General features: G+C 37.3%; 2 protein-coding genes across 2 annotated transcripts in view; one reads left to right on the forward strand and one right to left on the reverse strand.

The window, feature by feature from the left end:
* LOC104212170 (methanol O-anthraniloyltransferase-like) overlaps positions 1 to 2,859 on the forward strand; it is an 11,658-nt gene extending 8,799 nt beyond the window's left edge. The window contains exon 2 of the mRNA XM_009761376.2: positions 1,867 to 2,859. Within this exon, the coding sequence (XP_009759678.1) occupies positions 1,867 to 2,775 (909 nt within the window). The 3' untranslated portion in view covers positions 2,776 to 2,859. The remainder of the gene's footprint in view (positions 1 to 1,866) is intronic.
* A 25,065-nt stretch (positions 2,860 to 27,924) lies between these two features.
* On the reverse strand, positions 27,925 to 35,026 carry LOC104220018 (beta-amylase 8). The gene is made up of 10 exons (XM_009770810.2): positions 34,557 to 35,026; positions 33,574 to 33,798; positions 32,282 to 32,362; positions 31,851 to 32,054; positions 31,333 to 31,527; positions 30,751 to 30,915; positions 29,758 to 30,018; positions 28,963 to 29,169; positions 28,564 to 28,783; positions 27,925 to 28,175 (listed from the first exon to the last, which is right to left on the reverse strand). The coding sequence occupies exons 1-10, from the start codon at positions 34,962 to 34,964 to the stop codon at positions 28,147 to 28,149; spliced, it is 1,995 nt and encodes a 664-aa protein (XP_009769112.1). The 5' UTR covers positions 34,965 to 35,026; the 3' UTR covers positions 27,925 to 28,146.
* Between the last annotated feature and the right edge of the window lie 37,063 nt (positions 35,027 to 72,089).

Below are 72,089 nucleotides of genomic sequence, written 5' to 3' on the forward strand. Positions count from 1 at the left end.
ACTAAGCTTTGTATCTCAGCCATCTGGGCTCGCTCATAGGCGCTCGGCTACAGTAGGCTAAATGTATAACTTATCATCTTATCAGAGGGTGCCCATTGATTATAGCTCAATGGTGGTAAAAATACTCCAATACTGTATATACATAGACTCTCTGTTCTCTTGGCTGAAAGAAGGAAAACCTAAACTGAATATGAAGTCCCGATAATGGAGAATACTGTAACTTATGGGATAGAATAATGTATATAAATTTGGGAGTTTGAACTTTTCTTTATGCCTTGTTTTTAAACTCATGTACTTATGGGATCATGCCAAAATAAAGAAAGGTTTAGCCTTAACATACTTTATCACAGTCTTTCCAATCACCAAGTTGAACTTGCCTCTTCACACCTTAAATCATTAAGTTACGAAAGGTACAACTATCACACAACGAACGACAAGCTTATTTTGTATTAAAACGGGCAGCATCTCCCCTATAATCCTTACTTCCTCCAAATTCAAGATAACAACAATAACACAAGAACACAACAATAACAACATATATACATTATTTAACAACCTTATATACACTACAAAATACTACAAAACAACCCAACACACCCCAATCTCTTCAAACACAAAACGACCACCGTAGTAGTGTCAAACAGCCCGAAAATGTTACGACGAATGACCAGCCCACCACCCTGCATTTATGTGGTGTTTCTCCACACCCTTCCTCCTCCAAAACACCATAAAATAGTAGCAAAATACGCAGCCCAACAGCAACACAAAATAGTCCACAAAATAGTCTGCTACAAGTAAATAACTCGAACTCACGGTTTTCGATCACCGTTTCGTGAGTTCTTACAAATATAGAATGACTTACCATGCATTTACAGCAGAAAAAATAGATTAAAGAGGACAGTAAACGTACCTTATTTTTTGGATGACTCAGCTCCTATCTTGGTTCTTCAAACTCTAGGTTTTACCTCCAATTAGAACTTGAAAGGGAGAGAAAATCAATTAGAGTTTGCGAGAAATTTTTGGGAGGATGTTTGCAGGGGTTTAGGTCTGGTTATTATGTTATGTAATGGTTGTTATATTGCAGGAGATAATCCCTTAAATTGGGCTCTTTGGCCGACCTGAAATAGCTCCTTTTTTTGACTCTCATTTAAGCAAGTAGGTGACACACCTACTTGTCACCTAGCAGCCTGCGCAGTCTCGCAAAAATACATATCTCTCTCTACTCTGATATCATATTGACAAACGGTTTAATGCGTTAGATAATAGACTCATAGAGCTTCAATTTTATTGGTTGAACACCCCATAACCCTAAGTATATTGAGAGAAAATCGCAATTACATGTGACCCAAATTTTCAGTACATCTATGAATGTAACTTGTGATGACCTTTTCCAACTTTTGTTCCACAACTAACTTGACTTCAAAACATAACACACGACTATCATACGACTAAAATAACTCATAACATAATCTCCTTATGATATTAAGCATCCTACTCTCACCCCAAAAGTACATGTTATAACATTCCCAACTTGTCAACTTTAGACGAAACTTATTTTCTTCAATTCGTTTAGCTTCTAAGCCTTCAAACCCTCTTGATACATGGTATTCATGATCATAAATATTTGTAACCTCCACGTTAACATAATGAACTAACTTTGTAAAATTTTCAAAGGTAATTTCATTTATGTGCTTACATCAAATGATTTACGATGTACTCTTAAGTACGAAAACATGGGTACAACAATATGAACCTAGACACTTAAACATTTAAGTTCACTATTTCCAACATGCCTGATAATATAACAGTTCTTTTACACTGACTGAAATTAGATTCTTAAACTTATATATAACCTTCTACATGTAGGTTACCCGTTTCAGCTCTGGCGGATTTGCTGTTGGAATCAGACTTAATCACACTATGATGGATGCCTATGGCTTGAAAATGTTTTTAACTGCATTAAGTGAATTTATTCAAGGAGCTTCTACGCCTACAATATTTCCTGTTTGGGAAAGAGAACTCCTAAATGCAAGATCACCACCATGCATTACATGTACTCACCCTGAGTATGATGAGCCAATTGAATCAAGAAATGCATGGAAATTTTTAGAAGACAACTTGGTCCAAAAATCATTTTTCTTTGGAAACAAAGAGATTGAAGCCATTAAAAATCAAGTTTCTCCAAACCATAGTCAAAGTACAAAATTCGAGTTATTAGTGGCGTTTTTATGGAAATATCGTACAATTGCTCTTGGCCTGCACCCTGAAGAGATTGTTCGCTTGACATATATTGTTAATGTACGTGGAAAATCACTAAAATTTGAACTACCACGTGGATATTATGGGAATGCATTCGTTGCTCCAGCCATAGTATCAAAAGCAGGATTATTATGCTCAAGTCCATTATTATATGCAGTTGAATTGGTTAAGAAAGTTAAAGATCATATGAATGAAGAGTACATTAGATCAGTGGCAGATCTTATGGTAATTAAAGGGAGACCAGAGTTGTCAAAATCTTGGAATTTTGTTGTCTCAGATAATAGATCTGCTGGATTTGATGAAGTTGATTTTGGATGGGGAAAGCCTATTTTTGGAGGGGTACCAAAAGCTATATCTTTCATTAGTTTTTGTGTGCCTGTTAAAAATGACAAGGGAGAAAAAGGTATTCTTATAGCTATAAGTTTGCCTCCACTGGCAATGGAAAAATTTCAAGAGGTTGTCTATAAGATGACTTTCAAAAATGTGGAAGGTGTCAACATAATTTCAAAGATTTAAGAGGTTTTCTCCCTTTCCACTTTTTTTTATTTTCCTTAGACATGTTTTGGGAGTGATTAAATCAGAATATGGAGTTTGTAATATAAATTTCATAATTTTCCTATTTGAATGTACTTGTCCATCATGTATATGATATTTATACTAGTTCTTGTTTTAATTTATATGGTTGTATTTGACTAAATACATAGTTTAAGGGGAAAAAGGATGACATTTGAAATACATGGAATGACGTTTTTGTCGCTATAAAGACATGTCTTTTAGGATGAATTGATAAATCTAAATTGTTTTCAAATATAGAAGATATCTTTTTCTAAAGAAAAAAAAAACTATAAAGACACTAGTATCATATAAAATGAAAAAAAAAAAGAGTACATTGTAATCCAATATATATGTTGAGATGTTGGCAACCAGTACCCAATAGTAGGAAAGCCGTATTTTATCTGTATTTGATGAGTGTCTTTTGTAAGATAATTTTTCAAACCCTTGTATTTACTTTTTCCTTCTCATTCTCCGTCTTTCCAGCGTTGGAAGAATAATTCAAAGTTAGTAGAAATTTAATAAGTTATTTAGTGTTTGACAATCACTAGTTTCTTTAGTTTATGTCTAGTCTAGTTTTACAGTAAGAATTATATAGGAACATGTTTCCTAGTTTCTAGTCAAATTAGGTTTCGTATTGTTATAAATATAGGGGAATTGCTAACTATTTTTATTTGTGGAGAATTTATGGAGAAATTATAAAGATCATTCAATAGATCTATGATATTATAAGTAAATTATTTTTCCTTCAGCCTGCTTTAGCTTGAGCTATAGCAGTAAATTTCTCAGCTCAACATAACCCATTAAAATGGCCTTGACCTTGATGCTTGTAATTAGTGCTGCTCAGGATAAAATCATATAAACTTTGCTTGAGTCTTTGGTTCAGTGATAAGTAGGGCTAGGCATATATCGGGTATAACCGATAGTCTAAACTGATAAAATGTTGCTGGGTTATCGATATCGGGTTATTGGATAAATAGTTCGATAACGGTTTAATATTATTTGACTATTGCGTTATTGGTTCGGGTCTCGGTTTGTCCAATTTATTAACGGTTTAACCGATAGCCCAATAAGTTTTAACAAAACTATAATTTTACCTACTAAATATATAAATCCGGCAGGATGAGATCCCCTCCAGTGACTTTTTGTCCAGTTTTGCTCAATGGTAGTGCAGATTAATTACATGTGGCAATCCCACTATTTTATGGGCGAGATCTACTATTCTAAATATGATAAAATAATGTTGAACAAAATATAATAAAAAATTTAAACGCCGCTAACGGAACCGTATAATGCAACCGCTTTGCCATTTAGAAAGCTAACCCCTCTCACCCAAATGCAAAATGTGGGCCCTTGATAATGTGATAGTTGAAAGTAATTTTTTCCTTCCTATATCATATATGAAACTTTATTACCAAATATGTACATAATTTTTAATTTACCCGCTATGTTCATACTTTTTCTACAATTATTGTACCATTCATTAAATACTATTTGTTAGTAGTTGAATCTTCCTAATTAGGCGTGCTACAAATCAGGAACAGAATATTCTAATTGATTTAGCGACCTTCACATCAAATTTGAAACGGAAATCCTTTATCTTCAATTTAAAATCAAATTACATAGACTCTTTTCTGCAAAAACTCTGTTCTTCGATAGTTTTCCTTAAACCACAAATCAAAAAAAGACAAAATCGTCAACAAATTTGAATCAAATTGTAGAAATCAGTTCTGCAAAAGCTCAGTTCGTCGACTTTTTTCCTCAATCCACTGATCAAAAAAGCGACAAAATATTCAACAAATTCAAGTCAAATTGTAGAAATCAATTCTGCCGATACTCTGTTCTTCGTCTTTTTTTCTTAATCCAAAAAATCAAAAAAGCGGCAAAATATTGAACAATACCTCAGCAACGACACGCAATCATGTCCAAAATCTCAATCATGCTACAATTAAATGGGAATTGGGATAGCTATGGCGGATTTAGAGATTTTCAAGTTGATGGCATTGTGCTCGATGAGGATGCAAGTTACAGTATGTTGATTTCTACACTTGCAGAGCAATTAATGATTGATACTTCGGAAAAAATTGTAGAAATCAAATACATTGTGAATTAGAATTGTCCTCCAATGGAGATTAGGAATGATATGGGGGTTCGTGTGTATATGGAGACAAAAAGGAGAATAAAAACTTAGGATCGTATCCAATATGTATAAGTGTACAAGATTTCAATATGGAATTGACTATTACCAATGAGAACACAAGTGCAGGTTTGTTATGTTTCAAATTCTATGGAAGTCTGATTTTACGATAATATCTATAAAATTCCTACACTTATCTACAAATAAACTACACATCAGTTTTAGGATGTATAAAGCAATATTGTTTTTATGATTATCTATAAAATTACTACATTTATACTACAATTAAACTACAATCTATGTTTCTAAAATGTTGACTACAAATATTTTCTCTTCATCTACAAAATTCTACAAATATACTATAAATCAGTTTAAGTATGTATAAAACAGTATTATTTGTAAGGGTATCTACATAATTACTACATTTATAATACAATTAAACTACAATCCATGTGGGAAAAAATATTGACTACAAAATGTTCTCTCATCTATAATTTATCTACAAAGATTCTAAAAAATTGTAACGACATTGTTTATCTTTATTTTCATGCAGGTTCGTCTGGGACAATAAAGTTACTTGATATGCTAGCCTCTCCCGTCATAGAGGAATATCAAAGTGAAATAATAACCGAAGGTACACAAAGTGTTATCGAAGAAGGACAAGTGTATCAAGACAAGCAAACAATTGCAACTGCAATGAAGCACTATTTGGTCTTGCACAAGTACCAATTCAGGGTTAAAAGATCTAGCAACAGAAGGTTTGAATATATTAATGGTGAAAAGATCAGTATAAGCAGTATTTTCCTTATGATATGTGTTTTTCAAACATTGTAGATGAAAAGTAGTTATATTGTATAGTTTGTTACTTTATGTTAAAACAGTCATTTTGTTACATCTACATTGATAACCTGTATTATAAATGTAGTTTTTTGTAGCTACTGGCTTATATGCATTGGAGAAAACTGTAATTGGCTTCAAGGCAACATCAATTAATGATTCTGTAATGTTCAAGGTCAGGAGTTTCAACCGACAACACACATGCACCTTAATGGACGATACATTCATACAGCGCAAACGTACTGCAGTTGTAGTTGGTAGCATGATCATTCCAATGTATTGTGATCCTAAGACAGTTTACACACCAAAGGACATACAAACTAACATGTTGTCCCAACATGGAGTGAACCTAAGCTACATGCAAGCATGAAGAGCAAAGGAAAAGGCTTTACAGTTTTTGAGAGGTCATCTGGCTGACTCCTACAGCAAATTACCAAAATATTTTTATATTCTTGAGAAGACGTATCCTGGTTCAGTTGTTAAATTGAAGAAGACAACAGATGAATGCTTCTTATATGCATTTGTTGCTCTTTGTACATCAATAAGTGGTTGAAAATAATGTAGACCAGTTGTAGTGGTTGATGGAACATTCTTAAAGTCAGCCTACAGGAGGATTATGTTGACAGCAAGCACAATGGATGCAGTAGATAAAATTGTAGTTATTTTGTAGTTATTTTGTAGTTATTTTGTAGGCAGTTTATAAATTGTAGATACATTGTAGATACTTTGTAGATATATTGTAGTTTATATGTATTTGTATTTTTATATGCATTTTCAAAGCTGCCAGTTAATTATTTTTTGACTAATAATGTAGGTACAATATTGCCTTTGGCATATGCTGTGGTTGATTTGGAAAACGACGCATCGTGGAAGTGATTTTTTGAGCAATTCAAGCAAGCATATGGTGAAAGAACTTCAATGTGTGTTGTTTTAGATAGGAATGAGAGTATCCTGAAGGCAACATCAATTGTCTATCCGGGCGTGCCACACTACTCTTGCATGTAGTATATTTGGACAAATATAAGGGCAAAGTTCAAGAAGGGTCATCTGTAATTAAATAAATTGTACTTTGCTACAGCACGGTCATACACTCTGGATGAGTTTAATGAAAGGATGTCGAAGATTGAAGAGATAGACCCGCGTATTGAATCATGCTTCTATGATATTGGCTATCATAGATGGTCAAGAGTACATGCAACGGTGAATAGAACTTGGACTATGACATCAAAAATTGTAGAGTCGTTGAATGTTGTAACAAAAGATGCAAGAGAGCTGCCAATATGTGATCTATTAGAGTATATGAGGACACTTCTTGAACGTTGGACGAACGAGAAGTTATTGAAGGCAAAAGGTACTTTCACATTCCTTGGGTCCAAATTCAACAAAGAATTAGAGAACAACAGAACATTATCTCAGAAACTTAGGGTAATATCTGTTTATTTGGTAGAGAAAAATAATATTTTAATATACAGTGTTTCCATATTGTAGATAAATTATAGACAAATTGTAGTTAATTTGTAGATTGTAGATAATTTGTAGATAAATTGTAGATAAATTGTAGATAATCTTTTTTTATGATTGTAAATATTTTTCTTTATGTTTGTTATGTAATTGTAGGTGAGTGCTTCAACAGATCATATCCATACTGTGATAGATGGTGTGAAGCGGTACATTGTGTGTCTTGAAAGCAAGAAATGTAGTTGTTGTCAGTTCCAGCTTGATGAACTTCCATGTGTGCATGCTTTGGCAGCTTTAAGGCACAGGAATGAAACTTATGAAAACTATTGCTTTCCGTATTACACAAAGGAAAGCCTACTGCGTACGTATGAAATACCAGTAAATCTCCTTCCTGATGAAAGAAAATGGAATGTGCCACAACATATATCTGATGAAGTAGTAAATCCACACGGGAGAGAAAAGGCAGACAGGAAGACCTCAAAAGGAAAGATACAAAACATATGATGAACTAAAGTCAAAGAAGTACAAGGTGTCATGTGGAAACCGTGGAGGTGAAGGGCAAAACAAAATATCTTGCAAGAATGCGCCCAAAAAGAAATAAATATCATGTAGTTAGAATAGTATTTCAAAATAATTGTTAGTGTGTTCAAGTTAACAGAATTTTGTGTGTAATCGTTTAAGTTTTTAAATATCTTAATGTAGTTAATTTCAATTTGTTTTTGTGTTTGTTAACATGTTTTTCTGTATTGTGTCAAGCATCTACCTCCATTTTTGACATTCTGTTCATAACAGTTAATATTTATTATCTACAATATGACTACAAGTTAAATAAAATTAATTTAACTTGAACTGACAGTTATATACAGAAATTAAATACAGCTGGAGGTATTCCCGACAAAGTATATACATATTCAACTATAAAATTATATACAATCTCAACATTCAGTGTTTCCAGATTGTAGATAATTTGAAGTTTTTTTGTAGATAAATTGTATTCTAACAATATAATAACTACGTTTAAGATAATGAAAAACAAGTGATGTAAATATTAAACAACTGGAGATAAAACCACCAAGTTATTTTCAAGTGAACTACTACACTGGATAGAAATTAACAAAACAAAAGGTCTACTACAATAAAAACACAAATGAATTGTTCAGAAAGTTGTGTACTATACTTCTCCTACAAACTAGCATCAACTAAATTACATATACATGAAACTACTTCTTCTTTCTCTGGACACTTGTTTTCTCATTCAATGCAGGTGCACCCTTCCTCCTTGCTAGTATGCCTGTAACCTCACTTTCACTGATTGACCCATCTTTGTAACGACCCGACCGGTCGTTTTAAGCTCTAGCGCGTCGTTCAGCAGTTGGAAGTCATGAACAACTTCATTTTAGGTATATTAACTTGTACGTATGGTCAGAATTGAATTTCAAGAAATCCGGAGTCAAATTGGAAAGAAACTTTTCATTGCGGCAACTTTAAGTTGAAGAAAATGGCTAAGATTGGAATTTTGAGTAAACGACCTCGGAATTGGGATCTGAAAGTTCCAGCATATTCGAATGATGATTTCGGACTTGGGCGTATGCCCGGATTTGGTTTTGGATAATCCGTGAGCATTTCGGCGTATATTGTGGAAGTTAGTATTTTAGAAGAATTTCATAAACTTGGGTTGGAAGCCATTTCAGAGTTATAGATGTCCGTTTGGGATTCTGAGTCTGGGAATAGCTCTGTATGGTGATTCTGGAGTTGTGAGCGCGATCGGAAGTGAATTCGGATGTCCGGAGATCATTTTGAAGTCATTTGGCTAAATATAGGAATTTGAAGGTTTTTGAGAAAATTCGACCGGAAGTGAAAATTTTGATATCGGGGTCGGAATGCGATTTTGAAAGTTGGTGCAAGTCCGTAATATCGAATGTGACTTGTGTGCAAAATTTGAAGTCATTCGGACTAGTTTTGGTAAGGTTTGAGACACTTAGTCTCTCTTAAGGAAGCATAAGTCGGAAAAGTCAACCGGATATTGACTTATGTGTTAGAGGGCTCGAAATGCAAATTTTATGGTTCAGATAGCTTCGTTAGGTGATTTGGAAACTTAGGCTTGAATTCGATGAGTTTTGGATAATTTGATATTGTTTGAGGTGTTTTGATGATTGGAGCAGGTTTTAATAATGTTATGAATTATGTGGGCATGATTGGTTGAGGTTTTAATGATGTATTTTCTGCAGCAGTGAACAGTAACCGCACATGAACAGTAACCGCGAGGGTGAACAGTGTCGTGAACAGTACTTCCGAAATATTAACATTTCATCCGCGAACCCAACCCATTTTTCCACCATTTTTGAGCAACCTTGAGAGCTTTTGGACGGGAATTGAAGGGGTTTTGACGGGAAGTGATTGAAAGAAAGTCCTATGAACTAAATACATGATTATATTGTGCAATCATCCTTGAAATTCATGAAAATATAACCAAATTGTAAGAAAATAGGACTTGAAATTGAAATTCTAAATTTGGGATTTGAGGGGTCAAATGGACTCCGATTCTTGTGAATTTGGTATGTATAGACTCGTGGCGATATAAGGAACATTTTGATGTAAAAATTTCTGGATTTTGAGAAGTGGACCCGGGGCTCGGGTTTTGCAAATTCGTGAATTTTGATATTTTTCGATTGCTTTCGATTGGGTATTGTCCCTTTAGCATAATGCGACATATTCGTTGTGATTTTGGGCAGATTCGACGCACGTGGAGGCCAATTCGAGGGGCAAAGACGTCGCGAGCTAAAGAAGTAGCCGGTTCGAGGTGAGTAATTGATGCAACTGTTGTTCTGAGGGTTTGAAACCCCGGACTTTCACATAGTAACGCTATATTGAGGCGTGACACGCATCCCATGGCAGGTGCGGGGTCGTATATGATTGGGGATTGTGACTTGGTCCATCCCGAGTGATAATTATAGTATATTGGCGACTGATTCGCACATTGTATTGATACTTATAATATGTTGGCGACTGATACGCACATGTATTGATGATATTTGGGCTTAATGCCACGTTTGGGGGCCTTGTGCCGACTTGTAGAATCCTTCGGGGATTAATATCATTTAATTTCAGTCCAAGGTTTTAATTATTGTTTTGCAAACTTAGCCGTAATTCTAAGTGTTGAAAACTCAAATGACATTTTAAATGTATTTCGGGCTGGAAACTTCTATTTTGTAAATGCCCAAGGGGCTTATTATATTATTTTCTGGACTGATTATAAAGTGACTTGAAACAGTGGTAACAATGACACTGTATGATATACTCGAAACAGTGGTAACAATGACACTGTATGATATACTTGAAACAGTGGTAACAATGACACTGTATGATATACTTGAAACAGTGGTAACAATGGCACTGTATTATGTAAATTGGTCAGGTAACAATGGGCTGACCGGTCAGGTAACAATGACTGACCAAGATATTGCGCTTGGGCTGTAGGAGCCCCTCCGGAGTCCAATGACACTGTATGATATACTTGAAACAGTGGTAACAATGACACTGTATGATATACTTGAAACAGTGGTAACAATGACACTGTATGATATACTTGAAACAATGGTAACAATGGCACTGTATGATGTAAATTGGTCAGGTAACAATGACACTGTGTGATATACTTGAAACAGTGGTAACAATGACACTGTGTGATATACTTGAAATAGTGGTAACAATGACACTGGATGATATACTTGAACAGTGGTAACAATGGCACTGTATGATATAAATTGGTCAGGTAACAATGGCTGACCGGTCAGGTAACAATGACTGACCAAGATATTGCGCTTGGGCTGTAGGAGCCCCTCCGGAGTCTGTACACACCCCCAGTGAGCGCCGTCGACGATAAATAAATATGGATGGCTCGGGCTGCACGCCGCAGTGGGTACTGGAATGTACCATCATATGCATTGCATTGCATTCATGTATTTGTATTTATACTGTTGTTTAGCTGCTCAGTTCCATATGTTGCTGTATATTTGGATTTTAGCTTACTTTGTGTATTTACTGGATTTTCTTATCTTCGGACTGTAGTTACTTTTATTACTCACTGGGTCGGAGTACTCACTTTACTCCCTGCACCTTGTGTGCAGATCCAGGGCAGTCTCAGGCTCAGTAGATCCAGTTGATCAGCAGATCCAGCCTCTGGGAGTATCGAGGTAGCTGCACGGCGTTCGCAGCCCGGACATTGTCTTTAGAATTTCAGAATTTAATTTTGTATATTATTGGCCCTGCAGTTGTGTTCAGGATGTCTTTAGATGCTCGTGACTTGTGACACCCCGGTCGGGTTATGTTGGGCTTTAAACACTGGTTATTATTGTCGTTAAGCTGTATTTATTTATTCATTTAAGTTTAATAATTGTTAAAGATACGATTTGGGTTAGTTGACTGGCCTTGTCTTCACGAGAGGCGCCATCACGACCGGGTTAGAAAATTGGGTCATGACAAGATGGTATCAGAGCCTAGGTTACATAGGTCTCGCGAGTCATGAGCAGGTTTAGTAGAGTCTCGTGGATCGGTACGGAGACGTCTGTATTTATCCTCGAGAAGCTGCAGAACCTTTAGGAAAACTTCACATTCTAGAATTCTTATCGTGCGTTCTTGATTCAGCTTGAAAAGTAACTCTTGAAATTCCTTTCACGCGTTCGCATGTGCGCATGAGCGCTCAGTATCAGATGTGCCTTGATGGCTTGTGATTCCCTGATTGAGGGGCGAGACGTGATCTCTCTGAGTTGATGTTGGGCTAGTCTGAAGGACTTGAGGCCAGATCTTTGCCTATGGCTGGAGTGCCGAGGTGCTGATTGTGTGAACAAGTGTTTTTGAACTTATATGTTCGGTAGTGTCCCCGTTAGTGGAAATGATGGTTGTGGCTATGTGAGGAATATATTAGTACTGCAAGGCATATCCATATGAATTAGAATCGATGATAAGGGGTATGTTGAATGATGGAAGAATTAGTAGATGCTTGAAGTCTTTCTTGATTCAAGTTATAGCCCGAGTTAAGGGCGTGTAAAGAATCTTTTTAGGACTCCTTGTTGGGAGTGAAGTAAATTTCATGTTCCGGTATGAGTAAAGACTCAGGAAGATCAAATGACTGCGTAATGCTTATGGTGGTGGAAGGTATACGGAAATATTATATTGAGGCGAAGCAGGTGGGTTATCTCCCGCGAAGTTTGTTGAGGTGGTGTGATCCTCATGTGAATGACAGAAGATCTTATGTGAAAATGAAAGGTACGTGTTAAAATTTAAAATTTAGGATCGCTTAAGAGAGTGGGCTTAACTGTTGCGGGGATGAATGCGAGACTTGCAGAAGATTTACAGTACTAGATGATCCGAGTTTTCACAAGCTTACAAATGATTTGAGTTTAATCTCACTATGGTATTGTGGCATCAATAGAGTAAAAGTGTTATGAGCTATTGAGGGTATCTTGATCTATGGCTTCGAGCCAAGTAGAGGTAGTGGAAAGATAATGTATTTACTAGACCAGTTGTGGTTCCGACGGAAGATGCAGACGTATCATGAGATCACCTAATGAATCAGGTAAAGGTCAGGATGTTAGAGGTGGAGGTGAGACTTTAGAGGTGGAGACACAGTCCGGTGATATATTTTCTATGGTATGGCTGAGGTTGCTACACCAGACGACATCGTTATAAGTACGGTCTCGAATTATTATAAAGTCAAAATTTCCTTAACTTGATTCGGTTTTGAGTACCGAGGAAAGTTCTCCTATTGTGCTCCACTTATGAGTGAGCTTCGTAATTCTTAAATCTACATATGTGAATACTTCTGTTGGGGAGATTATATGGAGATAGCTATGTCTATCATTATGTGTTGGTCACTAAAAATAGTTGTAAGGCTAAAAGTGACCTTTGTTAATCAATTCAATGAGTTTGATGTAATTTCGAAATAATTGATTTCAGTTGAAAATTATATGCCCTACCGGTAAGAGGGATCATTGTATGTTGTGATTTTATTTAACCAAAATTATTTGAAAGAAGGAAGAAAGGAAATAAAAATTTTAGTTGGAACAATGTGCAAAATACTTGTGATTCAGAGTTGAGGATGAGATCCTCACATTTTTATATGATATGAAATATTTAAACCGGGCTACAAGCTGCGGAGAATGTTATATAAGGACGAGGTTCTTGTGGTGAAAAAAAAATGTTATGTGTTTAAAATTCTCCCTTATGAAAATTAAAAATTTGTACTATAGTACTTATAGGGAGTCATGCCTATGAGGCTTATTTGAAAATTCTTGTACGAATATCTCTGTGCATAATTTGCCAAATTGTATTGTAATTATTGAGTTTTAGCATATGAGATGAGTTCCCAGGTGACGTTAAATGTGACTCATTAATCTGAGTAAGTAATAATGAGGTCTTCATGCCTCACATTCTGTTGTCAGTAATCTGAAAATTTGAAATGAGGTGATGGTTAATATGAGATTTATTGATAATGATGGAATTATTTATGAACAACTATTAAGACCAGAAATGTGGTTATGATCATACAAATGATGCGTTTTATGTCAAAATATCATTAGTGTTATTGGTATACTTGTGGTACTTGTTGGGTTGTGGACATACTGTTAGGAATTGTTTTGGTGTTACTCTGACAGTTGCATAGGCCCAATTACATGGGAGACTCTGCCGAAATATTTGAAAAATCTGGGAGTTAGTCAAATTTGGGGACTTAAGAAAGTTGAAATGTTGGAAGAATATCTAAGATCTATATGAAGTCGTTCGGTTCATTTGGTTGTAGATTGTGGGGTGTTGTCCCGGCTATGGTGGTAGTTCTTTCATGTTATGAGAAGAAATGACTTATTACGGGTCCAGGAAAGGCTATCAGCCTAGTTTAGTGCGAGCAGAATCGACCTGAAGTGGGTGAATGGATTTAAATAGTATTATGGGCTTCATGTAAGTCAAATGTGTTCATTTTAGTATAGCGCTCCTCAAGGAGGGGTGTTGGAATATCATATATTGTTCTGTGTTCGTCAACTCATGTAATATTGTGATTGTGCCATGTGTGCTATGAAACAGGTTGATAAATTCCTATTCTCTAGGGAAAAGTCTATATTAGTTGTGTGAGTTGAGCAGTCCATTTCTGAATCATTTCCTTATGTATCTTGTTCGCATTATGGCCTATTGGCACATTTTTGCATCATATGAGACCGTTGGTCATTGTCTATGGTGATTGGTTGTCTGAGCAGCTCGTACTAGGTGATGCGAGACTATTGGTATCGGGGACCATTGCAGTGGGATTATGTGAGGTATATTACAAGGCAGTTACCAGTATTTGGGTAGTAATAAGGTGATGATTTTAGTCAAAAAGGAGAGAATTAATGTTTGGTTAACTCTGCAATTGGTTAGAAATTTTTGCACATCTCCTCCATTGTGGTTGTATAGTCAGCATTATAACAGAATGTATTAGTATATCATCATATGCATTGGGAGCATCAGAGTCGTGGAATTTTGGCTATTAAGGTTCATGGAGTGTCATTGTGGTTAGATGGTGAATTATGCGATGCATGGTGCTAATTCAACAAAGGTACGCAGTCGTGTTCTGGTACCTTGTGTGGTAGTTGATACAGTGTTTATATACAGGGAACAGGTCTGGCAGATAATTTCAGGTGTTGGAATTGGGTTCTAAGCTTGTTGTATGGATAAAAGAGGATATATGCAGATTTGATAAAACTAATGTGTCCATATGAGTTGTGGTAGCACGGGCAGGTGCACGAGGTGTTAAACAGTGATTTCAGATAACTTAAGAGCAGTTCTTGGAACGTTCGAGGACGAACGTCTATTTAAGTGGGGGAGAATGTAACGACCCGACCGGTCGTTTTAAGCTCTAGCGCATCGTTCAATAGTTGGAAGTCATGAACAACTTCATTTTAGGTATATTGACTTGTACGTATGGTCAGAATTGAATTTCAAGAAATTCGGAGTCAAATTAGAAAGAAACTTTTCATTGCGGCAACCTTAAGTTGAAGAAAATGGCTAAGATTGGAATTTTGAGTAAACGACCTCGGAATTGGGATCTGAAAGTTCTAGCATGTTCGAATAATGATTTCGGACTTGGGCGTATGTCCAGATTTGGTTTTGGATAATCAGTGAGCATTTCGGCGTATATTGTGGAAGTTAGTATATTAGAAGAATTTCATAAACTTGGGTTGGAAGCCATTTCAGAGTTATAGATGTCCATTTGGGATTCCGAGTCTGGGAATAGCTCTGTATGGTGATTCTGGAGTTGGGAGCGTGATCGGAAGTGAATTCGGATGTCCGGAGATCATTTTGAAGTCATTTGGCTAAATATAGGAATTTGAAGGTTTTTGAGAAAATTCGACCGGAAGTGAAAATTTTGATATCGGGGTCGGAATGCGATTCTGAAAGTTGGTGCAAGTCCGTAATATCGAATGTGACTTGTGTGCAAAATTTGAAGTCATTCGGACTAGTTTTGGTAAGGTTTGAGACACTTAGTCTCTCTTAAGGAAGCATAAGTTGGAAAAGTCAACCGGATATTGACTTATGTGTTAGAGGGCTCGAAATGCAAATTTTATGGTTCGGATAGCTTCGGAAGTTTTTGGAAACTTAGGCTTGAATTCGATGAGTTTTGGATAATTTGATATTGTTTGAGGTGTTTTGATGATTGGAGCAGGTTTTAATGATGTTATGAATTATGTGGGCATGATTGGTTGAGGTCCCACTGGCCTCGGGTGTGTTTCGGATGCCCAACGGGTCATTTTTGGTAGATTTTTGCCGTTTTGAGCATAAATGTAATGATCTAAAGGTACATTTATAGTTCTAGAGATTCAAATTTGATTTCAAGACTTCCAGAATTTAAATCATGAATTATAGGACTGATCTGGAAATTTTGGTTTAATTTCATCAAGTCCCGATTGGGTTTTTGACGTGAAATGTGAGTTAATTGTTTAACGAGCGAAATGGGTATTTAACTGGTCAAACGAGCTCCGAATTGAGTTTCGATTGAAGGGTTGTGTTCATATTATTATTTGTGACTCATAGGAACAAGAATCGTGTAATTACGAGTTTGTATGATGGAGTTAGAGCTATTTTAGTAAAAACAATGGTTGTGCTGCAAATTTCATAAAAAGCTGCTATATTTTCTGCAGCAGTGAACAGTAACCGCGCTGGTGAACAATGATCAGTGAACAGTGTCGTGAACAGTGACCCCGTGAAGTGATTGAACCGTAAGTCCTATAAACTAAATACATGATTATATTGTGCAATCATCCTTGAAATTCATGAAAATATAGCCAAATTGTAAGAAAATAGGACTTGAAATTGAAATTCTAAATTTGGGATTTGAGGGGTCAAATGGACTCCGATTCTTGTGAATTTGGTATGTATAGACTCGTGGCGATATAAGGAACATTTTGATGTAAAAATTTCTTGATTTTGAGAAGTGGGCCCGGGGCTCGGGTTTTGCAAATTTCGTGAATTTCGATATTTTTCGATTGCTTTCGATTGGGTATTGTCCCTTTAGCATAATGCGACATATTCGTTGTGATTTTGGGCAGATTCGACGCACGTGGAGGCCAATTCGAGGGGCAAAGGCGTCGCGAGCTAAAGAAGTAGCCGGTTCGAGGTGAGTAATTGATGCAACTGTTGTTCTAAGGGTTTGAAACCCCGGACTTTCACATAGTAACGCTATATTGAGGCGTGACACGCATCCCATGGCAGGTGCGGGGTCGTATATCATTGGAGATTGTGACTTGGTCCATCCCGAGTGATAATTATAGTATATTGGCGACTGATTCGCACATTGTATTGATACTTATAATATGTTGGCGACTGATACACACATATATTGATGATATTTGGGCTTAATGCCACGTTTGGGGGCCTTGTGCCGACTTTTAGAATCCTTCGGGGATTAATATCATTTAATTTCAGTCCAAGGTTTTAATTACTGTTTTGCAAACTTAGCCGTAATTCTAAGTGTTGAAAACTCAAATGACATTTTAAATGTATTTCGGGCTGGAAACTTCTATTTTGTAAATGCCCAAGGGGCTTATTATATTATTTTCTGGACTGATTATAAAGTGACTTGAAACAGTGGTAACAATGACACTGTATGATATACTCGAAACAGTGGTAACAATGACACTGTATGATATACTTGAAACAGTGGTAACAATGACACTGTATGATATACTTGAAACAGTGGTAACAATGGCACTGTATTATGTAAATTGGTCAGGTAACAATGGGCTGACCGGTCAGGTAACAATGACTGACCAAGATATTGCGCGTGGGCTGTAGGAGCCCCTCCGGAGTTCTGGACTGATTATAAAGTGACTTGAAACAGTGGTAACAATGACACTGTGTGATATACTTGAAACAGTGGTAACAATGACACTGTGTGATATACTTGAAACAGTGGTAACAATGACACTGGATGATATACTTGAACAGTGGTAACAATGGCACTGTATGATATAAATTGGTCAGGTAACAATGGCTGACCGGTCAGGTAACAATGACTGACCAAGATATTGCGCTTGGGCTGTAGGAGCCCCTCCGGAGTCTGTACACACCCCCAGTGAGCGCCGTCGACGATAAATAAATATGGATGGCTCGGGCTGCATGCCGGAGTGGGTACTGGAATGTACCGTCATATGCATTGCATTGCATTCATGTATTTGTATTTATACTGTTGTTTAGTTGCTCAGTTCCATATGTTGCTGTATATTTGGATTTTAGCTTACTTTGTGTATTTGCTGGATTTTTTTATCTTCGAATTGTAGTTACTTTTATTACTCACTGGGTCGGAGTACTCACTTTACTCCCTGCACCTCGCGTGCAGCTACAGGTATTGATCACCCGGTAGCAGGATATTAGCTCATTGAAGGTATTACTATTGTAGCTGAGCAAGGTTACCGCTAGCGTTCGCGGAACCGGACATTGTCTTTAGAATTTCAGAATTTAATTTTGTATATTATTGGCCCTGCAGTTGTGTTCAGGATGTCTTTAGATGCTCGTGACTTGTGACACCCCGGTCGGGTTATGTTGGGATTTAAACACTGGTTATTATTGTCGTTAAGCTGTATTTATTTATTCATTTAAGTTTAATAATTGTTAAAGATACGATTTGGGTTAGTTGGCTGGCCTTGTCTTCACGAGAGGCGCCATCACGACCGGGTTAGAAAATTGGGTCGTGACAATCTTCCTGCTTCTTTGTAGCATAGTCCCATAGGAGCTCTCCATAGCGTCTACGATGTTGGTCAATATCAGAAAGGTCTTCTGCGGGAATTGACAAATCTCCAAGGCTAACATACTCCGCAAAGGCAGTAACAAATACACCACAATTGTTGCAGAACACAATTTTTTTTAAATATTTACCAAATGATTAGAAATAAAAAAAGAATTAAATGCATAGAAAGCGAGAATAAATTTTTTATTGTGACCCTTCTTTTTGCTGTGGAATCTCTCCAACGATCCACTAAATGTTAAGAGGGTCGGTAACAGGTTTCTCGATGTATGCCTTTGTATTCTAATGTCTTTACGCTTCCCATAGAAACCAGTGCATGACAAATACAAAGGGATAATAACAGAGAACTTTTCGACACAGGATTCACCAACTTGATGGTTGCATGAAGAGACCATGGAATCATACGCATAAAGTTGCCTGTCTGCGATGTCGAAAATGACCACACCCAATGGAATTTTTGTACAATATTGACGGACATGATGACATAGTCAACTTCATCCCATGCAATATTGGCAATTAGTCTATACCCCAAAATATATTCTGCAACAACATCTTGGGGTTTAGCAACCGAATACTTCTTTTGTGAAGGTGAATTTATGAACTTTTCATAAATTTGTTCTATCCTGGTCTTGAACAAACATTCCGTTGTGGTAAACCTGTTTTTGTTATTGGGGCCATACTTGCCTCTTTTCCTCAAGTAATACATTAAAACATCAATGTGTTGCAACCAAAAATAGTTGGCATATAAACAACAAGTCAACTTCAAATAAAACTACATTATAACTACAATTTACTACAAAATAAAAAATCTACAATGATATCTAAAAACAGCTCTACAATTTAAACTACAAAGTCAACTTCAAATAATCTAAAAATAACTACAATTTATCTATAGTTACTGGGCAAACATGTAACAACAACATCTACAATCATGTCTACATTATACGCAATTATATATAGATATATATATCAGAATTTACAAATTTGTAGATATTTTGTAGTCAGTTTATAAAATGTAGATACGCAATTACATATATATATATATATATATATATATATATATATATATATATATATATATATATATATCAGAATTTACAAATTTGTAGATATTGTGTAGTCAGTTTATTAAATGTAGATATGTTGTAGATATTTTGTAGATATATTGGAGTTTATATGTATTACCTGCTCAATTCCTTTTTCTAATTTTCTGATCTTCTTAGCAATAGACTCTGTGTCCTCTTCTCCATCTGTTTGTTTGGGTTCCAACGTAGGAGGATCAGCATTGGGAACCTCAGATGTTTGTTTACCTTCTTGAACTTTGTACTCAATTTTGTCGGGCAAAATCAGCACTGCAATCTCTTCTCCAGATTCACCTATGTTGGTAAACTGAATGAGGAAAAATAAATTAGTTTGATCAAGGCAGAATATGTAGAATAATTGTAGATATTTTGAAGGTAAATGTATAATCATCAAAAAAAAAACTTTACCTTTATCCACTCAGGCTTTATCATCTTCTCTTCAAAGGCAGCTAACCAAATATGTCCCTTACTAGCTGACCATCTTAGTATGTGAGGTATTGAGTTAGAACACCTCGTAGCTATATCAGTGCTGACATTAGAGTAACACTCATAAAGCCATACTTGCAATGCTAGTGAGCATCCCCGTATGAGATAAGAATGTACATACGGATTTAGTCTGTACCTAACAGATTCCATCATCTGGGTGAAAGATTTAATACCCTATGGGTATGACTCATACTACACAGATTCTACCAAATAGAACCTAAAGTGATCTACAAAAGAAACATGATCTTTGTCCGAAGGACAAATGAAAAATTCTAAAAGATAAAGGATGCACAACTTCACCGCATCCTCATGGTTTACCCAGGATCTAGTGGTTACTATCTGTTTCAAATAAGACTTCTCCACTCTTAATTTGTTTGAAAAATAACTGCTCATTATTTTCCTAACATAAGTGGGAGTATAACCAAAATCAGTAACCTGGGTAACACATCTTAGACCAGTAATTAATGCAAACTCACTCAATCCAAAATTTAATGTTTCACCCTTTAACTGTACAGAAAAATATGATGCATTGGATTTGGTCAATTCATACTTCATCAGAAGATAAATGGCTTGGTTTTTCATGCATATGGTGGGAAGAGATATTAAGTATTCAAAACATTTCTTTTTGAAAAGCTTCAACCCATTTGAGGATAGAAGCTCTTTAATCTGGCTAGGAATGCTAGGATCACACAAAGTGTAGAATCTAAGCACCTCATAATCAACATTATGTGGGGCAAAAAAGTGTCCATTATGCACAAATAATAAATTATTTCACATTAATAAAATGCATAAAAAGGATACGTTCATCTAAATTTTATCTACAACATAGCTACAAATGATTACATAATATCTACAATTTAAAACATTTTCTACAAAAAGGCAGCAACAAAAGATAACTACAATTCTGCTTCAAATAGTATAAGTTACCTAACAATATAACTACAAAAAAAACTACAAAATATCTACAACTATAAAGGCAAAACATCACAACTACAAATAATCTTCAAAATTAAGAAAATTACTCTACACTTGTCTAAAACACGTATAACACAGATTTTACCATCATAAACCAAACTAAAAAATTAGAAACGAAACTAATAAATGTTTACCTTCACTAATGATTGGTTGCGAACAATTTTAGGGTGTTTTTTTGAATGTTTCTTCATTTTTGGATTTTTCGAACCAGGAGACACCTTTGCTTTCTTTCATGTTCGAAGATTAGGGACCTCTTCTTCAAAGTCGTCATCTACCAAAAGCTCTTTTACTTTTCGTTTGACTTTTTTGCCTGGTGTAGAAGTTTCTCCAGCATCTACATCATGTTTTTGTTTGGTTCTCATCTCGACTCTGATTTGTCAGGGAGAGGAACTATGAGTAGTCTCTGCAATTGCATGTGGAGATTTAACTTGCTTTTTCGGTGATTTTGGTGATAAAACACCCAAATCAAATGAGGGTATATCAGCTACTGCTGATTTTTTAGGACTTTGTTTTGAAGCTTTGTTGTTCTTCATTGATGAACCTCAACTGGAGTAAAATGGAGAACCAATTTTGTTGAAGGGTTTCTTCAATTTTCTGTGATTTTAGAGGGAGAATTTGGTTTCAGAAGATGGAAAATGATAAAAAGAACGTAGGTATGGGCAAAACGTGGGTGGGTTGAGGGGTTAGGAGAGAGAAACGTGGGATGAGTGGGGATACTGGGATATGCAGATTCCTTTAATTAAGGAGTAAAACGTACAATTAATTATACCTTTAATTAATTATGGTATAGAATTGATAATTTGGTATACTAAGTGTAATTAAGTCAAACCTTGAACATTGAGGGTAATAAGGTTTCTTATGTGGCATAGGAATGTAAAAAATCACAAATTTTTTTGAATCGGTACTGTTTAACCTTTTTAAAAGTAATCTCACAAGTATCACTACATTAATACTGAGATTCATAAATGTATTCAAAAGATACAGCACTATAGATCTTATTATGATACCATTATTTTTAAGTTCGAATATCTCAAATATAATAATAAAATTAACTAAAACTAAATTGACATGAATCATAATAAATTATTATTTTTGAAACTATGATCCTTGACTCTCGAAAATAGTTTCCTGCAAAATTTTAATACATATATCTGTTAATATATAAATATATAAATTAAAATTAAAAATTAAATTCATTTAATACAAACCTGATCATGAGGTAGAGAATATGAATTTCATGCATTTACAAAAGTATTAAAACTAAAAGATTCGTGTGCAAATAATAAAAATAGGTGAATTAAAATTTGCAAACTTGTTAAAAGAATTATAATAAAAGGTGTTTTAATATTATCGTCAACATCTTGTTGGGAAGAAGAAGTCATATCCTAATTCTAATACTCATGGAGATTTACTGAACTTGATAGAGAAGAAGAAGAAGGGTGAAGAAGAAGACCAACATGGATAGCATATTCTGTCTTTAGCATTAGGGAGACATAATTAATGGATTAGGGAACATAAATTAGTGGGAATGAGGGGACATAATTAATGAGGTTAGTAGGTATATTATAATATAAGGGGACATAACTTAGTGGGTTAGTGTGGGAGGAATAAATATATATGTTGAGTGTATAATGTATACATGTACAAAGCAAGAAATGAAAACACACGGAAGTTTTCAAATCTGATTTTTTCATTCAATTTCTTACATGGTATCAGAGCATATGTGTTTTGATTCTAATTCTTTCTTGTTTCTAACTCCACTTCCTGTACCTTTGAATATCAGTTTACCAAACTCTTTCAAGGTGATTGTTACTCATATAAGGAGTATTTCTATTCTGCCAGGTCATATCCTGAACAATGTGTTACATGTTCCGGATTTCAAATATAACTTATTATTAGTTAATAGGTTTTGTGTTCAGTTCAAGTATAATGTCCTATTCACATCTATTGGGTGTATGTTTCAAGACCTTTTAATGAAGAGTCCATAAGTTTTTGGTGAAGTTAGAGAGGGACTCAACTTGTTGGAACCAAATAACCTTAGGTCTAAGGGGTTGTTCAGTAGTAATGTATTTTCAATTCCAAAAGAAAAGAATCCCGTTTCAGAGTCTGTTTCCTTTTCTAGTCCAATTCAAGTTAATGGTGCTCCTGATGTTAAACTTTGGCATGTAATATTGGGACACCTCCCATTTTTAGCAATGAAACATTTAGATTTCCTTCGTTGTAGGTCAAATTTTGAGTTTATATGTGAAGTTTGTCATAAGGCTAAGCAAACCAGGAATCCTTTTCCTGTCAGTAGCATAAAATCCAAGCATATATTTGAACTTATACATGTAGACACATGGGGACCTTATAAATCAAATACTTACAATGGATTCAAATATTTTCTTACTGTAGTAGATGACTATAGTAGAGGAGCATGGATATTTTTATTAAGTGCAAAAAGTAATGTTTTTCCTATGCTTAAATCTTTTTTGTCTATGGTTGAAAGGCAATTCAATATGAAAGTCAAAATGATAAGATTTGACAATGCATTAGAATTGGGAAAAGGCACACAAGAGGCAGTTTTCCTAGCATCAGAAGGAATGCTACACCAAATGTCTTGTGTAGCAACTCCTCAACAGAATGAAATTGTTGAAAGAAAGCACAGAAACCTCTTAGAGATTGCAAGAGGATTAATGTTTCAATCCAAGCTACATTTGTCATATTGGGGTGAATCTATGCTAACTGCCACACATCTTATTAATAAAATACCTTCTAGTGTTCTTAAAGGAAAGACACCATATGAGGTTTTATTTCAAGAGAAGCCCAAGTATGATCATTTAAGGAATTTTGGATGCCTCTGTTATGCTTCTACAATAGCCCAGGAAAGAGTTATATTTGATGATAGGGCAACAACTTGTGTTTTGCTTGGTTATCTGCTCCATCAGAAGGGATATAAGCTATTAGATTTGTCCACAGGAAGAGTATTTGTGTCAAGGGATGTGAAATTTCATGAATCACACTTTCTTCTTGTTGAAACCAGCACATCAAAACATCATATATTTCCAAGCTCAATATTTACTACAGAACCTACCTATTCACCTTCATCACATGATCAATCCACACCCATCTCTTTAGAACCTGAAGTTTGTGATATTTTCTCCTCACCATCACCAATATATTCATACACTCCCTCTCATCACCAATTGTCTACTAGCCCAATTCCTTTTCAGTCAATCATAGATACACCACACACTACCTCACCTATTTCTATACCTCAGCAGCCTACACCATTGAGAAAGTCAGGAAGAGTTTCCAATCAACCAGCCTACTTGAAAGATTATGTATGCAATAATATCATGTTCACAGATGTAGCACCAGCTTGTTTCACTCAACCAAGTAAGCCTAGGGAGTTTTGTTTCTTTTCTCTGTCACCCAACAATCAACATGTGTTGCAATCCCTCTCTACTCTCACAGAACCCAATAATTTTGGACAGACTTGTCAACATCCATGTTGGATAAAAGCTATGAAATCGGAGATTAAAGCTGTAGAAGATAACCACACATGGGATGTGGTTGAATTACCTAAAGGAAAAAAGGCTTTACCTTGCAAATGGGTGTATAAGGTAAAGCATTTGTCGGATGGAAGAATTGAAAGGTTGAAGGCAAGGCTAGTAGTCAGAGGGGTATCCAAAGAGAAGGAATAGATTATAGTGGGACTTTTTCACCAGTGGTGAAAATGACAACAATAAGGTGTTTACTCACTATTGCAGCCAAAAGAGATTGGAATGTGTGTCAATTAGATGTCAACAATGCATTTTTACATGGTGATTTACAAGAGGAGGTGTACATGAGGTTTCTAACAGGCTTATCACCTCCTAGTCCTAAGCCTGTTTGTTTACTAAGGAAGTCTTGTATGGTTTAAAACAAGCTTCTAGGCAATGATATGCTAGACTTGCAGGAGCTTTGAGTTTTAAGGGGTATTCTTCATCATTAAACGATTACTCGCTATTCTTTAAACGAACAGGAAACCTGATTTCTATCCTAGTTGTCTATGTAGATGATATACTACTTACTGGAGATGACTTGGAAGAAATTCAACATATCAAGGGTTTTCTACATAGTGAATTTAAGGTCAAAAATCTAGGAGATATACATTATTTTTTAGGGATGGAAATTCTGCGAGAAAAGGAAGGTTTTATTGTAAGCCAAAGAAGATTTACCTTAGATATGCTGCAGGAATTTGATGTATCTCATCTGCCTCGAGTCAGTTCTCCACTTGATCCTTCCTCCAAGCTTGAAGCTGATGATGGACACCCTTTGCAATATCCAACAGTATTTCATCATCTAAGTTGGCAAGTTGAACTATCTCACTAACACTCGTCCGGACCATTCTTTTGCAGTCCTTACCCTCAGTCAATACATGCAGAGACCGTGTAAGTCTTATTTCTTTGCTGCCTTACGAGTGCTCAAATATTTGAGTTGTGATCCAGGACAAGGAATTCTTCTCTCCGCAGAACACTCATTCTCCTTGCTTGCATTTTGCGATGCTGATTGGGCCTCTTGCAAGGATTCTAGGAGGTCTGTAAGTGGATTCTTCATCACACTAGGAGGAGCCCCTATTTCCTGGAAATCAAAGAAACAGGTGTCAATCTCTCTATCTTCTGCAGAGGCAGAATACCGATTTATGAGAAAAGTTATTGCAGAACTTACATGGTTAGTTCGACTCCTTAAAGATCTCTCTGCACCAGTAACTCTTCCAATACCTCTTCACTCTGACAGCAAGGCAGCCATTCACATCGCCTGTAACCCCGTCTTCCACGAACGCACAAAATATGTAGAAATTGACTGTCATTTTGTGCGTCAACAGATCCTTTCCGGTTTAATTACCCTTTCTTTTGTTCCATCTAAAGACCAACTGGCGGATCTCTTCACAAAGCCACTTTCTGGGGTTTCTCACTCCGAAATTTTGAGCAAGTTAGGGGTCACAAAGTTACCCTCCAACTTGAGGGGGATGTTGGGAAGAAGAAGCCATATCCTAATTCTAATACTCATTGAGATTTAGTGAACTTGATAGAGAAGAAGGTGAAGAAGAAGAAGGGTGAAGAAGAAGACCAACGTGCATAGCATATTCTGTCTTTAGCATTAGGGGGACATAATTAATGGGTTAGGGAACATAAATTAGTGGGCATGAGAGGACATAATTAATGGGATTAGTAGGTATATTATAATATAAGGGGACATAACTTAGTGGGTTAGTGTGGGAGGAATAAATATATATGTGGAGTGTATAATATATACATGTACAAAGCAAGAAATGAAAACACACGGAAGTTTTCAAATCTGATTTTTTTCATTCAATTTCTTACACATTTGAGTAAAGCTAGGAGATGTTCTTGAGAGAAAAAACTATGTTGGGATAAGTTCATACAAGTCATATTTTAAGAAGCACTTAATTCAAAATTATTAAAATATTTTTGACATTATGCCTCTTTTTTGACATTATAACGATATGTGAAATATTTTAATTATGAATTGAAACAGAAGATATATTATACCTGATTGATATAATTCGTATTATTGAGTTGAGCTCTAGTAATAGGTGTTAATTCATCTAATAAAATTATTCCAGTAATTTTTTTATTGTTACGTTGCTCAAATTGGTGGGCACCATATGCTGCATTGTGCAGCTTTAAAGACTTGACTTTCAAGGGGCATGCCGTTACATTAAACGTTTCCGTTAGTGGCTTTTAAATTTTTTATTATATTTTATTCACATTATTTTACCATATTTAGAATAGTAGATCTCAGCCATAGAATAGTGGGATTGCCACATGTACTTAATCAGTACAACCATTGAGCAAAACTGGATAAAAAGTCACTGGAGGGGATCCCATCCCTATAAAGCCACAGGCTTCATTCTTTCAATTCTCTCCGCAGTTACTCTTCATCTTCAGGCCTTAATCCTCAGAGTAAGTTTTAAACTTTTCTAAATTTCTCATTTTAATTCTTCAGTTAAGATTATTAGTTTTAAACTTTAAAAATAAATAATTCAAATTTTTGGTTTTTCTATTTGTTTCTTTTGTTGCACTGATTCATTAGTATTTACAATATTAGGATTTATTATTTTCTCGTGAATTATGTAGGCATGTAGTGAGGTGGTTAGTAAGATTAGATTATTGAATGTCTTATTCCTTACTCCAACTAACTTATAACTTTGAAAACTGAGATCATTCATTAAGATTTCTAAAAAAGAAATTTAATTGCTCTTTTTTTAAGAGTAAAAAATCAGTTTCTTTCCCTTTACAGTATGATCACGATTTCTATTTAAAAAAATGAAATTTTTGGATATTTTTTATTCTTATCGGGTAAACAGATAACCGAACTGCTAAGGATTGACTAACCAATACCCGATACCCGATAACCGACACTTTATCGGTTCGGTTATCAGTTTAGCATATTTATAAACTGATAATCCATATGCCAAACCGATAACATTTACGGCCGAACCGATGCCCGCCCCCGGTTGTAAGAGAGCTATAAGTGAATGTATAAATATAATTAAACGTACATTACAAGTTCGATCCCTGACGCAGAACAAAAAGAATCAATATCTAATTGGAGAAGGATAACAAGGCGAGCTTATTATCCACTAAATCTCGAACTGTTTGCAAATTGGTCCTCGAGAAGACGCGAATTCTCGGCTATAAAAAAAAGTCAGATAAAATGTCTAGCCATTCCAACAAAATTCTTTGATGGCAAGAGCACGAACCCTCTCTGGTACTGTTTCCAAAAATCAATTCATACCAAACACACTTCACTTTTGATGTATATAGCCTACTGCATAACATGGTCATTGAAACCAAGCATGATTCTACTGTTTCAACCAAAGCGAAAAAAGAAAAACCAACGAACTGCTTGTTCCTCGTCATCTTGATGCGAATAGTTGTACTTACCATTGAAAGTGTAATTTTAAAAAATAAATTAGCGGAATTCCATTTACAGTTACATGAACAGACCAATAAATTTGGATAGTAACGGAGTACGAAAGTCTTGAAGTTGATAAAAGATCCTCTTCACTTCAATTAAGATTCTATAAATAGTTATATACCAACTTAAGATTCCACATTGTTGATGATTTCTCCTGAAAATAGAGACGAGAATGCATACAAGTTAGTCAAAGTTATAGGGATCTACTACAGCTCAAAAAACTCGAAAATTATGCAGATAAACGTATTTGATGAGATTGATCACTCTTTCCTAACCAAATAAAACCATTTAACCTACCCTACAAAGGCATCTAAACAAAAGTTTTAACTTCTTTTCTGATCACTGAATGAGACTTAAAAGAGTATGGTTAAGAAATGTAAGTGAATATATTATTCCGGTTTACACATCAAAACTTTGTGTTCGTTACTTCTGAAAATCAAAACGACGAAGTTCATATTCTTCAGAACTAACTTGAATTAGATGTAGTATATTTGGCAGACCAAAAAAATAAGGTAATAATATTGACAATCAGAAAACTATACCATGCATGGATTTGATAAAGTAGTCCAGTTCTGAGATGCATATTGCACTCTGAACCAAAGGCGATGGTTGTTGAAACGCAAAAAAAGAGAAACGGTGATGATCAGGATCATTTCTAGGCTTTGCAGTCTCAACCAGCCTCATCAATCCTTCTCTATCATAACATGGAAATGTGTTTTGACCAGCAACAGGAAGCGCCTTATCCCATGCTGAATTCAGGATCTGCAGAAATGGAACGGTGTTCAAGAGGTAAGAAAAGAAAAAACAAACTCGTGCTATCCGAAAGATATGTCCTAAGGTTTCCGTGAGTGCATGTGGAGGTCGAAATGAGTTTCATCTTCTAATGGAATTCATTTATGGCCCTTAAGAGAGTTCTCAAATGGATGTTAGAAGTCAATAACCTGCCAACTCAAACCATCTGGATCTGCCAACGCATCATCAGTTTCTGGAACCTGAAATCCTGAGCAGATAAATTTTACTGTCATGGAGTGCTTTTTGAGAACTTCAAACACTGGAGAATAGCCGTCCTGGTTCGTGGGGTTGTAATATCCAGCTGTGACCTCTGCCGCATGGCTGCTCGTTCTGTACCACCAATAAATTGCTGGAATCTGCAGAAAAGGAAACTCATTTACCAGGAAAAGATACACTTGTATGAATCCAAGTTCTTCATTCAACATACTGTAAATTTTTTAGACAATTTAATACTTTGTGTCATTTACCTAAGATACTAGTGTCAACGTGCACCAGCTAAGCTCAATTTCACTTATCAGAAGAAACCCAAAAGGGATTATTAATTCCGCTTCATGAGTGCAAAACAAAATTATATTTGACCAAAAACTTTCACATTTTTTGAACTAAATTTTTTTTTGCAACTTTTAGCACTCCTGGGCAGTTTTCAAATCTCTAACTTCTTTTATTAAAAAACATGATATTATCTGAAGTAGAGATAGCATTTCAAAAATTGGTCAAATAATTCTGGCCTTTGCCCAGACACCATGCATAGCGGGAGCGCATAGTGCACCGCGCTGACCTTTTAAAGACTATTGATTTGGGATGAAAAGAGCATAAACAAATACCATTTGAATAATTGGAAATGTATGTATGCCATTTGTGACAAAGAACAAAAGCCCAAATATAGGAAATAAGCAGAACGAGGTCAAAAAAGTATGATGAACTGAACTAGCCAATATACGTACCTTCACAACAATCTGCACTCCCTCAAAAGCAAGAGTTGCCAGGGAGAGAACATTATCAGCATGATCTATTAAGACCTGTCTATACCAATGGAGGAAAAATCGCCCATAGTAGCTATCATAATCACCTCGTTCACAGAAGAATCCAGTTTCATGTGGCTTGGAATTGTAATAACCAGCGTTATCAGGTCCCTTCGCCCAGAAAGAGTGTCCCCTTGATGTTGCAGCTTTTCGCAGATTCTGCAGAGAATATTTATCGTAGCACTGGAACAGGTAGAAGCCAATTAGAGGATCCATCAAGACTGCATAATGGAATTTCACTAAAAAAGCAAGAAGCATTAGTGTATCGATCACGGAGATAATGGGAGAATTAAGGCTGTCCAGGATACAGAATTCTGTGGCATGTCTCACAGGTTCAACCATTGCAGAGATATTAAATTAGATGCTGAAATAAATTAACCAAATCAAACAAAAAAATCCTTTATTCAACAAACTGATAAATCTAGTTATAAGAGTTCCCACTAATCTTCTAAAGGGTTTTAAATGCATATTCAGGATGTAAATATAGTAGTTATCCGGTTCAACTCCCGCTTCCGTCGGCTCAACTCCAAATTTGCACTCGAGGTATTCCTTTGGCTACAAATATTACAATTAAAGTAAGATAGAAACTGATAGTCACTCCATCACTTTTATGCAACAATTTGACGCAAGATGGATAGCCATATCAATAGAAATCATAACATTATATGAAATTTCTACATAGGAAGACAACTAATCACTTTATAAGTTTGACAATTTAACTACATTAAAATGATTGACTTGGGTTAACGAAGAACCAATCAGTGTCAGACTCGAGCATTTCAGGCACAGCAAGGTTTATCAAACAGACCCAGGGAACAAGATCCGATCTTTTTCTAGAGTTATAGACAGTGAAGACTAAGTAATATGACCAAATCACATAACAACTATACATCACAGCCTTCCTATAACAAGTACCTGAAACTCACCAATACCAGGATACCTCCACCCCATCCTTTCAGAAAAAGAAGGGTACTTTAGCTCCCCAGACGCTCCAAGTCCAATTTCAACAGCAGAAATTAGGCCATCAGCGAACAAGTCATCAAATTCAGTTCGGAAGCTTCTCATCATGTCAAAGTAAACCTGCAAAATTGGATTTTAAACTACAACAACAACGCAGTAGGATCCCACAAGTGGGGCAAAATTGGATTTTAAACTAGTGATCAAAAAACTAAAGGTTTAGTCACAATGGAGAAGATTACTGTACTTTTTTCTTTTTAGTTTTTGCTTTAATTTCGTCTCATCTTCAACGGAGTCAATCATACGGAGAAAACACTCTTTATGTAGGAAATGATACAGACAGCTATTGCGAAAGCCACATTATTTTTCACTCCTAAAACTAGTCTTGTGGAAAGTTCCTTGGAAAATACAATTTATTCATAATTCAGTTGACAATAGGATTTACATGATTGGGTAACATCTACAAGAGAGATATTCCCTTCCCAAGAATCAGGGAATGTTAGCTTTTCTCTCTTGAAAAAATAAAGGAAAATTCAATACCTCGATGGCAGTTCTACCTCTTAATACTCGTTCTTTGTCAATGCCCCAGGATAGGCATTCAGTGTTCCTTCTGCCTTGACGATCAGTAAAGAATATATCCTGATTGCCTTTTCCTATCTCCATAACCCACTGAGGAAGGGATATGAACATGCCACTGGTATCAATTCCTCCATATTCATGAAATGCCATGACAACCTTTGTGGATTTTAAAAAAAAAAATCCATAAAACACTCAATTATTGGAAAATCCATAAATATGTCTAGATAAGCTAGAGCTCCAGAAATGTCTTGATGTGAACATAAAATGCGAACATTTACCAATTCCCCTCAAGGAATGGAGCAAATGACATTCCAGAGTGTAGATGTAATGATGCATCTTAAGAATGGATGGTTTGGAACACACAGCAATGAAAAGAGCAGGAAAGACCAGGGTTCCCACAAAAAGATGACTCGTTTAAAACTTGTTAGGGATACCGAGGCCTCAATATGAGTATAATATGTTTATGAGTTTTCTAATACCTGCAATTTCAATTTGAAATCTCGGATTATGTTGAACAATTCCCTGTAGCCAGACCACTCGTATTTCTGAGGTACCCAGCTTTCAACGATGCCCCACCAGCAATTTACCATAACCCCATCGATTTTTAAAGACTTAAGCTGCTGCAGCTCCTGTTTAACACTATCAGGATCCATCAACTGGCAGAAATTGTTGATTAGACCACTCTGCCAAAAACAAAGCCATGACTTAGATATGGATAATTAGAAAGTCGAACATGTGAACACATGATGCTGCATAGTGGCAACTAGATGATAAATAATCAGTTTGTGCTTTCTTTTGAATGTTGAACACGGAAAGTCATTAACAAACGAGAGAAGGAATCTTGAAACTTGGCGCGTCCACCTTATACATGTATGAAGAATAAAAATACTTTAAGGAGAAAGCTGCTTACAGAGAGCATAACAAAAACAGGGACGTATGGAGTTCCTGATAAACCAATTCCATGCTCCCCAGAGTGAAGTTCTTGCATGAGCTGCAACAAGTAACTTGTTAGTTTTCCTTTTCCATTTATCATCCAATGGGAGAACTAACGTAGTCCAACCACAAATAAAAACTAGCTTACAAACTATACAAGCAACCATGCTGAGCAACCATGCCAAATCAAGAACAGCTGAGTCTGTCATTTGTTACTATTAGGAGAACTAATGTAGCCCGGCCACAAATTAAAAATAGCTTACAAACTGTACAAGCAACTATGTTGAATTAAGAATGGTTAAGTCTGCTCTTCGGTTCTAAGATAAACTCATAGTACTAGAATCTTCGAAGCTTGAAGAGTTGATCATAAAATAAACTTCCAACATCACTGTGAGATTTTGAAAGAAGAAAGTCAGCATTAACATCTTCCCATGTAGGAGAAAAGATAAACCACTCTATCAGATATGTCCGAAGTGGAAGAAGCAATTAGTACATCAAATATGCCATCTCACATTGACGCAGCTTAAATAGCATGAACAAAAGATGCAGAGACACAAAAACTTTTGAGAATTAGGGGACATGACAACAACCAGGACAAGAAATTTATAACTTTATACCAATGCGGATCGAGGATTTAATCTTTTATGGTAACTTTTTAGGTTTTTAGCATTGAACCCATTATATTTTAAAGTTATGCATTCATATATACTATCTTTTGTAATTTTAGTGGATTTTTACACATTTATTTATACTCCGCATCGGAAGTATTGGGCTCAAATGAACCTCGCACCTTGAAGCTGCATCGACCCTGACATTATTTATATCTTTAATCTACCCAAAAAATGTACAGATGACCTACTCGATCAATTTCATGGGTTCCTGCATGATGCTTAAGTCGTTCAATATCACACAGAGAGAGAGGAGGGAGGGGGAGAGAGAGAGATTAAAAAGCGAATAAAATAGTCCAAAATACAAAAAAGAAGATAAACCTAATATTAAATAACTCAGATTTAGTAGCAGAGTCTCCTTTCCCCCCTTTGAGTTGGAACTTATCAAATAAGGGGATGGAGGATGCTGTATCTTCAATCTTCCTAAGTTCTCATTTATGCCAAAACAACCAATTAGTTTTTTCTTAAGAGTGGCATACGGCACTCTAATGAAAATGGTTAGGACGGTGTAATACATCAAGATAAGTAATAAACCCCAAAGCAACATTGAAGATTATCCTTAACATACAGTATCCTCAGCTTACAAGAACTTGGAATTTACCTGGCCCGCCTCTAAACATTCTGTAGAATTCATTGTACTGGTACATGTAAATTTATCAGCCTTCGTGTCACTTTCTGTGACTACAATAGAATCAAAAGATGCTGGCGATAAACTCTCATTGATCCTTGGCACTGATGGATGACAGTCCACGGATGCTCTGGTTGAACAATTTCTCAAAGAACTACCAGAAACCGAACACTCAACAGACATCACCTGATAAGGCCCCTGTGCAATTTATTCAGTAGTAATGAAAATTAAGACATCATATTTGGCGACAGTTTAAAGTTTAAACAGAATATCAAGAAGATATCGCATCCCAATGAGAATAGATGCTATCTTTGCAGCAACAGAAGCAGTGCAAGCAAAGCATGATTTTTAGTCAATACTGTTGCACAATTCCCCTCCCCCCCCCCCCCCTTTTTTTTTTTTAAAAAAAGACGTTATAATCTAAATTTTCTTTCCAAAAAGGTAGTGTCTGGGCCAGTTTGTGTGCACCTCGATTTCTACCACCAAAAAACAAAGGTATCGGTAACTCTATCCGCCAAGGCTCATGAAGAAATCACCTAACGTTTTTATTCTGCCGGAATTTGAACCCTCATCCCCATGGGTTTCAAACATTTTAATGACTGCTAAGCTAAACTTCCTGGGTAAACGTGATCTCTATCTCATTGAAAAGGTAAAACGGCATTGTTTAATGGATTAAGTGGAGTACCCTCTATACTACGAAATGAATAGAGGTACATAACATAAACACTAAAAATTATCAAACGTAAACTATAAAGTCCGAAACTTTGGCAAAACATTAGGTTAAAATTCAAACTTCATAGCAAAATTACGCTGGTAACTGTGTTAGATAATAGACTTTGGACCAAGCTCAACCCAAAAGCTGAGCTCGAGATTAGTTTAACAACAAACAATTCGGATAATTTAACACAATTTAGATAATTTATAAAAGAACATTGCCATTGAGTAATAGCACTCACCATATTGGAAGCATTATTATTAGTAGTAGTAGGAGGAGATTGTCTATAAGTGGTACCATCAGGTTCAACGGTCCAACCGGCTTGACGAGCAAGTGCAGCGAGTACATCATTCATATCAGCACGTACAGGAAGCGGGAAATTCCCGTACTGACGGAGTCCGGCGAGCATTCGGCTCGTAATTGCTCGCCGGTGACGTTCTCGTAGCTTCGTTCGCTCTTTCTCCTTTTCTCTCTCTTTTCTGCTCTTGTTTGTTACTCCGGCGGCGGTGTTTGTGGCGGCGAAGCCCCGAGGACGGCGAGGTTGGGGTTGAGGAGGGGGATTCGGGTTTGGATCTTCATTCGGGTTGGGGAATTGGGGATCCGGATCTTGGGTATTAGGAATGGGGTGGTGGGGAATGTGATTGTTCATTGTTGCATGTCTTCTTCAATGGGCTCTGCGTTTCAAGTTTTCTCACGCGCGCACACAGTCACTATCTTATAGCTTGGATTTTCTGGTTACATAATTAAATATTTTTTATTTCAGTTCCCCTTTTTTCATATAGTATTACCTCTTTAGTCCTATCCACTATTCACCGGCCCCATTAATTCAAATTTAAAATAAAATTCACAAATGATTAGTATGTTTAGCCTTTATAAATTAAAAATTGTCACTTTAATTTCCACATTTTAAACTCCATTATATTTTTGTGGAAATTGAAACTCTATTACATTGGTTAATTTTAAAAAATAATTTTAAGAAGTGTCAAGTGAGCATTTGTTTACCCTAAAATTCGAGTAACAATTAAATTTACATTGTGGTTTTAAGGATATGTGATTTAATCCAGTACCAATTGATAAACAAGGAATTAAATAAATAAATTAGAGAACAAAGTAAATCAAATCACTATGCAAGCCAAATCTCGACATCGATATGTGATAGTCTCGAGGTGTGATAATAGGAATAGCTAATTATAAAGCAACTCTAATGAACAGTAAGTGAAGTAGCAAGAAAGTAATGAGCATATATTTTTTTCTCAGTGAACAATGTTGGTTACAAATGAATGAGGTCCCCCCTTATATAATAGGGGAGTCCTAAATAAGGTACACTTCTAATTATAGTAGGAAATCATATTTGACAATTGTTTAACCGTCGAAGACCAATCCATTCCGAAATTCACACCGTGATCTCCAATCCGTTGTGGGTATCTCGCTCTTTTTGTTACTGAATCATATCGGGATCATCTCGAAGCATGCCTTCTTCTGACCTCGGTAAGTGATATCGGCCTCGACATTGGAAAGGAACTTCGACCCCGAGCTCGATGTCCTGATCTTCCGACGTGGTATCACTTCTTCCACCGAAGAACAAAATCGGGTAGCCCCGATTTCCACCGTATACAGATAGTCCCCTCGTTTCATAGAATAAAATGATTAGAAACGACTTGAGCCTCGATTTTCTGGAGACCTCGATAATGACGCCATCCCTGTGACATAAGGGCTTGAGGTGACCGAAACGTCCCGTCGGTTCGGTTCCCCAAACCATTAATGCTTGCCAGTGACGGTCGGCCACTAGTGCCATCGAACCGTCGTCGTGAATCTATAAATACAGGTTCCCCATTTGAATCAAAACTTTACCTTCATCTTCACCAAGTTTTCTAGGTCTTTTCCTCTCTCCATCTCTTTTCTTTCACCGCCCGTTGATTCAATCTTTTAGCACCAAAAATACCAAACTCCACCTCTTTCCGCTTTCTTCCACCTGAACCAATGGCGAAAACCTCAAAAACCGTCCCACAAAAGGAGAAGGCTTCTTCCTCTTCTTCCTGGCCGACCGGTGATAAAACGCCGGTGGAACTGCTCCCTTATGAGTACGTTCCCAGCCTCTGTGTTTTAAAGAAAGACTTCAAAGTTGAGAACCCTCCATCGATCCCTGGTTGATGTGAGCACATGTCGAGATACATTTGCTCGATAACGGCGAAACACCTCGAGAATGTGAAGAGAGATTGTGGCTGGGGGGCTGATGTCGTGGTACAGATCCACGATCCCAAAGAGAGCATTACCACTCACGTGGAGGGGTTCCTGAGTGTCTATGCTTACCCCTTTACACTGGGTCCTATCGACCCAGTTATTATTGATTTTTGCAAGAGGTACCAAGTCACCCTCGCCCAGGTTTACCCCTCATTTTGGCACATAGTAATCATGCTCCGTTTCTTTTCTAGCAAGGCCAAGGGGCTGGAGTTCACCCTCAACCACCTGATACAGTTATATCGACCTCGACTTTATCGAAGGTTGATCAAGATCCAACGCCGAGCGACGAAGGCCTTTTTTGCGAGCAGCGATAAGGACAAAGATCAGGGTTGGATGAGCCGATTCGTGCGGGTTAGGACCTGCGACATCCTCATAGAGGAGAAATTGTCGTTCCTAGAGAAGTGGAACCCCGAACATAAGTGATGTTTTTTATCCATTAGTCTTCGTGCTCCATATTTTGCTTTATGTAATGCCTTCACCTATTTTTCAACGGTTGCTTGGATGCCTTACGCGGTTCCCGACCTTGAGGACTGAGTCCGGAAGCTGGCTGCAACTTCCTCCCATGGCGAGGGCTGCTGGCGTGACTTGGAAAGGGGCAGATGGGAAGCCAAACATCATCGTAAGTTTATTCCGTAAACTTTCGATGTCCTCCTCCTCTTTTTTTTGTAACATTTCTCTTTATTTATATTTGACTTTCTTTTATGCATCCATTGGAGATGTCGCTGAAATGAGGTTGGCCTCGCCAGGGAAGAGATCGAATCCCCGGCCCCAAAGTTGGGGAAAGATAATAAGAGGGAGAGAGTCTCAGAGTCTGAGGATTCTCAACCTACAAGGGCTCCAATTCAAAGATGCAGGAGAAATCACATCCCTGCGACTATAGAGTCGGCCTGCCATTTGGGAGAAGAAGAAGATGAAGATGAGGGAGACGACTCCACGCTGGTGTTTCGAGCAAGGAAGCCAGCTGAGGTCGCCAAACCTTCCAAGTCGAAGGCGATTGTCGAGACCCTGCCTTTTGACGAGGAGGCTTCGAAGAAAGATTCGGGAAAAGCCCCAAAATCGCCTGAGGTTGAGATTATCCCTCAGGCATCAACAAGCACGCTAGAGGGGGACGGTTCTGGGACCCATAGGGTTGATCAGAGCACCCCGAGCAATTCGCTCGGGGCCATGACAATAGGTCACTCTCCTTCTCTATCGGCCTTTTCTAAGGAGGCCATAAAGGATGCTCGGGCTTTGCAGATGCCTGATATAGGCGGAGTCCCCAGTGAAGAGGATCCTTTCCGGGATTGCTTTACCGGGGTTAATGATGCCACCGATATCCACCCTTTTTAAAGAGGCCCAATGCCCCCAACGCCTTTTATCTCGAGTAAGTACTAATTCTCATTGTTGCAATTTCTCTTTCATTCTTCTCCCTTTATCCTACCTTATATCTTTATTTTTGCGTAGGCTTTCACCAAGTTTAGGGCCGATCTGAGTCAATGCGAGACCGAGCTCCAGAAGACCTCGGAGGAGAGGAATGCTTTGAAGCTCCTTTGCTGTCAAAAAGAGGAGGAGCTTAGAGAACCTTTTGTCACCACCCAAACCGAAGGGCCGCGACGGGCACCTAGTGCCTTACTCAACCGAGTACCAACATAACATATATTTCTTATTATACTATCATGGGTAAATGAGCCAGAAAACCCGTCATTATATAACATGAATAAAACATAAGGGAATACTGAACATATGATGACCCAACATGATATACAAACTTATACATGTGACATACGGGCCTATAAGGCCGACATGACCATTTGTAAACTCAAAATATAAGCCGACAAGACCATACAAGTATCCATACAACTGATATCTGTCTACAAGCCTCTAAGAGTACATAAAATCATAAAGGTCGAGACAGGGCCCCGCCATACCAATCAATACATATCCAAAGCATACTGACCAAATAGGCAATTCTGGAGAAAGTGGAGTGCACAAACACCTTCCGCTGAGCTGATAGCCTACTTGGAGGACTGTCAACCTATCAATCAGGACCTACGGGCATGAAATGTAGCGTCCCCAGGCAAAAGGGATGTTAGTACGAATAAAGTAACGAGTATGTAAGGCAAAAAAACATAAATAAGAACAGTAATGTAAAGAGAGATAGAGAAGATATAACCTGTAACATCTAAGTGCCTCTGGGGGCTACTGATATGAAATGCATAATACATATATATACATAAACTTTTAAAAACATACGCCTCTGTGGGCATTATCATCATCATATCGTACCCGGCCTCAAAGAGGACTCGGTAAAAACATACCCGACCATCATAAGGCTCGGTAGAATCGTACCCGATCAAATGGAGCTCGGTAAACCCAACTAATCAATGGTTGCACAATAGGTGTCGTACCCGATTGACTATAGCGTAGCTCGATAGAGTAAAATAGATACATATATATATATAATGCATGCTAGACTCATGGAATCACGTTCTAAACCTTTGGGAGTGACGTAAGGTCGTTGCACCTATGGTTAACATTATGGACATCATAACATCAATATGAACTTCTATAGGATTCAAGGATCATACATACTTGCTTAGAATAACTTTATAAGGAAAGAACAACATGGGCAACCTTAGTTGCTACGAGTAGATCCTTTATGAAATAGCATATTCATTTCACTTTAGATCATGCCAAAATAATGAAGGAAGTGCCTTAACATACCTTTGAAATCTTCTATCCAATCTTCAAGTAAGCTCAATATGATCTTCTTACGTCTACAATGAGTAAACCAACTTTCGTCATCATCATATAAGCGTTGTAACTCTCATATTTGGAAACCAATATTCTACAAGAAAATAGACAGCACCTCCCTTATTTTTACTAGATCCCATATGTTACCAAAAGTCACCAAACAACCCAAACAACAACAATATAATTCACAATAAGCTCTCCGATTTGTTCAACAACCATTTTGAGCGGCAAGCTCGATTTACGATTAATAAAATATGGTTTGAATCCAATTCCTTTTCCATGAATCTGCCTACAACATATATAACATCATACTTATACTTGCCATATTATTTTCAACCCAAAACATCATAAGCATAATCTTCAAATATAGTCCACACACCTAGCACCTTAACCTTTATCGCTAACATCTTATTTTTCATGTTATCTTCTTCAATCCACTGAATTAGCACATAGATAAGCTTAACAACAACAGTCAAAACAGAATAAAAATATTTATAAAAATTTCCATCCAGAACAAACCATATATATAGCCTCAATACAGCCCACAAAAAAGATAACGATTCCTTATGCCATGTCAATTACTATCTTGTAGATTTTCACTCAAACAACTCAACCAACACATGATTGATCTTAAGCACAACCAAGAACATGATTTAATTACCTTAGGTAGTAGACACAAATTGAAATCCCCAGCCGGTGTAGCTCACAACAACCCTCAATCATACCACAACCCTATAAGAGTTGTATTCTCTTCTTGAATTAACTTTTGTGTACATGTTGGTATGTAAACACTTGTATTTCGCCTTGAAACTCTAATATACATGAAGGAGGTAATCATTCTTAGCTTAATCATAAAGAACAACACAAAATCTGAGGTTACTTACCTTTGAAGAATCCTCCAAAATAGCCACAAGATGAAGAACTACGATCTAGCAAGCACCACGGGATTTCTAGCGTTGAATTACTGTTTTTATCTTAGGTTTGCACCGTAGAATCATGGAGGAATACTTGGAGAGCATTTATGAGGGTTTAGGAACTGTTTTAGATGAGAAAATATGAGTTAAAACGACATATAAATGACTTAAATACAAGCTGAAGTTTAAACCAACTTTGTGGGTCCCATGGGAGCTGCTTGCGCAGTCTCGCGAAAACGTGAATATATCTCTAGTCCAATGTCTTATCGATGAACGGTTTAATTAATTAGAAACTATACTTGTAGATCTTCAATTTGATATGTATATAAGCCCTTGACTCCAAGTATATTGGGAGAAAAGTGCAACTACATTTGACCTAAAGTTCAGCACATTATGAATGCAACTTGTGATAACCTTTGCCAACTTTTGTTCCACAACTCGCTTGACTTAAAAACATAAAATAAGACTAAAATAACTCATAACTTAACTTCCTCATCATGTCAATCACCCTAGTCTCACCCCAAAAGTATATGTTATGACATTCCAAACTTGTCGACTTTCGACGAAACTGATTTTCTTCAATTCGTTTAGCGTCTAAGCTTTCCAACCCTTTTGGTACTTGTTATTCACGATCTTAAAGATTTGTAACCTCCAATATAACATGATGAACTTAAATTATGTCCTTTCAAAAATTATCTCATTTCCGAGCTTACATCAATTGGCTTACGACGTATTGTCACGTACGAAAACATGGGATGTAACACCTTTGAGCGGACTTGTTCTGGGCTCGTAAGGAAGAGGCTGAGCTAGACGAGCAGGTAACTTTCATTTTGAAAGAGTGTGGTCTCGACCCAACTGTTAAGGCTAATACTTCAGTATCTCAGTTGCAGCAAAAGCTGGATATGATCGAGCTGCTCGGAGGGGAAATCGATCAAATCAAAGTTGACTGTGATCGATGGAAGGAGAACATAGACCACCTTGCTACGGAGAAAGAGGATGATTTGGTCAAACTGTCATGGGTCGAGGTCCAATTTCGGGGTGCTAAAGAGAAAAGTTCAGCCTAGGCTAAAAGTATTAAGGAGCTCGAAGCCAAGCTTGTTGAGGCCAAGGTAGAGGTCGGGGAGATGAAGATCGTGGCTGCCAAATCCATAGCCGTATACTTGGTCGATGCTGAGGCTGCTCAAACGCAGCTAAGGGAGGCTTCCCATCGAGAGAGACAGAGAAATGACTTGGTGATTTGCCAATCCTAGAGGGAGACCCTCGAGGAAATCCACGCTCAAGGTTTTGACCTCTCTAAGAGATAGATCAAGCTAAGGCGCTTGAAGCTGATGCCAGGTTTCTTGTCTCCTCTGATGACGACGATGATGATGAAGACAACCAAGGCATGTCCTGTGAGCACGTGATTTTTGCTTTACGAAAACTACTCCAAAATAAATCAAAAAATAAAATAAATTTCTTTTACTGTGTAATTTTTGAATTTTGCGTGGTGTTAAATACTTGTGTTATGTCCGTAAGTGTTTACTTTGTCATAATAAAATGAAAAATTAAAATAAAATACATGTTGCATGCATATAGGATTTAATTATGCATTTAAGAGATAATTTAAATAAAATCACAAAAATATGCATTGGTTCTATTTCAAATGTTTCACTAGGTGATTGATGTTTTTTCTATGTGTTAAATAATTGTTATAGAGTAATTAATATATTTTTTTTTGTGAAGTTAAAATTATAGTTAATATTATTATAATGATAATTTTTGTTTTTTATTTTTGATTAGGGTTTTATTAATTAATAAAATCAGAAAATAAAAAATATATATACAAGTTGAAAAATTGGACCTGGATTAAAATCCAGGCCCAAATCAATTTACCCCCCCCCCCCCGTCAACCCAATCCAAACAGCCTGTCCGGTCCAATTCAAAGCCAGAACCAAACGACGACGTTTGGTCACCTCTCATCAAGGGCCGTTGGATTAAATCCAACCAACGGTTGATATCCCCTGCCCTTACTCGCAACCCATAACCCGACCCATTGACCCGATTCAGTCCGACCCCAACTTTAAACCAAACGACGTCATTTGGTTTAATGAATTAATCCTGGCCCTTCATCTTACTTGATTGGACGGACGATATCAATCCACCCCACCCCTATATAAGATCCAAGCCTTTACCCCGGCCCCTAACTGAACACCCCCCCTCCTACACTATTCATCATCGTCCCCCAAACCCCCATTCCTAACCCTAGCCGCCCTAGGATTCCACCGTCTGAAACCCGGCGGCATCAACACCGCCGGTCACCAAAATAACACCCTAAGATCCCCTGAACATCCTCTACACGAATATGACCTTAGATTCCTTTGAATCAGGCCCCAACCCTTCGAATCTTAAATCGAAGGTTGGCCTGAAAACCTGATCTAAACCTAACAGTCCCAAATCGACACCATAGCTTCCCCTAGTCATCCTGAGTATGGATCCGGTGTTTGTTTGGCTCGAATCACTTCAGAGCTTCTCGAATCTTCTTTTGAAGATTCGAGCCAAACAAGAACTTACCCAGATCTGTTTTAAAATGACACCGAATGAACCCTAGGCTACCCTCACCCTTGTGTCATGTTTGGTTCTCCTCGAATCCGACCAGAAATGGTTAAATCCCAAATAGAACTTTCAAAACCCCTAAAAATTTTCCGATCTTGATTCGAGTAAAGGATTGAGGTCTAAGAGACTTTAATCGAGGTATTCTCGACTGAGAATACTTCGAATAAAGTCCGTTCAGCCTCAAAAATGTCCGAATCCAAGTTGAGTCTGTGTCTGAATAAATTTGAAGATTCAGAGGTATTTTTCTATTTTTCTTTTGTGTATTCTACGTGTATTGTTGTTTGTCTTAATAGCTTGTTAATTTTTCATGATTTTATTTGATTAATTCTGTCATCTTTGTCTCATGCCCGTCTATATGGTCAAATATGAAATTATTTCTGTTGGTTGTGACTATTTATAATGTAAGCAATCGACTCGATTAAGTTCGTCGATTAGTTATATTATGAATTCTCATTCATAATAATACTGATTGAAACAATCTGTTTCTATTATTATGTACTGTTTGTTGACAGATATTGTAGATAATCATTTTTAACTAATACTCGTCAGTTAAATCATCCTGGTTTATATGAATCTGTCAAAATAAGTGTTGTATATATGTTATTGTCTGAACATTAAAGTTTCAGGGCATTGTCAGTATTGACAATGATCCTGTGTGTGTTTGATTTTGGTTCAATGTTAAGTCCAGTCTGAATTGTTATGATAATTTCAGTAATATGTTGTTATGATGTTAGTTCTGAATTCAGTGTAATATTGCTGTAATGTCAAGTTTGAATTCAAGTTTACAAAAGTTGGTCAAATACAATTGTGTTAGGAGGTTAATAGGATTGGTTATAGCTGTAAATCAGAAGGATAATTAAGTTTATACAGATTTTAGAATCTGTTTTGCAGTAGGTTCTGATTTTTCAGTAATAACATCAGGATTTCAGGGGCATTTATGGGAATGAAACAGTAAAAACAGGGTATTAGTGCTAGTGTATTATAATGTAATGTTAGTGGCTATAGTTTAAAATACTAATGGAAAACAAGAGATAATGGGGCTGCTGAAAATCAGGTTAGGATCATATAAAGTATTAAAAAGTAGTTTTTAATGAAAACTTTCTAATTTTTAAAGGGATAAAGGGTCCATCCAGCATTAAAAGGGTGCAACCAGCCCTGTATAAATACAGGAGCTGGACAGACAGAAAAGAGAGAAGTTTTTTTTGAAGAGAGGAGTTTTCTTTCAGAAAACTTGAAGAAAGTTTAACAGTTTTCAGGGAGAGTTTTTCAGAGAGAGGGAAATCAGTTTTCAGAGATAGGGATCAGTTTTCAGAAGAAGAGAGTTTGAGAGATTTTAGGAGAGGAAGAAGAAACAGAAAAGGAACAAAAAGAACAGTCACACACACACACACAGATATACAGCAGCAGAAACAGAAAAATCAGAAAAAATGGGAATTTGAAACTGAAAAGAAATTGAAATCTGAAATATTATTCTTTTGTTGAATCTGTTCAACCTTACTTGGTTCCACTGATTCAGTTAACATCTGAAGTGTCTTTAAAAAAAATAACTGTACTGTGCATCTGTTTTCTTCGGATCTTATTATTGTTTAAATCTGTGGGAATACTGGTATTTGGCTGAGTTTGTTACTGCTGCTACTGCTGAAATTTATTCCTTCCACCTTCATTTTCAGGTACATGTCTTTTAAATTTTAAGTTGGAAAGAGATTCAACATGACTCATCAATGAAGCTTGAATTGAAATTCTATTTTCCAATTGTCCAAATTTATTAGTTTAAATTTAATTTTTTTTAGTTAACTAGTAGTGAATTCAATTTGCTAGCTATGAGTTAAATTGTCTTCTTTTGAAATTCATATAAAGTTTTGTAATAATGTTGGCCATTCCGAAATCTCATTGGTATAAGTATATATGAATTGTCAAAACAGGGAGCAAGGCATAAAAATGGGCCATTGATTACATCCCATAATACCATTAGCTAAATGTAAAGATTAAGAAGTTACATTAGTAGAATATCTTGTAACAAATATGATTTTGTTTAGATTAGTATAAGTTATTATATGGTATGATGACAGGTATAATCATATGAGTAAAGTAAGTTGGTATAGCTCGTCATGATGTTAAGAATATTATGAATGTTTAGGCGTACAACTATGTTGTATGTAATACAATTCGAATTGAATCAATTTGAATAATAACTCTTTTCTCATCAATTTGATTATTTATCGTTATAAATAAACTGAGCAATTATAATTCTGGATAAAAATAAATAATATGAGAATAAGAGGAAATATACAAATTGCTATACTTTATATCAATGACAACTAGAAATAGGATTTGCACAAATTAAATAATGAAAATTGTTTAAAAAAAAATATACTTCTTTCCCCTCATAAATCATTCTTAGTTTCATATACAATTCATTATTGGGCATGTAGATATATATGTTGTATTTGTGAAAAATAGTATTAATCATGTTTTATTCTTTATTTAGAATTTGAATAATCTTGGATGAACATGTTATATGCGGAAAGTATAATCAACGGGCAACATTCAATAAATTGTGAATTTTTTTTCAAGAATCAAGGGGTATCTTAAAGGAAGATTTCTCATAATATAATAAATAATTTGTGGAATAATCCCTGATATCATTACAAATATTTTGTGCAATTAGAGATACGTTCGCGTACCCTGATTATATTTTTTTAAAAGCAAAAAATTCGGATTATGCGTACGCGCAATTTCGAGCGAATATTTAATAAAAGGATTTTTCCAAAGGCGTTAAACTAATTTCATAAAAGACCGAGATGTACGGTTCACTATTCAAGAAAAACAAATATTCTTGATTCAACACAATCTCGAAAAATGATTGCTTAATAAATATATTATCAAAAGTTATTGTGTACACGTACGCGTGACACAATTCCGCATTTTTAAATTTATAACACGAATATACGTACGCGTAATTCGATTCAAAAGAATGGTCTTTAATCACAATAAGTAAAAGCGGTAGAAAAATCACGTAACAAAAGTATTTAATAAAAATCAAGATAATTAAGCAATAATAAAAACAGTTAAGCGACCGTGCTAGAACCACGGAATTCGGAAATGCCTAACACCTTCTTCCGGATTAACAGAATTCCTTACTCAGGATTTCTGGTTCGCAGAATAATACACAGAGTCATATTCTCCTCGATCCAGGGATTGAAATTGGTGACTTGGGACGCCTTGAAATTCCCAGGTGGTGACTCTTAAATAATTAAATAAATCTCGTTTCGACTGTCCTTCAATTGGAGAAAACTCCCCACGCGCCCCCGCGGGCGCGGTAAAAAGGAGGTGCGACAGCTCTGGCGACTCTGCTGGGGACCAATTGTGTTATTGTAACCCAGAACCATTGGTTCAGGGTTTAAAGAATTCGAGCTTAAAATATCTGTGTTAATCAGCTTTATTTACTATATGATTTTCAACTATTTATATGCCAATATGCTAAATGTTTTTTTTACCACTTTAATATTATTTGAATTGTGAATATATACAACTGCTACGAAACCCCCTTCTTTCTGAGTCTTCTGAATTTATGGTGTACACGTGCGCGTGACCCACCTTTCTGTTAAAGTCATACCAAATAAGACGGAGTTGGGACAAGTAACTAGGCCGGGCAGACTTTCGTGCTCCCGGTACGTTGCCCCCGCTTCGGCTCAAACTGTCTGTTTGGGTAAGCCAGGTTTAGAACAATCAACCTAAGGTTTTACACTTAGAATAACTCAGCCATGTACCGGATCCCTAGTAGGAACGAATATTTGCATCATATGCATTTGGCCTTGGAGACTCAACACAGGGGTTGGGTCTGTCTAGGACAGGTGAACCCAAAATAAAAAGACCATCATGATGCATCCTACTTGTTACTTGTGCATTCATTTGCCTCGAACATGCTTGTTGACCAGCTTAAATAAAATCATGGTAAGAAGAAAGGAATAAAATGGGTTGTTTTAAAAATTTCGAAAAAAAAATATAAAATTCGAAAAAAAAATAGCTTTAAATTTTGCGATAAAGGTATTTAATAAATAAAAAATAATATAAAAAAAATCGAAAATGATTTTTTAGTATAAATTTTCAAAAATGAATTTTTGACTTTATCAAAATTAAATTTCAGATACAAAATGAGCACCACACAAAGCTCCTCATCCACAAGTACGGAAGAATTTCTATGTCAGCTTCAAATGTGGTGGTATGATTTAGGCGAAGACGGTCAAAAATGGGTCGTCAAGCATTTGGGAAATCTCACGGACATTATGAAAGTTAAACCCCGTGATGATCTGATTGCGGCGTTAGTAACTTTCTGGGATCCTGTTCACAATGTTTTTCGTTTCTCTGACTTCGAGCTTACTCCTACATTAGAGGAGATAGCTGGCTATGTTGGTTTTGACGGAAGTTTAAGAAATCAAAGCTTGATATTCACAAAGGCTCCTTCGGTACATCGATTCTTCGGTCTTCTGAACATCAGCAGTCAAATCAGGAAAAGCAATGTCATCAATGGATGTTGTTCTTTCAACTTTTTGTATTCAAGGTTCGGAAAGTCAGATGGGTTCGAAATTCATGAGAAAGGCCTTACTAATAAGCAAAACAAAGACACTTGGCAGATGCACCGTCGATTTGCTTTCATGGTGGCTTTTCTAGGAGTCATGGTCTTCCCAAATAAAGAGCGAACAATTGATATTCGCACCGCAAAAGTTGTGCAAATCCTCACCACTAAAGAAAATCACACCCTTGTCCCCATCATTCTATCAGATATTTATCGGGCTTTGACTTTATGCAAATCAGGAGCAAAAGTCTTCGAAGGATGCAAAATTTTGTTGCAAATGTGGGTGATTGAACATCTCCAACAACAGCCCAAGATCATACAGTATGGGTCAAACAAAGCTAATTGCATTGAGAGCTATGAGGAAAGAACAAAAAATTATCAGGCTCCAGAAGGGATAGAAGCATGGGTATCTCATCTAAATTCTTTAACGACAAATCAAATTGAATGGACTCTGGGATGGCTCCCGATGAGAGAAGCAATACATATGTCAACCTCAAATAGTTATCTACTACTATTGGGATTGAGAAGCATTCAGCCGTATGCACCACTAAGAGTCCTAAGGCAACTAGGGAGATATCAAATAGTTCCTGATGATGAAGATTTGAGTATGCAAGTAATCGAATTACACCCAGAAGCCACTATTCCCGAAGCTCTACTTCAGCAGATGTGGAATGGGTGCCGATACTTGAAAAGCGATACTCAAGTCCTAGACGCTACAAAGGGTGAGATAAATCCTGGATATGCAAGGTGGTTCGAAAAACGGTCTCGCGTGGATGATGTACCAGAACCTGAGCTAAAAAGGCCAACAAAAAGACCCCATGTTCAAAACTTCAATGATAAAATCCAAGAGCGGTTGATCTGGGGAGAAAAAGAAAAAGGGTACAAAGCAACTATCCATGCCCTAAAAGAAAATCTAAGAAGCCTCAGTTTGGAGAAAGATTTGCAAGCACAAGAAGCCGAAGGCGAGAAAAAGAGTCTAGCTTGTGAGAATGAAAATCTTCATGCTCGATTCCAAAAAATGAAAAGAGTTTCTGAAACGCCAAAGAGGAGCTGGAAGGATCAAAAAACCATCGCCAATCTCTTTGAAAGAATGCAAGATTATGATTCCATTCTTGCGGAAAACGAAAGGGCATTGAGCAAAGCAAAAGAAAGGATCCAACGATTAAACGAAGAAGCCAGATCTAACAAGGAACGCCAAGATAGGCAATCCGAAAAAGACAAGGCACAATTCAAGAAGGAAAAAGACTATTGGATGCAATCAGAAGACCAGCTTCGTGCACAACTAGAAGAGGCAAGAAGATGCAACAGAGAACATCAACAAGCAGACCTCGACAGGGAAAGATCGCAAGCAAGATTAGAGCAGGCCAAACTCCGAGCTCTGTTAGAATCAGCTCTAGATCGTGAAAACCATGTCAGAGATATAGCCACCACTCGTCAGCAGCAATTGCAAGACCAAGACCAACGTCTCCAAGGTTTCAGGGCACAAATCCACGACCTGGCAGTCTTCACATCTCAAAGTTATGTAAACTGCCAAGGAATGGATTATGAAAGGTTTACAGAGCATGCACCCACTTTTGCTCGTCATCTAGCAATGGAGTTGGAAAAGATGTATCGAATGCTGGGAGGCCATCCGGGTCAAGCCCCACATTGAGCAGAGAATCCAATATTTGACAACAAAAGTGGAAAGTGGGGCACGTTGTGAGATGTTAAGAATTGTATCTTTTATTTTGATTTAAGTGTGTGTGTTTTCAAGCCATTTTCTTAAAAGTTTTCAAATGTAATTCCATCTTTGTGTAATGAATAAAAGTGATTGCCTTTGGTCCGAACTACGCAAGGTCTGATTCACGTAAGGCATGATACGTAGGCAATCTCTAAGATTCGACCACCACGATAAAAAATATATATAGTAAATAAAAGTGAATGACAATTTTCAATTTCAAGAAAGCTGGGACGACACAAGCAGCCGAGCAAATGCATAATAGAAAGGGATTATTTGTCTAGGAGCATTGCATCTCAACGTGTGATTATATATGTGTTAAACTCTCAAAACTAACAAGTTTGTTCATTTCCAGAATTCAAGCAGTTAGTTTCTCTAAAGAGTATACTGGCATATTATCACTATCACACAAGATCAAAAGGACCAATACCCGAAAGTATGTCTATCCCAGATGTTGACACAGGTATGGAGATAGAAGAGATGGATGTCGGGAAAATGAAAGAAGAGATGTTTAAGCTCAAGCAGCAAATGGCTGAGATGTACCAAGCTTGGTCTACAGGACAGTTACCCCCATCTTACCCAAATAACCCTGCTCCATCAATGACCCAAACTCAGGATAATATCACCACTGAATTATCCCCAAGTTTCCCCATTTATCAGCACTACCGAGGCACCACCTCTCAGACACCACAGTCTCCACCTCCAAAACCAGTTCCGTACTTTCCTCCACCTATGACTCCTGTTTTCGTAGCACCTCCCCTGCTACATTTCACAAATCTCCTAGTGAGCCTACATTTCAGGCCCAAGACAACCAATATTACCCCCGGAGCCCACCTTCAAAGCCTCCGAAATCAATTCAACTGCTCCTCGGTTTGATCTCCCAACCGAAATTGACAAGCCAGCCAAAAATGCTGAACAAGAAGAAATGTTCAGGAAAGTCAAAAGTCTAGAACAATCGTTCCGAGACATGCGGGGATTAGGTGGGCAAGTCAGTGTAGCATACAAAGATTTATGCTTATTCCCTAATGTAGAATTGCCAGTTGGCTTCAAGATGCCCAAATTTGACCTATACAGCGGGCACGGCGACCCAGTAGCCCACTTAAGGGGTTTCTGTAGCAAGATGCGAGGAGCTGGAGGAAAGGATGAATTATTGATGGCTTACTTCAGTCAAAGTCTAAGCGGATCAGCTTTGGAGCGGTATACACGCCAGGACCATGGAAGATGGTACACCTGGGATGACCTGGCACAGGCATTCACATACCATTTCCAATACAATCTGGAAATCATCCCAGATCGATTATCTTTGACCAAATTTGAGAAGAAACACAATGAAAGTTTCAGAGAGTATGGTTTTCGGTGGAGAGAACAGACAGCAAGAGTGGATCCTCCTATGAAGGAGAGCGAAATGGTAGACTACTTCCTCCAAGCCTTGGAACCAACTTACTATGCCTACTTGGTTTCAGCGGTTGGAAAATCATTCAACGAGGTAGTGAAGATGGGAGGTATGGTGGAAGAAGGCCTCAAGACAAATAAAATCATGAGCTATTCAGCAATTAAGGCAACTACTTAAGCTATTCAAGGCGGGGTAGGAGGAATCGGAAGAAAGAAGAGGGAGGAAGCAGCCGTAGTTGATTCAGGAATTTGGCCGGGACCCAGAGGTTCACCACTTTACTATAATCAACAACGACCTTGCCAATCAGCTTACCACCATGATTCATCCCAACACTACTATCACCCTTCAGAGCCTCATTTTGCCATTAACCATGCTCAAGCATACAATCAGCCACCTGTTCACACCAATTGGCGTGCTCCTGTCACACCAAATACTTACCCACGAGCCTATCCCGGACCAGGTTTCAGGCCTAGGCCAGCATTCAGGGGAGAAAGGGAACAGAAAAAGAAAACTTACACTCCATTGGGAGAGTCTTACACTAGTCTGTTCCACAGGCTGAGACAGCTAGACATGCTGAGACCAATACAATCCAAACTACCCAATCCTCCACCAAAGAATCTGGATTACACCATTAGCTGTGAATATTGCTCCGGTGCACCAGGCCATGATACGGAGAAATGTTGGCATTTGAAAAATGCAATACAAGAGCTGATTGATACTAATAAAATCGAGGTTCAAACCCCCGAAGCTCCAAATATCAATAGAAATCCAATGCCAGCCCATCAAGAGGCTAACATGATAGAAATCATACAAGCTGATGGAGAAACAAAGAAGCCATCACAAACTGTCATGATGATCAAGACTCATGAAACCAAGCCAGATAAGCAGTTAATGGAGGAGAAGCCGGTGTCTAAGCAGAACAAAAATGGTGATGAACCGTCTATGATAGTCGATGAGGCATCGTCGAGCAAAGTTGCCGCAAAACAAGAAAGGCCGAAAGTGGTAGTACCAGGGGTTGCTAACAAACCCATTATATTCGTGGAAGGAGCACGTACAGATCGGGTTATTATTGCACCTGTAATCCAGCTGCCGATCATCAACAACAAAGCCATCCCATGGAACTATGAACGGGTGACTGTAATGTACAAGGGCAAAGAAATCAAGGAAGAAGTGTGTGAGGTGCAAGGCTTGACTCGTTCGGGAAGATGTTTTACTCCCGAAGAGCTGAGAAAAACTAAAAACAATCCAATGCCAACAAAGAAAGCTGTGACGGAAGAAGAGGCGGAGGAGTTTTTAAGAAAAATGAAACTCCATGATTATTCTGTTGTGGATCAATTAAAGAAGACCCCCGCTCAAATTTCATTGTTGTCATTACTGATCCATTCAGAGGAACACCGTCTGGCGTTGATGAAAATCCTGAATGAAGCTCATGTTCCTGAAAAGATCTCTGTAAATCATTTGGGCAAAATAGCCAACAGAATCTTTGAGACAAACAGAATTACGTTTGCTGATGATGAATTACCTGTGGAAGGTACCGAGCACAACAGAGCTCTTTACCTCACCGTAAAATGTGAAAACTCCATAGTAACCCGGGTATTGGTTGACAATGGGTCAAGTGCAAACATATGCCCTCTCTCCACTTTAAACAAATTAAAGATTAAAGAGGAGAGGATCCAGAAGAATAGTATCTGCGTACGAGGGTTTGACGGTGGAAGCAGAGATTCATTTGGCGACATAGTATTGGAACTAACAATAGGGCCAGTTGAATTCACAATGGAATTCCAAGTGTTGGACATAACTGTTTCTTACAACTTGTTGTTGGGTCGACCATGGATCCACGCTGCTAAAGCAGTTCCGTCAACACTACATCAGGCTGTCAAGTTTGAATGGGATCATCAAGAAGTAGTCGTGTATGGAGAAGAAAGTTTACATGCTCACAGCAGTACCATTGTACCGGTCGAGGGAACAGAAAATGACCAGGGACCATGGGTATACCAAGTAACCGACACAGTGTCGATAGAGAAAATTCCAGAGGGGAAATATCTTCCAAATCCAAAGATATCCTCTGCATCAGTCATGGTAGCTTATGAAATGTTAAAGAATGGCTTTATACCCGGCAAAGGTTTGGGTTTATCTTTGCAAGGAATTATACAACCAGTATCTCTCCCCGAGAACTGGGGAACATTCGGTTTGGGGTTCATACCCATTGCCAATGACATGATAAGGGCCAGGAAGCTGAAACACCAAACATGGGTTCTTCCAAAACCAGTCCCACATCTGTCAAAGTCTTTTGTCAAGACCGGCGTTAAAAATCGCCCGATAACAACAATTCCTAAATCCCGAGTCAATCCTGAGGAGGAATTAATTGAAAGGTTCGAGAAATTGTTTAGTGATGTGAATATGTTGGAAAGCGGAGAAGGGTGTAGCAACGCAGAAGTTCAATTCGTTGGGCCAGAAACAAAGCTCAATAATTGGAAAGCCACTCCTCTCCCAATTCGAAAGGAGTCTTGGTAGTTTATTTTGATTTTCTTTCAGTTTGTTTGGGTTATTTCAAGGTTGTAATCCCAAAGTTTATCTTACAGTTGGTTTGAAGTGTGCAAAACCTTGTTATCTTTCATTATCCAATAAAAAGCAGTTTCCTTTTTATTATCATTCCTAATAGCTTTCTTTTCTTTTTCTTCTTTTCTGTACAGTTCCTTTTACGTTGGCTCTAATGATATGGCATGCATGAGGAATCTTCAGCCCAGTCTTAAAAATCAATCTGGTTCCGAAGTAATAATTCAAGAAATATATTGTGATTATGAATCAGAATATGATGAAGATGAGGTTTTTGAAGAGATTAGTAAAGAGTTAATTCACTTTGAGGAAAAAATCAAACCTAACTTGAGTGATACCGAGGACATCAATATAGGGGACACGAGTAATGTCCGGGAAACTAAAATAAGTGTCCATCTCGAACCAAAGATCCGAGAGGAGTTAATTAAAGCACTCATAGAATTCAAAGATGTTTTTGCATAGTCGTATGATGACATGCTGGGCTTGAGCACTGATTTAGTGGTCCACAAATTGCCCACCGATCCAACAATACCTCCTGTCAAGCAGAGGCTGAGAAAATTCAAGCCTGACATGAGTGTGAGAATTAAGGAAGAAATCACCAAACAATTGGAAGCAAAGGTCATTCGAGTTACTCGATATCCTGTTTGGTTGGCTAATATCGTTCCTGTACCAAAGAAAGACGAAAAAATTAGAGTATGCGTCGACTATCACAATCTCAACAAAGCAAGTCCAAAGGATAATTTCCCATTACCCAATATCCATATTTTGATCGACAATTGTGCCAAGCATGATATAGGGTCTTTCGTGGATTGTTATGCCGGATATCATCAAATTCTAATGGATGAAGAAGATGCAGAAAAGACGGCATTCATCACACCATGGGGAACTTATTGCTACCGGGTAATGCCATTCGGTTTAAAGAACGCCGGAGCAACCTATATGAGAGCAATGACCACAGTGTTTCATGATATGATACACAAGGAAATTGAGGTATACGTGGATGATGTGATCATAAAATCAAAGCATCAGGCCAACCACGTTGGGGATTTGAGGAAGTTCTTCTTAAGACTTCGCAGGTACAACCTCAAGCTTAACCCTGCCAAGTGCGCATTTGGAGTTTCATCTGGAAAGTTGCTGGGATTCATAGTTAGTCGACGAGGCATCGAACTAGACCCATCAAAAATTAAAGCCATCCAAGAACTGCCACCTCCAAAAAACAAAACTGAAGTAATGAGTTTGTTGGGGAGGTTAAATTATATCAGCAGGTTTATTGCTCAGCTCACAACAACCTGTGAGCCAATTTTCAAATTGTTAAAAAAGGATGCTGCAGTCAAATGGACCGATGAGTGTCAAGAAGCGTTCGATAAAATAAAAGGGTACTTGTCAAACCCACCCGTGTTGGTCCCGCCAGAGCCAGGAAGACCTTTGATTCTTTACTTGACGGTTTTGGAAAATTCATTTGGTTGTGTATTGGGGCAACATGACCTCACTGGCAGAAAAGAACAGGCCATCTACTACCTTAGCAAGAAGTTCACAGCTTATGAGGTTAAGTATACTCATCTGGAAAAGACATGTTGCGCCCTAACATGGGTAGCTCAAAAATTGAAACACTATTTGTCATCCTACACTACTTACCTCATTTCTCGGTTGGATCCATTGAAATACATTTTTCAAAAGCCTATGCCAACGGGAAGACTTGCAAAGTGGCAGATATTGCTCACGGAATTCGACATCATCTATGTGACTCGAACTGCAATAAAGGCTCAAGAACTGGCCGATCATTTAGCCGAAAACCCGATCGATGAGGAATATGAGCCGTTGAAGACTTATTTTCCTGATGAAGAAACAATGCATATCGACGAGGCGGAACAAATTGAAAAACCTGGCTGGAAACTTTTCTTTGATGGAGCCGCTAACATGAAAGGAGTCGGAATAGGAGCTGTAATCATTTCTGAAACAGGGCATCACTATCCTGTTACGGCTCAATTACGATTTTATTGCACCAATAATATGGCTGAATATGAAGCTTGTATTTTGGGGTTAAGGCTAGCTGCAGACATGGGTATCTGAGAAATCTTAGTCATGGGAGATTCGGATCTTTTGGTACATCAAATTCAAGGAGAATGGGAAACCCGAGACTTGAAGCTCATCCCATACCGGCAATGTCTACATGATCTTTGTCAGCGGTTTCAATCAGTGGAATTCCAACATATTCCAAGAATCCATAATGAGGTTGCCGATGCATTGGCTACCCTAGCATCAATGTTGCACCATCCGGACAAAGCTTATGTAGATCCAATACATATTCAAGTCCACGATCAGCACGCTTATTGCAATATGGTTGAAGAAGAATTTGATGGTGAACCATGGTTCCACGACATCAAGGAGTATATCAGAATGGGGATATATCCCGCACAAGCCACAGGAGATCAAAAGAGGACCATTAGGCGATTGGCAAATGGATTCTTCTTAAGCGGAGGAAGTTTTGTATAAAAGAACACCAGATCTTGGATTATTAAGATGCATAGATGCCAGACAAGCTGCAGCTGTCATGTCTGAAGTACATTCAGGAGTTTGCGGACCCCACATGAGTGGATATGTATTGGCAAAGAAAATCCTCCGAGCCGGTTACTATTGGCTTACCATGGAGCGAGATTGTATCAGTTTTGTGCGCAAGTGTCATCAATGCCAAATACACGGAGATTTGATTCATTCTCCACCATCCGAGTTGCACACAATGTCGGCACCATGGCCCTTCGTTGCCTGGGGCATGGATGTGATTGGACCAATTGAGCCGGCAGCATCCAATGGACACAGGTTCATTCTGGTAGCTATTGATTATTTTACCAAATGGGTTGAGGCCAAGACATTCAAATCAGTGACCAAGAAAGCTGTGGTCGATTTTGTCCACTCAAATATCATATGTCGATTCGGAATCCCGAAGGTGATCATCACAGATAACGGTGCTAATCTTAATAGCAACCTAATGAAGGAAGTATGTCAACAGTTTAAGATTACACATCGCAACTCTACCCCATATCGGCCCAAGGCGAATGGAGCAGTAGAAGCAGCCAACAAAAACATAAAGAAGATACTTCGGAAAATGATAGAAGGTTCAAAACAATGGCATGAAAAATTACCATTTGCATTATTGGGATACCGCACTACTGTTCGCACTTCAGTAGGAGCAACTCCTTATTTGTTGGTATATGGCACTGAAGCAGTAATTCCTGCAGAAGTTGAGATTCCTTCCCTTCGGATCATCGCCGAAGCAAAGATTGATGATGATGAATGGGTCAAAACCCGTCTAGAACAGTTAAACTTGATTGATGAAAAACGATTGACCGCAGTATGCCATGGTCAATTATATCAAAGAAGAATAGAAAGAGCATACAACAAAAAGGTGCGTCCCCGGAAGTTTGAAGTAGGTCAGCATGTGCTGAAACGTATTCTTCCACATCAGGTTGAAGCAAAAGGCAAATTTGCCCCGAATTGGCAAGGACCATTCATTGTGACCAGAGTATTATCAAATGGTGCACTATGCTTAACAGACATTGAAGGCAAATGCATAGATATGGCGATCAATTCTGACGCGGTAAAGAGATATTATGCATAACTTTTTGAGTGTTTGTATTTAGCATTATTTCGAAGATTGGAATGACAAAGGCAATTTATTCTGCTATCCAAACACTATACCATTTGCTTCCCCTTTGAGCCATACTTGTTTCTTTCCTACCCTCTCTTGGAATCAAAAAAAAAAAAATCACTATTATATGGTGAACTACGTTTGACCTGATTCCTCAAAGAAGGATACGTAGGCGCTTCACGGCTCGGTCATAGGGTGCACAATATACATAAAATGTGCACAAAAAGAAACATCAAGCGACCCCAATCAAGGATCTGGGGCAAGAATTGTATTGGAAATAAGAAAAAGATTCCAAGAGTTGTAATTTTAAACCCATACCAAAACTGTTTAGCTTTTAATACCTTTTCCATTTCTAACCCCATACCAGAAAGACCTTTCGAACAATCTTAGAAAAATGCCGAGTCAAGCAAATGAAGATGGTTCATAATACTCTGGTACAAACAAGAAAAGAAAGTAAAAATGAGAGAGTCTTATAGGTGAAAACCCACACGGGCACCATAAGGTGACGGAAGTTGAGAGAAAAGTAAAAGGAGAGAGTCTTATTGGTGAAAACCTTCATAGGAACCCTAAGGCGAAAAGGAAGTGAGAAATGAACAAATGAGGAAAGTTTATCGGCAAAAACTCTTTGAGACGTTGCAAGTCCAGCAGGTCTGTGAAATGAAAAATGAAGTTGGGTTATGGAAATTTTGGCAAAAACAAAAATGAGACAATTGAAAGGAGATTGATCAAAAGACTGGGTTGATTAATCCAAAATGCATACCCTGATCATTGGTGCTAGTAATTCCAATTAGATAAGTCCTTTATTCCTTTTCCAACAATCATCCAAATTTGGATTTTTCTTTTCATTCTATGATTGTCGAAATCAGCGTATTTCGTTACTAATAATCTTACTTTCTAAAAACTTTGAGATAAGTTTTATTCCAAACAAATAAGAAGGAATGTCAAAGTATACTACCAAGATTCAAGGTTACAAAATACAACCGTGAAAGGTAGGAGATAAAATATATGAGTGTAAGAAAGGTGAAATCAAAAGTGGATCAGCAAAGTCAGAAGGGACATATGATTACAGTTAAAAGGGTTCGAAGGAAAACGTACAGAGGAGAATCCTATAGTCAAGGATCAATTACAAAGACAAAACAGACTTTTCAACCATTCTAAGTCAATAAAGAGAGACGAAGAAAAGCATCACCATCTGCAAGAATACCACAGCCAACCACCCTGCTTTAAACTAACAAAGTTTTCTTTGATTTAAAAACAGGGGCAAATACAATATCAGTGTCAGGAAATACCTGAAGAAGAAATCAGGCGTCCACCTGGAGAATGAGGATGAGAATTGAAGAAGTCAGGCATCCACCTGGAGAATGAGGATGAAGAATTAAAGAAGTCAGGCGGCCACCTGGAGAATGAGGATAAGAATTAAAGAAGTCAGGCGTCCACCTGGAGAATGAGGATGATAATTGAAGAAGTCAGGCATCCACCTGGAGTATGAGGATGGAGAATTGAAGAAGTCAGGCGTCCACCTGGAGAATGAGGATGAGAAAAGAAGAAATCAGGCGTCCACCTGGAGAATGAGGATGAAGAATTGAAGAAGTCAGGCGTCCACCTGGAGAATGAGGATGAAAAATTGAAGAAGCCAGGCGTCCACCTGGAGAATGAGGATGATAAGAAGAAGTCAGACGTCCACCTGTAGAATGAGGATGAGAAAAGAAGAAGTCAGGCGTCCACCTGGAGAATGAGATAAGGAATTAAAAAGAAGTCAGGCGTCCACCTGGAGAATGAGGATAAAGAATTAAAAAGAAGTCAAGCGTCCACCTGGAGAATGAGGATGAGAATTAAAGAAGTCAGGCGTCCACATGGAGAATGAGGATAAAGAATTAAAAAAAAAAAGTCAGGCGTCCACCTGGAGAATGAGGATGAGAATTAAAGAAGTCAGGCGTCCACATGGAGAATGAGGATAAAGAATTAAAAAAAAAAGTCAGGCGTCCACCTGGAGAATGAGGATGAGAATTAAAGAAGTCAGGTGTCCACCTGGAGAATGAGGATAAAGAATTGAAGAAGTCAGGCGTCCACCTGGAGAATGAGGATAAAGAATTAAAAAGAAGTCAGGCGTCCACCTGGAGAATGAGGATAAAGAATTAAAAAGAAGTCAGGCGTCCACCTGGACAATGAGGATAAAGAAGTTAAGAAGAAGTCAGGCGCCCACCTGGAGAATGAGGATAAGAATTAAAGAAGTCAGACGTCCACCTGGAGAATGAAGATGAGAATTGAAGAAATCAAGCGTCCACCTGGAGAATGAGGATAAAGAATTAAAGAAGTCAGGCGTCCACCTGGAGAATGAGGATGAGAAAAGAAGAAGTCAGGCGTCCACCTGGAGAATGAGGATAAAAAGTTAAAAAGAAGTCAGGCGTCCACCTGGAGAACGAGGATGAAGAAAAAAAGCAGTCAGGCGTCCACTTGGATAACGAGGATGAAGAATTAAAGAAGTCAGGCGTCCACCTGGAGAATGAGGATGAAGAATTAAAGAAGTCAGGCGTCCACCTGGAGAATGAGGATAAAGAATTAAAGAAGTGAGGCGTCCACCTGGAGAATGAGGATAAAAGTTAAAGAAGTCAGGCGTCCACCTGGAGAATGAGGATGGGAATTAAAGAAGTCAGGTGTCCACCTGGAGAATGAGGATGAAGAATTGAAGAAGTCAGGCGTCCACCTGGAGAATGAGGATGAGAAAAGAAGAAGTCAGGCGTCCACCTGGAGAATGAGGATAAAGAATTAAAAAGAAGTTAGGCGTCCACCTGGAGAATGAGGATAAAGAAGTTAAGAAGAAGTCAGGCGTCCACCTGGAGAATGAGGATAAAGAAGTTAAGAAGAAGTCAGGCGTCCACCTGGAGAATGAGGATGAGAAAAGAAGAAGTCAGGCGTCCACCTGGAGAATGAGGATGAGAAAAGAAGAAGTCAGGCGTCCACCTGGAGAATGAGGATGAAGAATTAAAGAAGTCAGGCGTCCACCTGGATAATGAGGATGAGAAAAAAGAAGTCAGGCATCCACCTGGAGAATGAGGATGAGAATTAAAGAAGTCAGGCGTCCACCTAGAGAATGAGGATGAGAATTAAAGAAGTCAGGCGTCCACCTGGAGAATGAGGATGAAGAATTAAAGAAGTCAGGCGTCCACCTGGAGAATGAGGATGAAGAAATTGAAGAAGTCAGGCGTCCACCTGGAGAATGAGGACGAAGAAAGAAAAGAAGCAGTCAAGGCACCCACCTGAGGAACAAGGGAATGCAATTGAAGTGTTGAAACCAAAAGCCCACTCATATGAGAAAGGAGCACACTTAGAATCAATAAAGCAGAGGAGTCCAACAGAATCCCCAGCAAGAAACAACAAGAGTTCCAAAAGGAATACAGAATAAGCCAAATGCCCAAGAGTCACCAAGATATCAAGACAACAAGAAACGCAAGGGCATGATCTAGATAAGATTTTTATAATTCATGTACCATAGTCTAGTTTAGCTTTTTGTATTTCCTTTAAAGTAAGGTGTAATAAGGAGGTCAGCAAGCAGTAAAAACAGCACGAAGCAGCAGTAACATCACAGTCCCACGGTAGTCCCAGCTACCCAAAATTCCCGAACTACATTGACCTGATTCCTTTATAGCCAAGGATATGTAGGAAACCTTTGAAGCAGAGGTTCGGTCAAATCTTTCTAAAAATGCTTCCCACGGAGTATTCGAACGGGCAAAAATCGCTCGTATCCGCTCACTTTATCTTTGCACGAAAACTCTTCGAGTTTCCGCACAAAGAGGGGCAGCTGTGAGCACATGATTTTTGCTTTACGAAAACTACTCCAAAATAAATCAAAAAATAAAATAAATTTCTTTTACTGTGTAATTTTTGAATTTTGCGCGGTGTTAAATACTTGTGTTATGTCCGTAAATGTTTACTTTGTCATAATAAAATGAAAATTAAAATAAAATACATGTTGCATGCATATAGGATTTAATTATGCATTTAAGAGATCATTTAAATAAAATCACAAAAATATGCATTGGTTCTATTTCAAATAATTCACTAGGTGATTGATGTTTTGTCTATGTGTTAAATAATTGTTATAGAGTAATTAATATATATATTTTTTTGTGAAGTTAAAATTATAGTTAATATTATTGTAATGATAATTTTTGTTTTTTATTTTTGATTAGGGTTTTATTAATTAATAAAATCAGAAAATAAAAAATATATATACAAGTTGAAAAATTGGACCTGGATTAAAATCCAGGCCCAAATCAATTTACCCCCCCCCCCGTCAGCCCAATCCAAACAGCATGTCCGGTCCAATTCAAAGCCAGAACCAAACGACGACGTTTGGTCACCTCTCATCAAGGGCCGTTGGATTAAATCCAACCAACGGTTGATATCCCCTGCCCTTACTCGCAACCCATAACCCGACCCATTGACCCGATTCAGTCCGACCCCAACTTTAAACCAAACGTCGTCGTTTGGTTTAATGAATTAATCCTGGCCCTTCATCTTACTTGATCGGACGGACGATATCAATCCACCCCACCCCTATATAAGATCCCAGCCTTTACCCCGGCCCCTAACTGAACACCCCCCTCCTACACTATTCATCATCGTCCCCCAAACCCCCATTCCTAACCCTAGCCGCCCTAGGATTCCACCGTCTGAAACCCGGCGGCATCAACGCCGCCGGTCACCAAAATAACACCCTAAGATCCCCTGAACATCCTCTACACGAATATGACCTTAGATTCCTTCGAATCAGGCCCCAACCCTTCGAATCTTAAATCGAAGGTTGGCCTGAAAACCTGATCTAAACCTAACAGTCCCAAATCGACACCATAGCTTCCCCTAGTCATCCTGAGTATGGATCCGATGTTTGTTTGGATCGAATCACTTCAGAGCTTCTCGAATCTTCTTTTGAAGATTCGAGCCAAACAAGAACTTACCCAGATCTGTTTTAAAATGACACCGAATGACCCCTAGGCTACCCTCACCCTTGTGTCATGTTTGGTTCTCCTCAAATCCGACCAGAAATGGTTAAGTCCCAAATAGAACTTTCAAAACCCCTAAAAATTTTCCGATCTTGATTCGAGTAAAGGATTGAGGTCTAAGAGACTTTAATCGAGGTATTCTCAACTGAGAATACTTCGAATAAAGTCTGTTCAGCCTCAAAAATGTCCGAATCCAAGTTGAGTCTGTGTCTGAATAAATTTGAAGATTCAGAGGTATTTTTCTATTTTTCTTTTGTGTATTCTACGTGTATTGTTGTTTGTCTTAATAGCTTGTTAATTGTTCATGATTTTATTTGATTAATTCTGTCATCTTTGTCTCATGCCCGTCTATATGGTCAAATATGAAATTATTTCTGTTGGTTGTGACTATTTATAATGTAAGCAATCGACTCGATTAAGTTCGTCGATTAGTTATATTATGAATTCTCATTCATAATAATACTGATTGAAACAATCTGTTTCTATTATTATGTACTGTTTGTTGACAGATATTGTAGATAATCATTTTTAACTAATACTCGTCAGTTAAATCATCCTGGTTTATATGAATCTGTCAAAATAAGTGTTGTATATATGTTATTGTCTGAACATTAAAGTTTCAGGGCATTGTCAGTATTGACAATGATCCTGTGTGTGTTTGATTTTGGTTCAATGTTAAGTCCAGTCTGAATTGTTATGATAATTTCAGTAATATGTTGTTATGATGTTAGTTCTAAATTCAGTGTAATATTGATGTAATGTCAAGTTTGAATTCAAGTTTACAAAAGTTGGTCAAATACAATTGTGTTAGGAGGTTAATAGGATTGGTTATAGCTGTAAATCAGAAGGATAATTAAGTTTATACAGATTTTAGAATCTGTTTTGCAGTAGGTTCTGATTTTTCAGTAATAACATCAGGATTTCAGGGGCATTTCTGGGAATGAAACAGTAAAAACAGGGTGTTAGTGCTAGTGTATTATAATGTAATGTTAGTGGCTATAGTTTAAAATACTAATGGGAAACAAAGGATAATGGGGCTGCTGAAAATCAGGTTAGGATCATATAAAGTATTAAAAAGTAGTTTTTAATGAAAACTTTCTAATTTTTAAAGGGATAAAGGGTCCATCCAGCATTAAAAGGGTGCAACCAGCCCTGTATAAATACAGGAGCTGGGAAGACAGAAAAGAGAGAAGTTTTTTTTGAAGAGAGGAGTTTTCTTTCAGAAAACTTGAAGAAAGTTTAACAGTTTTCAGGGAGAGTTTTTCAGAGAGAGGGAAATCAGTTTTCAGAGATAGGGATCAGTTTTCAGAAGAAGAGAGTTTGAGAGATTTTAGGAAAGGAAGAAGAAACAGAAAAGGAACAAAAAGAACAGTCACACACACACACAGATATACAGCAGCAGAAACAGAAAAATCAGAAAAATGGGAATTTGAAACTGAAAAGAAATTGAAATCTGAAATATTGTTCTTTTGTTGAATCTGTTCAACCTTACTTGGTTCCACTGATTCAGTTAACATCTCAAGTGTCTTTAAAAAAAAATAACTGTACTGTGCATCTGTTTTCTTCGGATCTTATTATTGTTTAAATCTGTGGGAATACTGGTATTTGGCTGAGTTTGTTACTGCTGCTACTGCTGAAATTTATTCCTTCCACCTTCATTTTCAGGTACATGTCTTTTAAATTTTAAGTTGGAAAGAGATTCAACATGACTCATCAATGAAGCTTGAATTGAAATTCTATTTTCCAATTGTCCAAATTCATTAGTTTAAATTTCATTTTTTTTAGTTAACTAGTAGTGAATTCAATTTGATAGCTATGAGTTAAATTGTCTTCTTTTGAAATTCATATAAAGTTTTGTAATAATGTTAGCCATTCCGAAATCTCATTGGTATAAGTATATATGAATTGTCAAAACAGGGAGTAAGGCATAAAAATGGGCCATTGATTACATCTCATAATACCATTAGCTAAATGTAAAGATTAAGAAGTTACATTAGTAGAATATCTTGTAACAAATATGATTTTGTTTAGATTAGTATAAGTTATTATATGGTATGATGACAGGTATAATCATATGAGTAAAGTAAGTTGGTATAGCTCGTCATGATGTTAAGAATATTATGAATGTTTAGGCGTACAACTATGTTGTATGTAATACAATTCGAATTGAATCAATTTGAATAATAACTCTTTTCTCATCAATTTGATTATTTATCGTTATAAATAAACTGAGCAATTATAATTCTGGATAAAAATAAATAATATGAGAATAAGAGGAAATATACAAATTGCTATACTTTATATCAATGACAACTAGAAATAGGATTTGCACAAATTAAATAATGAAAATTGTTAAAAAAAAAAATATACTTCTTTCCCCTCATAAATCATTCTTAGTTTCATATACAATTCATTATTGGGCATGTAGATATATATGTTGTATTTGTGAAAAATAGTATTAATCATGTTTTATTCTTTATTTAGAATTTGAATAATCTTGGATGAACATGTTATATGCAGAAAGTATAATCAACGGGCAACATTCAATAAATTGTGAATTTTTTTTCAAGAATCAAGGGGTATCTTAAAGGAAGATTTGTCATAATATAATAAATAATTTGTGGAAAAATCCCTGATATCATTACAAATATTTTGTGCAATTAGAGATACGTTCGCGTACCCTGATTATATTTTTTTAAAAGCAAAAAATTCGGATTATGCGTACGCGCAATTTCGAGCGAATATTTAATAAAAAGATTTTTCCAAAGGCGTTAAACCAATTTCATAAAAGACCGAGATGTACGGTTCACTATTCAAGAAAAACAAATATTCTTGATTCAACACAATCTCGAAAAACGAGTGCTTAATAAATATATTATCAAAAGTTATTGTGTACACGTACGCGTGACACAATTCCGCATTTTTAAATTTATAACACAAATATACGTACGCGTAATTCGATTCAAAAGAATAGTCTTTAATCACAATAAGTAAAAGCGGTAGAAAAATCACGTAACAAAAGTATTTAATAAAAATCAAGATAATTAAGCCAATAATAAAAACAGTTAAGCGACCGTGCTAGAACCACGAAATTCGGAAATGCCTAACACCTTCTTCCGGATTAACAGAATTCCTTACTCAGGATTTCTGGTTCGCAGAATAATAAACAGAGTCATATTCTCCTCGATCCAGGGATTGAAATTGGTGACTTGGGACGCCTTGAAATTCCCAGGTGGCGACTCTTAAATAATTAAATAAATCCCGTTTCGACTGTCCTTCAATTGGAGAAAACTCCCCACGCGCCCCCGCGGGCGCGGTAAAAAGGAGGTGCGACAGGTCCGACAACAACAAGGGGCCTGAAGGAGAAGCTTCTCCTGAGGGAGAAACAAGCCCGGGGCATATTTAGGATTTTTTATTTTTTCTTTTGTTTTTGTAAGACCCCCATCGGTCCTTTGTACATATTTTTTCCCGTACATATATAAAGGAAAGTTTCTCTTGAATGTCTTGTAAATCTTTATAAACATGCTTTTTGGCCTTAAAAGTTTTTAGCACAATCTTATGCTTTGAATGGTGCGTTCAAGACTTTGGTTTTGGGTGGCTTCCTCGAAGTCACCATAGTCGAGATCGAATAAGGTTCGAGCTTGAGGCATATTCCCTTTAGGGTTTGTGCCGGATAATGGTGAGTCCCGAGCCATAGTCGAGTTATTCTTTATTCGGCCTCGGGATAGCCGAACCCTTGGGTTCGGATGGAGTGAGAACAAAATCTCTAACTCTAAGTTTATTGGCCCTTAGGCTCTTTAGATTAGGCCGATATGGCCTTTAAAAGATGGCTATTATTTCCCTCTTTCGGCTTAAAATACTTAGTAAAATTTTCTTTATGCCTTAGCATGTATTTTTCACCCATTGGAGTTTTTGAGGTGTTGACGTCGATTAAAACCCCTCTACTTTTTGTGCCTTAGTACATTTGTTTTGATACCTCTTAAGGTTTTTCGAGGGTTGATTTTATCGAAGCCCCTTTTGATTATTTACCGAGGGTAGCCTTTCTTAACCGGGTTTTCAAAGAATTCGGGCCTATTTTGATTACGGGATTCGGACGTCTCCAAGCCGCATTAATTTGGTCGTAGCCTTTGAATATGCCTCTTGGGCTTATTTTCCAATAACACTTCGAACTTGTTCAAAATGTTAGTCCTAGAGAATGATGGCCTTGGCCTATAGATCGAGGTGTGCCTCTTTAAGGTCTTATGAATTCGAGTTTAGATAACTCAAATATGTCGATCGTCAATGATAGTCCCCGAGTGTTCGAGGTATATTTGCGCTTCGCCCTTGAGCCATTTCTCACAAAATCATAAGTATAGAGCTCATACAGTAGAAAGTTTTCTTTGAGACACAAAATGTTTGATATAGAAAGAATGCTTCTTGAAATAATTTATACATGCATAAATGTTTTGCAATCGGGGTTTGAATAATCTATATGGACACGGTTCATTCAACCGTTTGTCCCATTACATCCCTATCGAGACCCTTTGACATGAAGTATTTTCCTCAAAAATATAACCTTCAAGGGTGATGCTCCCCAATATTCGAGGTTGATTAAAAAGAAGCCTTAGATAGTGTTGAATTTTCCTCAGGTAGCACATAATTTTTTCTTCGTTAAAAACCTCACCGGAAAAACCCATTTGGGATAAAAACTTATCTAAGGGAAAAAGAGTGCAACGTGTGCTTTAAAACCTAAGGTCATCGTGTTGAAGAGTTTCTCGACGTCTTTGATCGAACACCTGCAGTAAGTTATGTTAATACCCAATTTTCCCTGTATATTTTTCATATATACAAAATAATTTTAAAATAACATATGTACGCATATATAAGCATGCCCAAGTGTTTTAGTATTTTTCCCAATTTCTAAAAGATTTTTAAAACCAATTTATTGTCCATTTTAGAAGTACAAAATCAATACTTACTCCCAAAATCATCAATTTTGGTGAATAATTTATTTTATTTTCATATTTATACCAAAATATAGTTAAGGTAATTTTTATATATTTTTACAAATTTATTTGGTATTTTTAAAGCTAAATTGCATATAATTGCAATTCTAGCCTACTTTAAGATTTAATAGCATTTTTATAATCATAAAATTGGTTCCAGCATTTTTAAAAAATATTTATGTGTTATTAACTAATAAAGTGCTTTTAATTTGTTTTCAAAATCATTTTTACTATTTTTTGTAAAATAAAAGGTAAAAACTGGCTATTTAATATATAACCCCAATTTGGTTTCAATTATAGCCAAAATTGACCCTCCAATTGACCCAACCAATTAACCCGCCCGATCCTTCTTTCAATCCAGGCCGTTGATCATTTTGGTCAACGGCCACGATCGTCCATTGCCTTTTTAATTCCCCAACCCTAACCTAATCCCCTCATTTCAATCAGTTGGCTGCCTTTGAATACTCTCCCTCTCTCAAACTCTCCCGAAGGTTCTTGGAACCCTAGCCTCTCTCATCCTCTCCGACCACAACTTCACCAGAATCCATGGCTTCTCAGGCCATGGATGGCCTGTACTCACCCCCCTCCACTCTCAAACATTTGGGGTTCGAAGTTTTGAGGTCTGACCTCAATGGTATCCGTTCAGATCCTCTCAAATCCATGATTTTGAGACCTTTCCGGCCTTGCTCCGGCACATCCAAAGCATTTCGAGCCTGGTTCTAACCTCTCTGACTCAAGATCGGACTTTTCCAAGCCTTTCTCATTCTAGGGTTTCTCTGAAACCCCAGCTACTCGAGGTTCTCTCTGATTATTTTTTAAAAATCTATGTTATGTCTGTGCTCTACTTGAGTTCTTAAACGTTTTCCCTAATTTTCTTTCAAAAATTACTTCTCTTCGATTTAGGGTTTCTGAAAAAGTTTCAAAATGTATTTATGATTCTTCCTTTTCTTTTCTTTATGTATATTTGTCTATACTATGTTCGTATGTTTCTTTTCTACCACGCATGTATATTTCTTCTGCTTTCTTTCTACTATACATGATTCTTCCGTGCTTTGTGTTCTTCTATGCTTCTACACCATGCTCACATATTCATCTCGTTGTGTTTTCCTATATGTTCTTTTGCTATCCTTTTCTAGTATTTGTGTTCTTCTACTGTATGCATCTCCTACTGAGTCCTTAAGTTTTTGTTTGCTTTTACTGAACCTTGTTTGAGTTCTCTCTATACACGTTCCCTCTACTGGTTTCCTAAGTTTATACTACCTCTTTTCTCTTTTGAACTTGTTTAGGTCCCAAGCCTTTCTTAAAATGTGTTCTCTATGATTCAAATCAATTCTTCATTCTATTTGCCTTGAACCTGCTATTTTATCTATTTGTTTTCACATGAATCCCTGAAAGAAGACCTCTGAGCCTATTTCCGTTATTTGTCTTCTTTTCTATGTATCTGACTCGAGTTGAAAACCCCAGGGTTTGGGGGTTTTTGGCGAGTTTTGATCTTGTGTTTGAGACTACGGTTCTATTTTGGAACTCTAGGTTTCTCACACTCATTTTGAGTCTTTGTACTGAACTCGAACTTCTTTGACTCTGAACTTTTCTATGCTAGGCTTTTCTAATTACCATGACAACTCTTTCTTGATTCACATGTCTGTGCACTTTATATATGATGAATTCTTCATTCAAAAAAGGTTTTGCCAATTTGTGATTGATTCAGAATTCCTTTTAATAAGGATCGATTGATTGTTACTGATTTTTTTTAATTAAACCTTTCTTCACCTTTTCTGGTTGGATTCATTCATACCAAAACTCAATTTCTGATTTTTTTTATTGGCTGTTGATTGATTGCGTTTCCTTATTTGCACAAACCGTGTTGCTATCAATCTCTTTCCTTAAATAACTTCAATGTATTTACCCTTCTTGTGCTACTTTGGAAAAGATCTTAATCAAACTCTTTCCTTAATTATCCTTTACCCGTTTAAAATCAGAATCCCTTAACTGAAGGGGAACTTGTGTAATTGATTTCTGAATTATTCTCTTACCTATTTCTACTTGCTTTCTGCACTATAAAGGGCACGACCCTTCTACACTTTTGAGGACTTCCAATTAAATACTCTTTAAGACCTTGAGTTCAACACTTACACAACACTTATTGAACACTTTCAATTTCGATACTCCTACGTTCTCAATTCAACACTCTACTCTCTTCTGCAATCTTCTACCTGTGTGTTTGCAATTTCGCTTTACTACTGCTCTTCTCTTCTTATTTCCTTGAAACTGGTATGTTCTAATTTAACTTTCGGCTTCATCCCTATGTGTTTGCTTTACAATTTCAACAATCTTATCTACTTTGTTGTTTATGTTCTGTATTGAATATGTTGTTCTCTTTGCATATGTTGCTGTGTGAATTCCCCATACCCTTATTCCCTTATATGTTTTGAGTTAAGGTTCAGGCATGGCAGTATCCAAATTGCTGCTCATGTCTGGACCTGATCCTTTAATGGATCCTAACTCCCAAACAATGTGGCTAACAGGTTGGTTAGGGGTGTGCCGGCACTCCTAATTGTTGGGTATGACTACCAGCCTGTCTTGGCCTTCCCCAAAATCCCCTCTATGCACTTGCACTCTCTCTTAGATTCTAAGTTCTTCCCCCTTCCTATGAGCCTTGCTTTGGTACCTTGAGCTCCCTCTGAACTTGGACATTTGAGGGTCGACCCTTCCACACTGCACTATAATCCAATTCTGCAATATATTGGGGTGTAAGCACTGCACAGAGTCCACTTGAGACTCTTAGGGAACTCTGACACATCCCAAATAGGAGAAAGGCTTTGGACTTTTATCTTTGGAGTTGGTTTACTTTATGCCTCAGACAGAAGTCTGAATCAGGCTCTCCTTGGTTGGGATTTTAACTTTCTGATGTAATTTTTACTTTCTTTTCTTCATCCTGGGCTGTAATAATTTGTAATAACTCATGGGGTATTATAGTGAAAAGGGGAGGGGTACTCATGTATGCATAAGGGTAGATATCATGCTCATTAGGTCTTTATTTCTGCAAATCATGGCAAGTTCTGCATTTCGGCATCTTTGAAATCCTGTTTTAGGTTCTGCACTTCTACATTTTCATATAGAAATCCTATTTTAGGTTCTGCACTTCTACATTTTCATATAGAAATCCTGTTTTAGGTTCTGTACTTCTACATTTTCATATAGAAATCCTGTCTATAAACTTCTGCACTTTTGCATCTTAGAAATCCTGCCTATAAGTTCTGCATATGTATCATATCAATAGCTTTTGCATTTCTGCATCTCATATAGAGAACATGACTATAGGATTCTACATTTTGCCTATCATATAGAAAACATGTCTATAGGGTTTCTGAATATTTCATACGTATCCATCACTAGGCAAATGATATATAGGATTAAATAATAAAATCAGCGTTTTAGACGCCATGCCTATAGGATTTCTACATTTTCGTAAAGGTTAAAATTAGTCACACTTAGAAAGCATGCCTATATGAATAAGCAACTAATCTGAATCCCTCAACTTGCTTATAAGTTTAAAATCAGTAATAGCATTGCTTAAACGCTTGCAGAACTTATGTTCCTGCTGTTAATAAATCTGCTTCTGAAATCAGTATCTTTATCTTGTATTTAGATATCATGCCTATAGGTTTCACCTAAGTAACCTATAAGGTAAATTAGCTATTTGAATCATACTCTGTTAATTCCAACCAGCAGGCAGGTCTGATTCTGGTTTCTTATCTGAAATGTGTAATAAACTAGTCTGCCTTCTTAACATTTAAGTTTAGTTCAGACTATAACCAGTATCTGCAAGACATGCTAAACAATCTGTCTTTAAGTGAGGAGGACAACCTTATGTGTTTTGTTTGTCGCTTTAGAATTTTATCCTTTTAAACCATACAAAGCCCAAATCTCCCTTCCCTTTAGGACTAGTAGTCCCAAATGCCTCCAGGACTGATAGGATTGGGGCAGGTACTAGCATGCAATAAGTACGAAACCATTCCGCGTTTAATACCTCAACAGGGTGGGAAAGGGTAGATATGGATATGATGACCGGTGCACTAATACCACGTGTAACCCCTCTTCTGAGGAGTGATTACCGGGTATTGCATTGATGTGATCCATATTATTTATAAACCTAGGACCCTCTTCCCTTTACTTGTTTATTTTATTACTTTCAAAATTTCAAAACTCCTTTTTTCTCAAATTTCAGCTTCCTTGTTTCTTCAAACTTTAACTTATTTGCAATCACAATGTGACAAACCCTCATATTTGAAACCCTTATTTGCTTATTATTATTTGTACTTAAGTCACAATTGTAGCATAACCGGGAACCACACTAGTGGATCTTAAGGGGTGCCTAACACCTTTCCTTTGAGATACTTTTTAGCCCTTACCCAAACTCTAGTTTTTCTAAACAAATTCTTCCTAGTGTCCTAATGCACTTAATCATTAGGTGGCGACTCTTCAAATCAAAAAAACCCAATTCCCAAAAGGGAACGAGTTGTCCTCCCAAATGTCATAAATCCGATTTCGCGAGAAAAAGGGGGCGATTTGATTCATAGCCTCGTGATTTGATTCTTCCATTGTATGTTGAAATCTAGCACTAGGTTCCCTGACTTCTATCGGAATCAAGGCCTCGGAGCCATATACTAAGGAGAAAGGGGTCGCTCCCGTACTGGACTTTGATGTTGTTCGATATGCCCAAAGGACTTCAGGTAACATTTCTCTCCACTTCCCATTGGCGTCATTCAACCTTTTCTTTAATTTTAGAATGATAGTCTTGTTCGTCGATTCGGCCTGTCCGTTCCCACTAGGATGATACGGTGTTGATAATATCCTTTTTATTATATGATCCTCGAGGAATTTTGTTACCTTGTTGCCGATAAATTGTTTTCTATTGTCACACACTATTTCAGAGGGTATCCCAAATCGACATGCGATGTGATCCCAAATGGAGTCTATCCCAAATGTGATCCCAAATTTATGACTGACTATTTCATAGGGCCCTTGACTCTTTAGGGTTCGATGAGAGCTTTCCGTTTTTCAAGTATTCAATATATTTATTCCTCCAATCCCAGCTCAAGCTTGTAGAGCTTATCTCGGCATGACCTTCCTCGATCACAGATCTCAAGAGTTGAATGACAGTCCCCGAGCTGATCTCATCTTCCTCGACCGATGACCCCAGATTTGCAAGTGCATCAGCCTCACTTTTTTGTTCTCGAGGTACACGCTATAAAGATAATTCCTTGAAACGTTGCAAAGTTACCTGCATCTTGTCCAAATACCTTTGCATTCTATCCTCTTGAACTTCAAAGGTTTTGTTTACTTGGTTCAAAACCAGCAAAGAGTCACACTTGGCTTCAATGACTTCTGCTCCCAAGCTTTTAGTTAGCTCTAGGC

The sequence above is a fragment of the Nicotiana sylvestris genome, chromosome 12, assembly GCF_000393655.2.
Source record: "Nicotiana sylvestris chromosome 12, ASM39365v2, whole genome shotgun sequence".
In the NCBI taxonomy this organism is placed as follows: Eukaryota; Viridiplantae; Streptophyta; class Magnoliopsida; order Solanales; family Solanaceae; genus Nicotiana; species Nicotiana sylvestris.

Bases quoted from the DNA above. Each gene is read 5' to 3' on its own strand.
- LOC104220018 (XM_009770810.2), bottom strand. From the start codon at position 34,964: ATGAACAATCACATTCCCCACCACCCCATTCCTAATACCCAAGATCCG. The intron at 33,799-34,556 runs GTGAGTGCTATT...TAAATTGCACAG, and splicing joins ATAATAATGCTTCCAATATG to GGGCCTTATCAGGTGATGTC. The intron at 30,916-31,332 runs GTATTGAATTTT...CCAATTTTGCAG, and splicing joins GAGGTAGAACTGCCATCGAG to GTTTACTTTGACATGATGAG.